A 72089-nucleotide genomic window follows, 5' to 3' on the forward strand; every position below is an offset into this window, starting at 1 on the left:
AAAAGACCAGGTAATTGTTACACAGATATATTTCTGCTTATTAAGACTCTTAATACCTTACTATAAGCAATTAAATGTTGGAAGAAATTGTCAATGTATCAAAATATGTTCAGAAAATAATACTGTGATGGATGATTGTGAGATGGTTCTAAATTAGCCTCAGACATCCTTAACCACGAATTTTACACCCAAAGAAATGAACACATAAATCGTAACTGAATCTCATTGTTTAATCCTCCTGCAAAATGCTGAAGACCTCAGCTAACAATGAAGCAAGTGTCAGCTACTGTTGAGTACTTTAGTAATTGAGGTTGCCTATTACTGAGCATATTCAGAAAAGAATAACGACTGAAAGATAGCAACCTTTTTATAGCACTGAGTCCATTTTTTAGATACTTCTGATAGAACTATTAGTGTAATTTACTAGAAAAAAAAAAGATTCATTTTGGGTGTAAATGTCCTCCCTTTAGAAAAATTGTAGATGAAAGAAAACACATAAGCAAACAAAACATCTAATTGCTTTGAAAAGTATCTGAATGTGATTTTGAAACAATGAAATAAAACCCCAGCCTTCTCTACTCAGAAAACATGGAAATTAATAATTCCAACTTTTCTGATTTCTCCCTATCCCCCTTCACTTCTTTTTGACTGAAACTATTGATCAAATTTCAGTCAGTGTTGTGGATAGTTTTGGATGCCTCCAAAGACTACATCTCCAACTCTTCCTTCAGAGTCATTACAGACACTGAACAGAGACAGTGTAAAGAATTCGCTGAGTTGTAAACTCATAGTCTTAAATATTGACAAAGATTGTATACTCTACAATAACTTGAGAAGGAGCAAAGCCTGAAAATTAATCTATGCTGGAATAATTTAGTGGTGTTGCCAAAATTATAGTCAAAAAGTTTAGGTGGGACACATGTTAGCACCAGGACAGCAGATATTTGCTTTTAGTCACAGTGGCTCCAAAGAGTCATTGTAGCAGCTTCACAAAGTTAGGGCAGACTGTCCATCTTACAACAGTCCTATGGATCTTCATCAGGTACCATTGTGATAAGTACCACAGTTTCAGAGGGCTTTACAGTTCCTCACATGTTTATCCTCATAATATTATTTTGAGCTAGAGATGTGCTATCCCCATTGTGTTCATGGAGAACTCGGGTACAGAGGATGGGAGCACATAGACCACCTACGTTCATTCAAGTTTGTCACCCAAGCCTTCCTTCATACCTTACACTTCCTTTTAGGATGTGGTTCATCTGGTCTGTTTTAGATGAGATAGATACACTATGTCTCAGAAGTTTCTTTTTTCCTCCTTGGGTGACTAGCTCAGCTATATGATTGTCAGTAACTCATCCAACCAGAGAAGCTAATAGACAGTAACTTAGAGTAAAAAGGCTTCTAATTTCTCATGACCCTGTGTGCCTAAAAACCTCATGGGTTTGCTTAGCATTGACATTGTGCTAGATGATACAGGAGGTCTATGGCAGAGCAGTGAGGTAAATATGCATCTCAACAGTCTCAATTTAATACCAGACTCTTTCTGCCTTCAGTTCAAAATCGGTTGCTTCTACTGAGGGAGATACCTGTATAACCAGGTTAATGAGTTTTGTACATTCTTTGTGCTGCTAGACTGGGGTAGCTTCTGGCCTTCAGTGTCTAGCTCCCAAAGTTTACTACAACTGTGGACAAACTCAGTATAAAATTCCAATAAATTTTTCAGTGGGATCACTGTTAAAAGATCTCCTTAACAGTAATAACTAAGCAGCTGGAGACACTATCTCATGATTGTTGGATCAGCTGCAAACTGTCTGCAAGGTGTATTGGGTTTGTGTGGCAAGGTTTTGGTAGTGGGGGGGGGTACAGGGGTGGCTTCTGTAAGAAGCTGCTAGAAACTTCCCCTATGTCTGACAAAGCCAATGCCAGCCAGCTCCAAGATGGACCTGCCGCCAGCCAAGGCCAAGCCAATCAGCAATAGTGGTAGCACCTCTGGGATAACAGATTTAAGAAGGGGAAAAAGTTGCGGCGGGCACAGAAACTGCAGCCGGAAAGAGGAGTGAGAACATGTGAGAGAAACAACCCTGCAGACACCAAGGTCAGTGAAGAAGGAGGGGGAGGAGGTGCTCCAGGTGCCAGAGCAGAGATTCCCCTGCAGCCTGTGGTGAAGATCATGGTGAGGCAGGCTGTCCCCCTGCAGCCCGTGGAGGACACCATGCAGGCGGATGCCCGAAGGAGGCTGTGACCCCATGGGAAGCCCGCGCTGGAGCAGACTCCTGTCAGGACCTGCAGACCCATGGAGAGAGGAGCCCACGCTGTAGCAGGTTTTCTGGCAGGACTTGTGACCCTGTGGGGGACCCATGCTGGAGCAGTTTGTGAAGAACTGCAGCCTGTGGGAAGGACCCATACTGGAGAAGTTTGTGGAGGACTGTCTCCCGTGGGAGGCCCCCCACGCTGGAGCAGGGGAAGAGTGTGATGAGTCCTGCCCCTGAGGAGGAAGGAGTGGCAGAGACAATGTTTGATGAACTGACCACAACCCCCATTCCTGTCCCCCTGCGCCGCTGGGGGGGGTTAGGTAGAGAATTCAGGAGTGAAGCTGTGCCCAGGAAGAAGGGAGGGATGGGGGGAAGGTGTTTTAAGATTTGGGTTTATTTCTCATTACCCTACTCTGGTTTGATTGGCAATAAATTAAGTTAATTTTCCCTGTCAAGTCTGTTTTGCCTGTGACAGTAATTGGTGAGTGATCTCTCCCTGTCCTTATCTCGATCCATGAGCCTTTTGTTATATTTTCTCTCCCCTGTCCAGCTGAGGAAGGGGAGTGATAGAGCGGCTTTGGTGGGCACCTGGCATCCAGCCAGGGTCAACCCATCACACAAGGCATGTGCAGCCAGATGGGAAAGCTCAGCGGTGAGACGCATTACCAAACACAGATGAGACTGATGTATATGCAATGGAGAATCAAGAGTTCAGGTTTAATGTTTTCCTTTGACAGAAATGTCTTCTCAATGTGTGCAGTCCTGGCAGTTAAAGCCTGGTCCCTAATAAGAAAATATTGCCTTCAGCTCTTTCTTAATGTGAAAATACTATAGATAAGGCTAGCTTCACACATGCTATGCAGCGCGTTGAGCTGCTACAGTAAAAGTAGAACAAGCCATGCTGTGGGTGGGGGTGGTGAAAGTGACTGGCATAATCAGTTATCGTGGTTTAACCCCAGCCAGCAACTAAGCACCACGCAGCTGCTCACTCACTCCCCACCACCCAGTGGGATGGGGGAGAGAATCGGAAGTAAAAAGGTAAAACTCGTGGGTTGAGATAAGAACAGTTTAATAGAACAGAAAGGAAGAAACTAATAATTATAATACTAATAAAATGACAATAATAATTATAAAAGGATTGGAATATACAAAACAAGTGATGCGCAATGCAATTGCTCACCACTTGCTGACCGATGCCCAGTTAGTTCCCGAGCAGCAATCCCCCCCAGGCCAACTCCCCCCAGTTTATATACTAGGCATGATGTCACATGGTATGGAATACCCCTTTGGCCACTTTGGGTCAGCTGTCCTGGCTGTGTCCCCTCCCAACTCCTTGTGCCCCTCCAGCCTTCTTGCTGGCTGGGCATGAGAAGCTGAAAAATCCTTGACTTTAGACTAAACACTACTTAGCAACAACTGAAAACATCAGTGTTATCAACATTCTTCTCATACTGAATCCAAGACATAACACTATACCAGCTACTAGAAGGAAAAGTAACTATCCCAGTTGAAACCAGGACATCAGTGTAGAATTTTGATATCTCTGCATTTTTTGTACATATTTTATTTTACAGGTCACAAAGGGAGAGTCATGCATATAGCCTTGAGCCCAGATCAGAGCAGGCTCTTTTCTGGTGCGGCTGATGGGGTAGCTTGTCTGTGGGAAAGCCATGAGTCTGGGGAGAGCAAGCACAACAGCAAGGCTTTTTCTAATGGTTATTCAAGCTCATTCTTGTGACTTCTTTTCCTTGAAAGCAAATGATTACATGTATTTAGCCCATTCAATAATTCAAAATATGTGTGTTCCTTCCAATGGAACCATGGCAAAAGATAGTACAATTTTTTTAAGAGAAAGCAATTTTCCCCATTAGTCCATCATGTGAAATGTTACTAGCTTGTTTTTTTTACCCTAGAGGAAATGTTCTAACTCTGAAGAATAACATCATATTTATTTTCATTAAACGAGCAAGCATGGATGGAATCCACCCTGTGTCAAGTGCCAGCATAAAGTCTTAGGCCCTGCTTTTATCTATGATTTTTGAGAGTAATTTTACATCATCTTAGCATCCCCATTGGAAACCACATGCCGATTAATGTAAATTGCCTTGAATCATTCAAAGGCTAGGGTCAGCAGAGACCAGTCCAGGGGACTGTATTGTTCTATATATCACATAGTTCATGTTACAAAATCTGTCTAAATATTTCTAGAGATCTAGGTTAAATATATAGCTCTATCTAAATATAAATGATTACTTGGGAATTCTTTATTGTTTTCATAGTGGTAATGATAACTAGCTTAAATAGAAAACTGTCTTTATTAGATTTTGAATTGTTTCCTTAAACCCACCTACTATGTTTGACAGATGTTTGAAAACATAAATAATTGCATAATAATTCTATTATTATGCATAATTATGTAATCAACTGGTTAATAAGCCAGATGGACACAGTCAAAGCAGCATGCTGTTTGGATCAAAAACAACCATTAGTTCATTCATCCCTTAAGGGTACCAGTTTAATTCTGGGTGTCAGCAAACCTGGCAGCTGTCACCCTCTTACGAATTTTATTTAGTACTCACAAGGACCAAACCTCTTGGACTTTAACAGGAGTTTGCCTGCATAAGACCTGTACACTGTTAACACCTAAGTAAGGATGTCAGAATTGATTTTCAGATGCTATTCAGATGCAACTCAGTAGTGTTATTCAAAACGTGTTCTATCCACAGACATTTTTAGAGCTTTGCTTTCATTATTAGGAATTAAGAGAGGCAGGGGGTAAGGATTCACTCTTGCATTTGTATATTGAAAGCCCTGTGAGCTCAGCAACTCATATTGTTTGGATTTTTTTTCCCCCTGTTGGAAATATATTTAGAATGGAAATATATTTAGAATATTTCCTGTAGCTGGGGGACAATGGTAGATTAGGGGAGTAGAGCAGTTGTCAGCCCATGGAAAATTAAGCTGTGATCAAATGCATGAAAAGAGATAGGCAATGTTAACAGGGGCACTAGTATCTCTGGAAATGAATGTGAAACTGTCATGTCTTTAGTTCTCATCATTTTTAAAACCTCATCTTCTGCCGTTCATAAATCATGTGGTCACTAACTTTAGGTCTGGAAGGTTGAGACCACTCATCTTTTTGACCTAATAAGATGTTAATTTACAATAAATCTGCTACTAAACTACTGGTTTCTGCAATCATCTCGTGTGGTCTTCAAAACAGGTTAGAAAATGGGAACGTTGATTATCAATTTAGAAATGACTACCAAGAAGCTGATGTCTAAGAATGGGAAATATACTGTACCTGTCTTCTAATATGAACATGTTTGTTGAAGCAGATTTTATCAAACACTTAGAATCTGATTTAAATACTCAAAATAGTATTTTAAATAATTTAAAAGTTTTTTAAAATGTTAAAAAACACTTTTTCTCTTTTGAATGGGAAAAAAGCAGTGGAATTAGTCTCCTTACTCATATATTTTTGGGATTCCCCCAGAAATTCTCTCTCTTTCCTTTGATGGTACCTAAATGCTATTGGTTTGCCAAATAAAGGAAAAGATGTATAATACAGGATGGGGGGCTGTGGTGGGGAAGATGGTCAATACTGAAGCTAAGCATATTTTGTTGGATGCTCAACTGTTAAAATAAGAAAATACATTTCTTTCAGACTGAGAAGAGCTCATTTCTTAGTTAATTATGCTTGTTCATTATTGAGTGGTCAAGCTGTATTGCCCCCAGAAGTATTATAACATAATATCTAAAAGTGGGAGAAGTCACTGATTTCAGTAGAACTAGCCAACAGCCCATAAATATGAGAGAATCTTGTATATGTGACCTGTAGCTCTATTCTGTGATCATGTCTGAGAAAGCATTTAAGCATGTATTTAGTCACAGTCTGGAATTTAATCTGGAATTTAATCAGATGCAGTTTGGGTCCCTGCCTTAACCACAGTCCTCTGAGAGTACTGAACTGTGGCTCGATAGGCACAGGCCAGGCCCCAGTACAGTGTGAGAAGCTGTTGGTTTTCATTGGGGTAGGCAAGGCACCCCTCTATCAGGTGGCACGTTGGTTTGCCAGGGTTGCTTGCCCGTTTGGGTGTAAAGTCCCAGATTATGGGAGGTGATAACCGCCCTAGGAACCTGCCCAAATCCTTCCACGCACCCTGCCACCCAGGGACTGGCCACCTCAGGACACATTTCAGTATGGCCTCACCCAAAAGTTGTCTTCTCTTACACCAGGATGAGACCAGATTCCACAAACCCCATAATATACCACCAGTATTAATTAGTAGTATTAAACAGCTCACGTAAGGGTGAACAAGGACCTCGGGAACCTGCATAATAAAACCATCCACATCAATATCGGGTAGGAAGAGGGAGATGTATTCCCTCATCCTCTCCACAAAATAGCTCCCCCAGCACAGCAAGCCCATCAACGCCAGGGCAAAGCACATAGCCATTGTATTACCATGTTTCCAAGCTCAGCAAAATAAAGAGATAAGCAGTGCAGCCAACAAACTCCGTGACCTGCGCAAGAGCTTGCCACTTAATAACTACTATAGCACGCTTAATACAAACTGCTATTGTCTTGAGCCCCACACTGGGCACCAAAAAGGACTGTGGTGGGTTGACCTTGGCTGGACACCAGGTGCCTACCAAGCTGCTCTATCACCCCCCTCCTCAGCAGGATGGGGTGGGGGAGAAAATAAGATGGAAAGAACTCATGGGTCAAGATAAAGGCAGTTTAATAAAGCAAAAGCAAAGGCCACACATGGAAACAAAGGAAAACCAAAGATTTATTCTCTACTTCCCATCAGCAGGCGATGTCCAGCCACTTCCCGGGAAGTAGGGCTGTTGTCCCACAAATGGGGTTCATTTACCCAGTGTGCAAGCCAATAACACACAGAGTCAAGGTATTTTCAAACTAATTTCATTGATGCGCATGAATGGGTGCCTGTCTCAAGACAGCACACCCTTGTCTCAAAAATTCCCACATTTATATACTTAAGTAATACATATTCATTGTTATTTCCCTTAATGATTGGTTCTTTCTTCTTTGCCCCTCATGTAAATTAGTGCGCAGACTCTGTCTTTTTCCTTCATTGTCTTCTTTTGAGTAGGTGGTATCATTTGAGTAGGTGGTCAGTGAGTTGGTGGTCGCAATCTCCCCCTGTAGGAATTACCTTTTACCTACTTCTTACTCTGTCTTGGCAGTTCCAAGTGGTTCTTCCAGGTTTGCTGATCAGACCACAATCCATTACCTTTTCTGACATAAACATAAAGCCCCGTTGTCTAGTAGTTAGTTCCTAAACCCTAAATCATGTCTAGTTATTGTTTCCCTATTTTAAATATTAACTGATGGGGGCTGTACACAGGACTTTAGCAGCTCCCTGGTTATTTCAATCATATTATACATATTAATTGATAACAATTTCCCCCCTTTGAGACTTGTGAATTTTTAACATACTTTAACAAATCTCATTTTCTATCTCTTATCACTAATAGATATGATTGAGATACCTGTCTCATGATGATACTCTTAAGACATCTAAACAAAATACAAATAAAAATCACTATAATAACCAAAATGATTAGGTTCTGTAGTAAACTCTGTAGTCATCCAGTCAGCGAGAATCCAAATCCATGCAGGATTTTATTCAACCACCCTGTCTCCATTGCCTCTTTTCTATTTCTACAAGATTATTTTACCACTGGACTGTGGATTCCAAGGGATATGTAAATCCCATTTAATATCCAAAAATCTAGAAACTCCCTGTACTATTTCTGCAATAAAATGGGGTCCTTTATCAGAAGAAATACCTTCTGGAATACCAAACCTAGGAATAATTTCTTTTAATAAGGCCTTAATTACTTCTCTAGTCTTGTTGGCATGACATGGAAAGGCCTCTGGCCAACCGGAAAAGGTATTTACTGTCGCCAATAAGTATTTGTATAAATTACACCTTGGTAGTTCCATAAAATCTATTTGCCAGTATTCCCCAGGAGTTATTCCTTGTTTCACAACTCTTCCTATAACTCTCTTGGTAATTTTTTGATTAGTAGCACAACAAATAGCACATCTTTTAACTATTATATTTGTTAGATTTTGCATTTTTAGTCCTACAACATATCTTTTTGGCAGTCAATACCAATGCATCTGCTCCTGAATGTGTTTCTTGATGCAATCTTTTAAGTAAAATTTCCATCGTCTTTTTGGAAATTAGCAATTGTTTTAAAGGTGTCACCCACCATCCCTGATCATTTTTAGAACAATCTAATTGTTCTGCCAATTGATCTTCTTTCTCAGTATACTGTGGCTGAAATTAAGGCTCCTTCAAATTTTGACTCTTTTAGAGCTGCTTCTTTTGCCACTTGATTTGCTTTTCTATTTCCCTTTATAATTTCACTGTTCCCTCTTTGATGTGCTTTACAATGTATTATTGCAACTTCCTTGGGTTGAAGAACTGCCGGTAAAAGTTTCATTATTTCTTCTCCATATTTAATTGGGGTTCCTTGCAAGCTTAAAAGTCCTCTTTCTTTCCAAATTGCTCCATGTGCATGCACCACTCCAAAAGCATACTTAGAATCAGTATAAATATTGACTCTTTTTCCTTGGCCAAGTTCCAAGGCTCGTGGTAATGCTACCAATTCTGCCTTTTGGGCAGAAGTATTATTAGGCAGAGATTTAGCTTCTAAAGTTTGAATAGATGTTACCACAGCATATCCAGCTTTTCGCCTTCCTTTCAATACAAAACTGCTCCCATCAGTGAATAGCGCCAGCTCCGCATTAGGCAAGGGTTCATCCCACAGATCAGGTCTACTGGAATACACCTGTTCAGTAGTAATCAAACAGTCATGATGCATCACTATCGCTTTGCTATTGTTCTAGCTCTTTAGCCAGTATGTTACCGAACAAGGTGGGGCTATTCTTGAATCCTTGGGGAAGAACAGTCCAACATAGTTGCGTCTTTTGCCATGTAGTTGGATTTTTCCCAAAGGCAAAGATGGTCTGGCTTTGCTTATCCACAGGAATACAAAAGAAAGCATCTTTTAGGTCCAACACTGTAAAATAAGTATTACTGTCAGGGATTGAAGCAAGGGGAGTGTATGGATTGGGAACCACAGGGAGAACATCTACTGTTCTCATATTAATTTCTCGTAAATCCTGTACCAGTCTATACTCTGTAGAATGAGGTTTCTTTACAGGTAAATTTGGAGTATTATATTCTGATTGGCATTCTCTTAACAGTCTGTCATGGTTTCAGCCCAGCTGGTAACAAAGGACCACGCAGCTGCTCGATCACTCCTCCCACCCCCCTCCGGTGGGATGGGGAGGAGAATCAGAAAGGAGAAAAGAAAAAAAAACCCATGGAACCTCGTGGGTTGAGATAAGGACAATTTACTGGGACAACACAAAAAAAGAAGTTACAACAACAACAACGGTACTAATAAAAGAATATACAAAGCGAGTGATGCACAGTGCAACTGCTCACCACCCGGAACCCAACGCTCCGCCACTTCCCCCACCGAAAGCCGAGAGCTCCCCCCAGCCTGCTCCCCATTTATATACTGAGCATGATGGCACATGGTATGGAATAGCTCCTTGGCTAGTTCAGGTCAGCTGTCCCGGCTGTGCCCCCTCCCAGGTTCCTATGAAAATTATTCCAGCTGAACCCAGGACATTATCCACCCCTTATTCTATACCATCTACATCATGCCCAGATCCTACATTTTCCAAGTAATCACCACCACTTTCCTTGTCTTATATACATATATATATGTATATGGACACCCCCCACACACAAATAGCATTCCCTTAGTCTGTGGGCCATCCCTCTAATGTGTCCATCAATTTTATTTAGTCCATGACTTTGGGGCTCCATCTGTTGTAACAGTCCTTCAGTACAGGAGAGATGGTGTGAGGTGTTGGATTGTTGCATGCTGCCTCCGGAGCTCGCAGCTGGTACATTTGGTGCAACCCACGCCCTTGGTCTGCAGGTTGAAGATGTTGATCTTGAGGAAATTCCTGGGCACCAGTTCAAGTTCCATCACTGTTGTACTTGGCTCAGTTTCAAAGTCCATCCTTCAGTCATTTGGGTAATTCTTACAGTAATACCCTTGATATGGCATATAGATACAATGACATACATTGGCAGGTTATTTAGCAGTTAACATCATACAGCCTAATTCACTGGCTATTCTCTCCCAAAATCAAATCTCCCTGAGGTACACATCGAACTTCCCCATCCTTCTGCATCACCTACCAGGTGTACCCAGGTCCTTGAGCAAAAGCAATCCCTTGGATGGGTTTGTCTCTGCTTGAGGGGGACTAACCCAGACTGTCTTCCCTAACATACTTCTCATGTGCACTACAGGGACTTTATCTCCTTCTACAGTATGTGGAAGTCTTGGTTAGTGTCCTGGTTTCAGCTGGGATAGAGTTAACTGTCTTCCTAGTAGCTGGTACAGTGCTGTGTTTTGAGTTCAGTATGTGAAGAATGTTGATAACACTGATGTTTTCAGTTGTTGCTCAGTAGTGTTTAGACTAATGTCAAGGATTTTTCAGCTTCTCATGCCCAGCCAGTGAGAAAGCTGGAGGGGCACAAGAAGTTGGCACAGGACACAGCCAGGGCACCTGACCCAAACTGGCCAACGGGGTATTCCATACCATGTGACGTCCCATCTAGTATAGGAATGGGGAAGTGGGGGCAGGGATTCGCCGCTCGGGGACTGGCGGGGTGTCGGTCGGCGGGTGGTGAGCAATTGCACTGCGCATCATTTGTACATTCCAATCCTTTCATTATTGCTGTTGTCATTTTATTAGTGTTATCATTATCATTATTAGTTTCTTCTTTTTCTGTTCTATTAAACCGTTCTTATCTCAACCCACGGGTTTTGCTTCTTTTCCTGATTTTCTCCCCAATCCCACTGGGTGGGGGGGAGTGAGTGAGCGGCTGCGTGGTGTTTAGTTGCTGGCTGGGGTTAAACCACGACAGTTGGGCGGGGCCAGCCCGATTGGCGGATCCTCTAGTATTAACCAACCAGGTGGCTTTTGCTAAATGTGTATCCCAATGTTTGAAAGTTCCACCCCCCCCCATTGCTCTCAATGTAGTTTTCAGCAGTCCATTGTATCGTTCGATTTTTCTGGAGGCCGGTGCGTGATAGGGGATGTGATATACCCACTCAATGCCATGCTCTTTGGCCCAGGTGTCTATGAGGTTGTTTCGGAAGTGAGTCCCGTTGTCTGACTCGATTCTTTCTGGGGTGCCGTGTTGCCATAAAACTTTCTCTTCAAGGCCCAGGATAGTGTTCTGGGCAGTGGCGTGGGACACAGGATATGTTTCCAGCCATCCAGTGGTTGCTTCCACCATTGTAAGCACATGGCACTTGCCTTGGTGGGTTCGTGGGAGTGTGATATAGTCAATCTGCCAGGCCTCCCCATATTTATATTTCAGCCATAGCCCTCCAAACCACAGGGGTTTTTAACCGCTTGGCTTGCTTAATTGCAGCACAGGTTTCACATTCATAGATTACTTGTGCAATAGTGTCCATGGTCAAGTCCACCCCTCAATCACGAGCCCATCTATATGTTGCATCTCTTCCCTGATGACCTGAGGTATCATGGGCCCACCGAGCTATAAATAGCTCACCCCTACGTTGCCAGTCCAGGTCCACCTGAGACACTTCAATCTTGGCGCCCTGATCTGCCTGCTGGTTGTTTTGATGTTCTTCAGTGGCCCGACTCTTGGGTACATGAGCATCTACGTGACGTACTTTTACCACTAGCTTCTCTATCCGAACAGCAATATCTTGCCACAGTGCGGCAGCCCAGATGGGTTTACCTCTGCGCTGCCAGTTGCTCTGCTTCCATTGCTGTAGCCACCCCCACAGGGCATTTGCCACCATCCATGAGTCAGTATAGAGATAGAGCACTGGCCACTTCTCTCTTTCAGCAATGTCTAACGCTAGCTGGATGGCTTTCACTTCTGCAAATTGACTCGATTCACCTTCTCCTTCAGCATTTTCTGAGACTTGTTGTATAGGATTCCATACAGCAGCCTTCCACCTCCGATGCTTTCCCACAATGCGACAGGACCCATCAGTGAACAGGGCATATTGCCTCTCATTTTCTGGCAGTTTATTATACAGCGGGGCTTCTTCAGCCCGTGTCACCTCCTCCTCCGGCGACATTCCAAAATCTTTGTCTTCTGGCCAGTCCATGATCACTTCCAAAATCCCTGGGTGACTGGGGTTTCCTATGCGAGCTTTGTTATATTTTCTCTCCCCTGTCCAGCTGAGAAGGAGGGGGAGTGATAGAATGGCTTTGGTGGACACCTGGCGTCCAGCCAGGGTCAACCCGCCACAGGGGGGAGTGAGTGAGCGGCTGCGTGGTGCTTTGTTACCGGCTGGGCTTAAACCACGACAACATGCTAGGCTGGAGTGAGCTAATATATTAAAAAAAAAAAGTACACAAGCCAAGCAACAGTAATAGAAAAGCACTGTGATAATATATGCACTAACATTGGAAAAAAGAAGGTCAGAAGAAAAAAGTGAACAAAAGCAAAACCCAGGTATCAAACACTAAAACCAGCAATGAAAGCAAGCAATGGGTCTTGTAGGATTCCAGTGAATCGCCCCCAGATGAAGACAAAGTATTTGACACAAAGACCTTTGAGAAGTAACATACACTTTGAACTACATCAGAGAAATAAACAAGAACTGTGCATGTGGCAGGATGTTGATGGGAAAACACGAAGAACTTAGGGCCAAACAGGCACAATCTCCTCCAGAGAACTTCTTTCCTAGCAGGGGCAAGAAAGCTCACCACAACACGGCAAAGGCAGTGTTTACACCCAGGAGGAAGACAGCAGGCAGAAAAAAGTTTGTAGCCAGTGCGTGCCACACAAACTTTATTTCAAATTGTTCTTTAACAGGTAGAAATCTTGAGAGAAACTTGTATCCAGGAATCCAAAGACAGCTCATCATTAATGGGATGGGATCCATGTGATTAGACAACACAGGACCAGGTGCCACGAGTTATTAGGGGAAATGATCAGGGCAGGGAAAAAAAGTACAGGGACAGGATTGAGGCTGTTCCACAGAAAACTTACATAAGCAGCATGACCACATATTTCAAGAGGGATAAAATACGTATTACCCACAACTAAAATGCATGCTTTCCTAATTCTAACCTTACTTTTCTTGCTTCTTTGTAAGCAAGAACCAGCTGGAGGAGGACCACCAGAAACAACCTTCCCATAGCATCTGCGTAATACACCTACTGCACAAAAGTTCAAGAAACAATGGCATAAATTCTTCTTTCTCACAACATGGAAACCCTGAAAAGAAAACAAAGCATCCAAGAAGACAAACAAGCTTCTTTGCCAAACCTGGAGAAGTGCTGAAACGTCTTTGAGGGGGGTCAGAAGTAATCATCATGCGTTTGAATCATGGAAATCTTATAGACTTATGAAAATGTAATCGACAGATTTAAAGAGGCTGAACTTGCAAGTATTATAACCTGTAAAACGTGGTATAAAACACTCAAAACACGGCAGTTTGGAAACGCTACCAGATTATAACCGTGTTATTGTTCTGGCCGCGAGGCCGGGGTGCCTTTCTCGAGTGAGGGCAGAGGCCGCGGAGAGGGAGGGTGAGCAGGGGCACATTGGCGGTTTGGCGCCCACCCCGCGGCCGGTCGGACGTCAGGGGGCGGGCCGGGCCGAGCCGAGCCGAGCCCATCGACGGGGGTGGCCGCTCTGCGTTCGGCTCTTCCGCCCTGCCTCTCGGCTCTGGATTAGCAAAACTGGCGACGTGGGACAGTCGACGGCCTGGCCCCCTCGCCCTGCCTCCCCCGGCGGGGTGAAGCTGGGACTCAGAGCTAGCCGCGCCGCAGCGCAGAGAAGCCGGGGAAGCCAGCCGCCGCAGCGTCCCCGCCGGCGGGACGCGGAGACAGGGAGCAGCCGCGGCGCTCTCCTGCCGCAGCCCTGCCGGCGCAGTGCGGTGAGGGGCGGTGGCACCGCGGCGGCGGGGAGCCCCCGGGGGGCGGTTGGGCAGTGGGGCCATGGCGCTGCGGGCCCGGGCGCTGTACGACTTCAGGTCGGAGAACCCGGGGGAGATATCGCTGCGAGAGCACGAGGTGCTGAGCCTCTGCAGCGAGCAGGACATCGAGGGCTGGCTGGAGGGGGTCAACAGCAACGGCGACCGCGGCCTCTTCCCGGCCTCTTACGTGCAGGTGATCCGCGTCCCGGCCGCCGAGCCGCCGCCCGCCCGCTACGCCAACCTCCCCGCCGGTGGCTTCGAGCTGCTGCCGCCCCCCGCCGTCTTCAAGCCGGCGGCGGCGCCCGAGCCCTTCTCGCTGTCCCCCGCCGCCGGGTATCCCTTCCCGCTGGCGCCCTACGGCAGGTCCTACCAGCCCAGCCAGGGCAGCGATGACGACTGGGACGATGACTGGGATGAAAGCTCCACGGTGGCCGATGAGCCAGGTGCTCTGGGCAGCTCCTACCCCAACTACGAGGCAGCAGGCAGCTGGGCCTCTGGCCACTACTGCCTGTCTACGCGGTCCGAGTTGTCCCTGAGCTCCCGTGGTGGCCATATGGCAGGCCACCTGCACCCGCCTGGCAGCGGCGCCAAGAGCTCAGCCACAGTGAGCCGCAACCTCAACCGCTTCTCCACCTTTGTCAAGTCTGGCGGGGAGGCCTTTGTGCTGGGTGAGGCATCAGGCTTTGTAAAGGATGGGGACAAGTTGTGTGTGGTGCTGGGCCCCTGGGGCCCCGAGTGGCAGGAGAACCCCTACCCCTTCCAGTGCTCTATCGAGGACCCCACCAAGCAGACCAAGTTCAAGGGCATGAAGAGCTACATCGCCTACAAGCTGGTGCCCAGCCACACCAGGCAGCAGGTGCACCGCCGCTACAAGCACTTTGACTGGCTCTATGGGCGCCTGGCTGAGAAGTTCCCTGTCATCTCTGTGCCCCACTTGCCGGAGAAGCAGGCCACCGGACGCTTTGAGGAGGACTTCATCTCCAAACGTCGCAAAGGCCTGGCCTGGTGGATGGACCACATGTGCAGCCACCCTGTGCTGGCTCAGTGCGATGCCTTCCAGCACTTCCTCACCTGTCCCAGCACAGATGAGAAGGCCTGGAAACAAGGCAAGCGCAAGGCTGAGAAGGACGAGATGGTGGGTGCCAACTTTTTCCTGACCATCAGTGTCCCCACTGGCCCTGGGGCAGGCCTGGACTTGCAGGAGGTGGAAAGCCAGGTGGATGGCTTCAAAGCCTTCACAAAGAAGATGGATGAGAGCACCCTGCAGCTTAATCACACGGCCAACGAGTTTGCCCGCAAACAAGTCACTGGTTTCAAGAAGGAATACCAGAAGGTGGGGCACTCCTTTAAGTGCCTCAGTCAGGCGTTTGAGCTGGACCAGCAGGCCTTTTCGGCTGGCCTCAACCAAGCCATAGCCTTCACTGCAGAAGCCTATGATGCCATCGGGGACCTCTTTGCAGATCAGCCCCGGCAGGACCTAGATGCTATGATGGATTTGTTAGCACTGTATCAGGGGCATTTGGCCAACTTTCCAGACATCGTCCACGTCCAGAAAGGTAACACCCTTATGTGTTTTCTGAAACTATGAAGTTTTATGTATCAGTGGTGTGCACGCAGATATAGAGACAAAGGTCTGAATTTACTCTGCATCTGGCTTGCTGGCCTTGGGTTAAATCTTTCAGTGTTTGCTCAGGTAATCTGTTGCTAAAAATACAAAAAACACATCAGTGACAATTTTCATTCTGTGCCAAAGGTCTAGATGTTGTTGGGAATTTTATTGGTCAGAGGTTACTGTGTTTGGCTGTATATCTCTGAAAGAAACCACATCTGCCTATACTGCTGATACATTAAGGATTAACGGGCTTGTTTACAAACCCTGGAGATCAAGTGGTATGAAAACATCTATTACTCTTTGATGTATGTTAGGTATCTTAAATCTCTGATCCAGCAGATAATAAATATGAAGTAATCTGAAGATGGAGATACTCCAATTGACCACCTTGTTTGAGGCGTGCATGGTGGTGTGTGTGTTTTGCAGTGTCAGACATTCAGATGAGATGTTTAAAGCTGCTGGGGTTTGTCAGTTCGGCCATGCATTAAACTCTCTTGGTGCCTTTGTAAGGATGATGGTCTGCCACGATGTTCTTAGTTGGAGTTGTTCATCCTTTGCCCTTATTATCATAAAAAGATGTTGCTCACCTGTTATCCTTTCGTCATCTTTCTAGCTGAAACATGCTTCTGAGGTTCAGGTTGCTGTTTGTATGGTGCTTTGTGATCCATCAGAGAAAGAAACTCCAAAAATGAAAGAATCCTCTACTATATAACTAGTGACACTTGTTCAGATAAATAGAAGTTTGTAGCACTATATATGTGTAGATGATTGCCTGGCTGTGAAGTTAATACTATTCACATATTCTTCACCATTGTGAGAAGACTAGCCTATGTCGTGGTTTAACCCCAGCCAGCAACTAAGCACCACACAGCTGCTCGCTCACTCTCCCCCCCCCGCCCCAGTGGGATAGGGGAGAGAATGGGGGGGGGAGAAGTAAAACTTGTGGGTTGAGATAAAGACAGTTTAATAGGACAGAAAAGAAAGGGATAATAATAATAATAGAATATATAAAACCAAGTGATGCACAATAAAATTGCTCACCACCTGCTGACTGATGCCCAGTCAATCCCTGTGCCGTGGTGCCCCCCGGCCAACTCCCCCTAGTTTATATACTGGGCATGAAGTAATATGGTATGGAATACCCCTTTGGCTCGTTTGGGTCAGCTGTCCTGGCTGTGTCCCCTCCCAGTTTCTTGTGCAGTCCCAGCCTCCGCTGGCAGGGCAGTATGAAAAGCTGAAAAGTCCTCAACTTAGTATAAACACTGCTTAGCAACAACTAAACCATCAGTGTGTTATCAACATTATTCTCATCCTAAATCCAAAACACAGCACTATACCAGCTACTAAGAAGAAAATTAACTTTATTCCAGCCAAAACCAGGATACCCATCATTCATTCTTTTTGCTGTTATATATGATCAGGGATGTGTGGGGATTAGAGCTGTAAAAGAGACCAAGAAAACATCACATATGTTGTACAGAAATGGGTGTGTGTAACAGTTATCTGAGAAAATGCGTGAGCTTCTTTATTGAAAATTATTTTGGAGATTAATAAGTGGTGTTCTGCACCCCAAGAGGCAGAGCTTGAATTGTCACCCGTGGTCTTTTATGCCCTTACGTGACATTTCCAAGGTTTTTACATCTGGAACAGTACCTTGAGTTTTACAGTAAAAGAGTTTTTTCAACAGATCAAAAAGGTAGGCCTTTGGGAGGTATGCATTATTGCTGGGAAAAACTGAGGAGGCAGAGTTGGTACAAAGTGCACAATTTGTTATTTTAAAAAGTAAGCTTTTCATTAAAATTACATGCATCAAAGTCAGATTTCCCTTCTCCTGTCAAATCTTGAAAATTGTGAGTGGAAACTTAAACGATCAATATTATTCTGAAGAGAAAAGGGAAGTGTGCAATCTAACCTTAGAGGAGGAGTTCTGTTTGCTGTGGCATTGTGTTCTGAGAACAACTTTAAAGTATTTAAAATTTGGAGAGAAGGATGACCTTAGTAATGCCTCGTGTTTCAGAGTAGAGGATTTTGAAGTGAGTTGTCAACTAATAATAGGATTATTTGTAAGATTCTGGAAAAAAACAAAGGGAAAGATTTTTTTATTAGGTGGAATAAATCAGCAGATGATATATACTATTTAAATACTATATCCTCAAGCTTTAAGACTATATAGAGTTCTTCATTGTAGTATTTTTGGAGACTTTACTTTGAGGAGAGGATTGGGAATAATAAGATACGTGCTTGACTCAACCCATATTTCCTTCAACTTGCGTGTCTCTGTTTCCTTTATAGTTCTGTTTAAATTTGCACTTATTGGTTAGGTTTACCATGCTGAACCAGGGAAAGTTTATCTAAATGAGTTTCCACTAGAGCAGTGCATGAGCATGATGTATGTAGAGCTGATTTTGTGCCAGAACACTGTCCTGGAACTGGTTGGAAAAACATACAGCCGGTCTGCATGCAGGTGTTAATGCTCCAGCACCTCTGGGCTAACACTGCCTTCAACACAATATTATCCCTGGTACATACTTGCCATCAGAAAATAGCATGGGCTTGAGATATTGGTCTCTTGAGTGTCCATGTTCATCTTAGGAATAGGGTTAGAGCCGAGTTATGTGTTTGTTGTTGTCGTTCCCTTTACAAAATAGGCAAACTGGAAGAAAACTGAGGGGAAGATGGTTTTTACCCCCAGTATATTGCTGTTTTATTACTTTTAAGAGTTACTTGTTACAAGGTATAACTTTACAGTTCCAAATTGTAAACTTCAGATGAAAATATGAACTGTTTGGTGTTCTTACAACATAAGAGCTTTCTTTTAAATTTACTAACTGGGATAGTTGTCAGTATTTGAGAATTATTGTCTGTATAGACCAAACAAAAATCGGTTGGTGATAATATATCATCTGAAAAATAGAGTTGATGCATCTTTCTTTCAGTGTTTTATTTTCTAGCGTACAACTTCTTCATGCAGTAAAATGACCCCAAAGTGCCCTTAGAAGTGGTAGAAACAGCAGGCTGATTGACATATTGCTTACATGGCCATGACTTTAAAAAGATGAACTCTGAAGTTAGGAGTACTTCTCCGTTTTTCTTCTACATAGTGCAAATGTATTGTCCACTTGGGATAAAAAATGAAGCCTTTTCTAGACTCCATTTCTATATTACCCTAGACCTAAGAAGGACCAAAAAATAAAGGCTGCTATGCCCAAAACATACCCATATCTGTGGGTAGAATATTAGACTGCTTTGTCCTGTTATGGGTTTGCTCTACTGCAAATAGTTGAACAGCTGCTTAATGTGATTTGGAAGTGTGTTTTGTGGTATGGACTGAGAAGTCTGCACGTCTGGGGTTTTTGAATAATTTCTGCAACTTTTCTTCTGCAAAAAGGCCAGAGAATCTCTGAGCCAGAGACAAAAATTTCCCTCCATTCAGGCTTTATCTTTTCTCCTAGAATTATGAACCAAAGCCATGTAAGCCCTGCTATTGCTTTGTCTGTGTATCAGCAGGAAAATGTGTTAACCGTTGTGCTTTTAATTGCTCTGGGGTCCAGGTCTTTCTGCTTCCTGTGTTGAGGACATCATACATGATCTGAAGTATGCAGAAAAGGATTGTCATTTTGGTCATTTGTGTAAAACGTGGACCAATGGACTGTGGGAATATTTTCAAACTGCTTATTATCTTATTAATATTGTAAGTGTTTTATGAAATGGCAATAACTTCAATAGGAGATTTTAAAAGATTCCTCTCCTTCATCTTGTGCACCCAGTGTTTAAGGAATTTTCTGTGAGGGAAGGAAGAGTTGAAGTTCCTGCTCCAGAAGAGACAGGAAGGATTTGAACTCCCACATGCCAGTTGAGGACCAACTTCTGGTTTAGTAGGCTTGAAAATTAAGCTGCACTTCTGTCATTTCTTTTTCAGAACTGGTGTATCTTTCAAGAAATGCTAGTTTCAGTTACTTTAATTTTGAGAAGAAAAGCAGCCTCCCATCTTCATTTGTAATGGATAATGCCTTCTTTTCTGTGTTTTTAAGGTCTACTTGTGGAAATTCCCTAGGCATTCTTGGCAAAATAATTCCTAAATATTAATTGCTAGAGCTTCACTCAACTGATGAGATCTTCCGACTTACATAATCTTCAACATAAATGCTCACTGCAGGCCCATGCAAGTTCAGGTTCAGAAAACTTATGCACATGTGAGAATTTGAGATAGTGTATGCTAGTACTGTAGCTCATGCTGGTCTGGCTATCTTGTCTTGATATTTGCTTAGTGAGAGTAGGGAAGTTATGGGGTTTGGGGTTTCTTTCATTCAAGTCTTGTTTGAGGAATTGGCCTCTTGTGATTCCTGAAAGTGGAAGAAATACTGACTAACTTGCTGTTTCATCTGTGCTTTCCAGATTTTTCTTTCTCTTAATATTATGATGTTAACGCTCGATAAACTTTTGGTTATGATTTTTGCAAAACAGATTTGAGAAAGTGGCCTAAATGTTTTCTAAGATGTAGGCAGCAATTCCATTTCCTCTGCATGCCAAGATTTAAAAGAATTATTTAAAAAAATATCTAAATGATCCTTTTGCTTCTTGATCACTATTTGTGAAAAGTAAAATAAGGCAAATGGTCTTATTTCTAAGACTTAATTCTGGAAATGTCTAAAGAATGTTTAAAGAATGTGCTGGGAGTGTTTTTAGAATATCTTACAAAATTATAGGCAAAAAAAAACATTCCAGCTGGGAATGCATCAAAATTTCAAGCATCGAAAAACCCTAAACAGCAATGAAACCTGGAGCTCTCTATAACAATTTCAGTGAATTTTTTTTTGGGGGGGGGGGGAGGAGGGGTATGTGTGTTCATAAATAAATCAGACTGGTCAAAATTCACACCTAAAATTTTATATCACAATTTAAAAGCAGTGCTCTTCTCTCTTGCTTGCTTTCTAGCCTCTTAAATTTGTTGTCATGTAGATGTGTTTTTTCTGTCCCTATTTTTCCTTTATCCGCTTCCTCCCCCCCCCCCATCCCCCCCCATCCCTCAGATACATACACTTTGCATGGGGTTCAACTCGGGTAACTTTACTGTCTTTAAGAGCTAGGCATGTAATCCTAGTCAGATGACCCTCACAACAGTAAAAAGAGATGGGTACCTACATTTCATCTGTTTAAGGACTTTGATGAAAAAGGATGGATTGCTCTAGGACGACTTGTATTTTTTGCCCTCTCAGCTTCCCCATTGCTGTTACAGCAATGATGTAGTGTTGTCTGCTTGCTGCTGAATCACGCAGTATTACCTCCCAGTAACCTGAAGGATGTGGGATACTTGGAAAGTAATGGGCATGTAGTGAACAATCCAGACTCGATAGAATTGATCAATTTGTGAGCCAAGGATGTTTTGTAGGCAGCAGGCTTCAAGGACGCTTTGCTTGTGGACACATATTTAGCTAACGGTAGTAAGAGCATTCCAGACGCCTTTAGAAGGCCTTGAACAGAATAAACAAGAAGACAAAAAAAGAAAGATACCAATTAGAAGAACACAGGTGTGCATTCCACAATAAAGGGAACTTGGCACAAAGAACCTCAATTTGGCAGCTTATCTTGACCAATTAGACTGAGACAAGTTTCATATGTTTTAGTTAATACAACCAATTATGCCTTATGTTTATACGCGTGTGCAGTGTTGTTATAACCAATCACTAGGTGTAACTAGGCGCGTGGACAGCTCATGCTAACCAATCTCTAATTTGCTTATGCGTGAACAGTAACTAGAATGAACATATAAACCGAGCTATCTTGGCAATAAAGTGGCATCTGCTTGATCATATTGATTGTGTGCAGTGTCCGTGACTTCCGCGTTAACAGAAGGAAACTGAGACTTTTAGATGGCTAAAATACGAAAGACTCTAGAAACTGTATAAAATTATAGCTTTCTTGGTGTGTGTAAATCACACAGAGGACAACAGTGAGCAAGACTAAAATTGAGCAATGGCCTTACTTGAAGAAGATTAAACAAGGAAAAAAAAATTGACTTCTATATCCTGTCTACCTAAAAGATGCATGGGTCTTCTTAAATATGTTTGGTTTTTCTCTTTTCCTCTCTGTCGTCGTTTAAGCCCAGCCGGCAACAAAGCACCACGAGGCTGCTCGCTCCTTCCTCCCCCTCCCCCGTGGGATGAGGAGGAGAAAATATAAAGAAAAGCTCATGGGTTGAGACAAGGACAGGGAGGGATCACTCACCAATTATGGTCACGGGCAAAAGACAGGCTCAACTTGGGGAAGAAACAAAATCAATTTAATTTACTACAAATCAAATCAAATGGGGGTTGCAGTCAGTTCATCACTCATTGTCTCTGCCGCTCGTTCCACCTCATGGGGCGGACTCCTCACTCTTCCCCTGCTCCAGCGTGGGGTCCCTCCCACAGGAGACAGTTCTCCATGAACTTCTCCGGCGTGAGTCCTTCCCATGGGCTGCAGTTCTTCAGGAGCTGCTCCAGCGTGGGTCCTTTCCATGGGCTGCAGTCCTTCAGGCACAGGCTGTTCCAGCGTGGGCTTTCCCATGGAGTCATGGCCTTCTTTGGGGGCATCCACCTGCTCTGGTGTGGGGTCCTCCATGGACTGCAGGTGGATATCTGCTCCACCGTGGACCTCCATGGGCTGCAGGGGGACAGCCTGCCATCTGACCACGGGCTGCAGGGGCATCGCCTCCTCTGGCGCCCCTCCTCCCCCTCCTTCTTCACTGACCTTGGTGTCTGCATAGATGTTTCTCTCACATCCCACTCCCCTCTCCGCTGCAGGTTCCCCTTCTTAAATCTCTTATCACAGAGGCGCTACCACTGTTGCTGATTGGGTCAGCCTTGGCCAGATGCGGGTCTGACTTGGAGCCAGGGAAGCTTCTAGCAGCTTCTCACAGGAGCCACCCCTGTAGCCCCCTCCCCCACTACTAAAACCTCGCCACACAAACCCAAAACAATCTCCCTACCCCATCTCTTCTTACTTTACCTTTCTAAAGGAGCAAGATTCATGCAGTCATGATGTGTTTCTCTTTCCTGTTACCTTTTGGAACCTGTTAGCCTGATGTCATACAAATTTGATGATGGAGGGATGTTTCATAGCTGATAAAATCCCAGTGATTTTTTTCAAAAACAACTGGTAGCAGACTAAGAGTATAACTGTTCCTCCCATGGGAAAGACTGCATGCATTACTGCACAACAGAAAGTCTATCCAGACTGCCCATTTAGTCCCAACAGGCTGGAGAAGTTTTGATCAGAGCTCACACCCATAGATTTGACCAAAGGCAGTAAGTACATTGTCAGCTCTTGTGCTCTTATGGGTACTTGCTCTCCTCAGGCATTAAGGCCCTGTCTACTGGGAAAACCTTGTGGATAGCTAGAGAGTAGCAGGACAGTGTAGATATTGAAGAAGTAAAAATTATTTTGTAGAAAGAGGAAGTAATTTTATTTCAAAGACTATGTAATATCTTTTCAGCTTGAAGCTTATGAATAATCTAGATGGTGAGATGGTTCTCTCTTGCAGCTGAGAGAACTCCAGGTCTTGTTAAAAGGACTTCTATCCAAACAGGGAAGACAAGAATTGGTAGACTGAAAACAGAAAGCAGCTCCCAGAGCTCTTCCAAGTCTTTGTAAGCACATTATTAAAAACAAGCAAGCTGGCCGATTTTTCTATTTTGCAAGTCACTTTTGAAACAAGGACATGTTTCAGCCTTTCCAGCATCTTTCCATGACTTCATTGTTAGACTTTGTTTGAACAGTTAAAATGCCAAGTTAATGTGTGCAGACTGTATAAACTTATCCAGCTGGTAACTTACTTATTTTAAATTGCCTGGTTCAAATAGCACAGAATTTGAAATTCTAATAAAAAAAAAATGAAATCACATTTGGCTTAGCCCCTAAAACATTAGTTTTATCAGCAAACTAGAGCAAACAAATGGCAAACACTTTCTACACAAGCTTGTTTATATCTTTCATGAAGGCCATGAAAATTTAAATTAAAAAAAAACAAAAACAAAAACCAAAAAACTAGTGAAAAGTGCATTTTGGAGTGAATGTCTCATGAAATTGGTAACAGAATAGATACATTTAAACAATCTATTCAGGTCTTGTCAGTGTTCTTGTAGCAGAGCAGGGAGAAGAGATGGTTTCAGCCTTTGTTTTAGGTAGGTACACATCACGGATGGACAACTTCTGTAATCATGATGAACTGAACTACCCTCTTTATGCCTACATGCCATTCTTTCATAACTGTGAAAAGCAGAGTCATGCTATGATTCATGCTACATTGCTTTTTTGTCCCATGGTAAAAAGCAATTTGCTATTCTATTTTTTTCAGACTTACCATTTTGAATCATTATATGCATGAATAGCTATGCCAGCTAACTGGCAGTATACTGAAGAAAGATCCATTTTCTCAAATATCATGATAATGACACTACATTTTCAAGTTGCTCACAGTTTTATATAAGTCAAACTCAAAGGGGTAGATCCCTTCCTACTAAAAATGCAAACAATTATCTTCTGCCTTTATAATACTATAATAATGTCTATATATTATAATATGTACTATATTAATAATTTAATAAAATGTTTGTATTTACAATTTTAAATTAACATATAATGATATATAGCATTTCTTATATATAATATGAATATAGCATTATATTATTATAATGTTCACATGTTCTGCTTTTGAATTATATAATATATTTTAATTGGTTACATTAATGATGGTTTACCTTGCATATTTTTTACTGCAGCAAGGAGTCTACTTTTTGTCCTTACAGAGATACTGCAGCATTCAGATTTCTGAGAGAGAACATTTAAAGGACACTATAGGGAAAAAGTGGAGCGGTATCTGCATTTCATTTGGATCTTGACTCTTTTCATACGAATTTATGTAAAGTGTCTATGCATGTTGTATTTGCTCATCTTAGGACATTAGTGGAGCTAAGCAGATGATAATGGACAAGCAAACACCTTAAATTGTGCTTGCTTTTTGCTTCCCTTCAGCCTTACAGAGAACAACATCCAAAAGCAGGTCTTTCATAGCACCCCAATAAAGTAGGGTTGTATGAGTAGGTGGAACCTGCATTTATACTTGCTTCTCTTGATAATGGTATATGGATATCGATATGTGTTCTTACTTGCCTTCTCCTGTCCACCCACATCCCATGAATCTCAAGAAAATTTTGAAGAAGTTACTATAATGATGCTTACAGTCATTTTGGCTGCGACTTATATTCATCTTCTACAGATCCAGAGGAGACATTTCTGCTCATGTGCTAGTTTTACTGAAGATTAATTTATATCACATGTGCATGGCATCATTTCTGATTTAGGTTGTTGTCTTGAAGTCGGCATTATGAACAGGGCATTTACAAAAGCTGTTAAGAGTCTATAGCATCATTCTGACAGAAAAGTGCCTGTTCTTAACATCCTAAATGGGAGAAATTAGTGTTCAGAACCTACGATGATTACACTGTAATAGACCAACTTAAACTCTGGAAAAACAGAGATTTATCTTAAAAGCCTGTTTGGTTCCACTTTTAGATGTAAGCTAGTAAGAAGTACTTAAAATCACTGAAAGGTTTCATCTCGGTACTTCCGCAAATTGTGATTGCTTAAACTTTCAAGTGTCCACCCTGAAAAGCATGATTAGCTTTTCAAGGGGCAAATGTACTGCATTTCTAGCAACCAGCCTAGTTTAAGTTTCGTTCCTTTCTGTACCCCCAGTCTGCAGCGTCAGCTGAAGCCATACCCAAGAAAAACTTAAATGGTACATATGAGTGCTGAAAAGCACAGACTGTCTTAGAATTGGGCAAAACCAGCATTACCTAGTGTTTGCCTCAGGCTGTGGTGCGAAATGCTATGTTTGTGATAATGAACAGTAATATACACAATTTAGCTGGATTTTAAAATCAAATTATTCTTGACAGGCCTCCTTTCTGACATCACTGTAGGTACCTTTAAGTCAGAACTACTCATGAACACAGTTTAAACATGCTGTAGTGGCTGGAATAAGGTTGGTTGGTTGCTGAAAACACTGTCTGCGTACAATACATCTGAAGATACGTTAGTTTTAAAGTCACTGCATTCAAGATTTGAATGGAAAACTTCCATCCGATTTTGCACAATTTTTACATGCGGTTACCTAGCAGTATGGGCTTTTTTTGTTTTGTTAATGGGGTTATGCATGGCAGTAGGTGCAATAGACAGGTAATTCTGTAGTGTTTATTTCATTTATTTTGCCATCTTGCTCTCACCTCCTATTATCAATTATTTCAAGGGCAAACTATGGCTTGTTGCTTGCATAGCAGTGTGGTGTAACGTGGCCCAGTGAAACATTCATACTGGAGGTGCTGCAGACCAAAATTTGTAGATTCCTCTGGGGGACTCTAGAGCTGAAATGCACATTACCAATGTGATAATTTAAATATTTTTCAGTAGCATGAACATTTTGGAGACTCTGAACATGCACAGGTATGATTACAGTCCTTGTAGATCTGCATAAATAAATTAGCCATGTATGCTCTTCCTATGCATGTGTACACCAACTTGCAGATGTATGCACAATGAGTCTAATCAGGTCTTAAATATGGCATTATTTAAAAAAAAGAAAAAAGGTTAGTTAGACATGTATTGTGTCCATTAACACTGGTAGCTCTTTAAAACTGAGTGATATTTGACACTGCATTCTAACACCATCATTAATTGGTTATATATTAATTAAATCAATGTAGATGTTAAAACCACCAGATAAGATTAAAATGAATCAAGTTTCTGAAATCTCTAGCAAAGACTGTTTTATTTTTGTGTGATCTCTGAACTGTGTAGATTAGAAGGTGATTTCATTTTGAACTGAAGAATGCATCTCTGGGTGATAGCTTTCAATGAGCTTTGCGACTGGGTAACTGGAAGAACAAATAATTCTGTCTAACATTAATAATCCTGCAGTCAATGTTAACCTAGACGTTAGCAGAGTACTGTAATTTATGAGCCTAGATTTATAGGATAGTAGTATTTTATTCTGGGGGGGGGTTTGAGCAATGGACAATGAAATACTAAAAAATAAACTTCACTGGTTTTAACTGTTGTTAGGCTGTAGATTCTAAAAGCATTATAGCCATTTTCACATATCTATACACCCCCCCCGTAATACTAAAGTAGTTCAAATTTGATATATTTTATTTTTATATTTCTAACTTTCATTATGGAAAATAGAACTTTTCCATTCTGCCATTTTTATGGCTGTTGGTTTTTTCAGTATAATTTACGAATAGGGTTTACAAATAGAATAAGTACGGATTTGTGCTTGGAGCAGCTCGTGGCCTGGTGCCACGTTTCCATTGTTACCTGATCAGGAAGTAACTCCCGAAACACACAAAGTATGTTTAGAGAGGAGACATTGCTTTATTCTGTGCAGGGTGCAAGGTGGAAGATTTCCACAAATCGAGCACACGTATTGAGGTTTTCAGTCCATATTTGTACACTACAGTTAAAACACCACGCCTATCTAATATGTATGTTCTGCCTAACTATTGCATATTCATTATGTTGAGCAAGCATGACGTTTTTCTCTTGAACAATCATCCCAGAGTCTTCTACACCTACGCTGGGGTCTCTGGTGGTCTTCGGTGGTCCTTTGGGGAAGAATACCCCTACTCCTTTTGTCCTTTTATGGTCATAGGTCATCTGAGGACACCAGGGTCTTTGTTTCTCTTGCCAACCCCTCCTTGTCCTTAATTAGCAAGTCTGTGAGTCTTGAAGCATCCTTTATTGTAAGCAGAATCTTAAACTAGCTAAGCTTTACCTTGAGTACACATAATCTAAACAGTCCTTGAATAGCAAACATACCACACTTCTCATGTTTTAGTCTTGTTTCTTTAAACTATCACCCCCTTCTTATTTGTTAATCAGTCTTTTGAAGGCATAGTTACTGCTTCTCACCTGTAGCACTACCAGCGGCCTGGTGGTGTGCCAGCCCGTGCTCGCCTCCCTCCTGGCAGTGACGAAGCCAGCTGGGGAAAGGCAAAGAGCCGTCACGTGGGGAGCTACATATATTGTTGGGCTGGCACCCAGCTCACTGCTTCACTCTCCCTCCCTCCCTCCCCCAGCTCCGTTAAAAATATATTTCAGAAAATAATGTTCTTTGTAATATATGAAGGAGAACCACAAGACTAACTTTTTTGTCTCCTGTGTCGTCTTTCATTCCCTTTGCAGTTATTTTGCAATAATTCTTTAACTCAAGGTATAGAGTAACAAGAACGTGGGTATTTGCTGAAAGTGTTGTATTAATCATAACTGACATACATGTAAACTGTTATCTCACTAGTGAAATAAATTTCTTTGTTTTAGCATAATTAATCACTAAAGTGAAAGAAATATTTGAATAACTGCAGTGATAAAGGCATTACAATTATATAGGATCTAAAAAATTAATGTGTTGGCTCCTATAAGCTGGGTGAGTTTTTAAGTTCAGTATTTTGGACTGAGATACTGAAGACATTGATATATTGGTGACTTAATGGATGATACATGTTCCTGAGAGTGACTATGAATTGCAGACCTCCCTGACTTCAACAGATACTTAGTGCTGCATTCTAGCAATGTTGAGCCGATGCTTCTTTGTGTTTCATCCCATATGCAATATTACTGTATGCAGTTAAATCCTTGCTGTTACAGCAGTTTCTTAGATGTTTTTCAGAAAAGAGTGATACAGTTATGAAGCGTATCATTAATTACTGCTTGTGTTTTTTAAGAATCAAGCAAGCCCAGATGTGGAACAGATGTCCACTGTACTAAACACTGTACAAATAAAGAGCAAAAAAGAGCTCCTGCCCTAAAGAATTCCCTTTCTCTAGGCTTGTCTTTATTTGGATTAGTAACTAAAGACACAGCTGAAGTTTCACTCCTGACTGCTGTATGCAAAACTCCAAAGCTGATGTTCAGGTACTTTGGGGAGAGGTGGAGATGGAGCAGTGGGAAGATGGTGCACCCGTAGCAGGTACTGCTCTTCTTCAGCTTCTGATTGCCCATGCTGGCAGGTGTGGGGGAGACCTAGCTTCAAGTGAGACAAAGGAGTTGAGTGAAAAGCAGTTTTGATTGCAGTCTTCATGAGCTGAGCCCTGAAACTTTTTCCTTCTGGTTACATTGCAGGCAGTAACTTGGGCTGATGTCATGTATGCTAAGCGTGAAGAACCAGTGTAGGGCTGGCTGCTGGTAGGCTGATCATACCATGCAATTGGAGAGCTTGGAGACACATATACATCAGCATGGGTTTACATGTATATATGCATATGTATAGTGTGTGAGGGGAAGTAAGCACAAGCTCAAGTACGGATTCAAACCCACCCTTAGTTAACTGTTCCCACAATCTCAAAGCATTTATTAGTGTAAAAAACTGCAGGTGATGGGAAAATATATTGCTTGACCCAAACCTGAGTGCTCTCAGGTTCAGGAATTTTTTTTATTTAATTTTCCTGAATGTATTTGCATTTTCCTGCCTCATTGCAACCTCATGTTTGCATGTCCAGCTTACTGACTCAATGCACTTCTTTTTTTCCTGATAACTCCTCAGCACCTATTTAAGTTGCTGTTTGTATTGTGTGTTTCACAACTTGGAAGTATTTATTTCTAGCAGGAATTTTATGTTGTCCCTGTCTTCTTGGCTGCTAGCACATTATTATAAATGTCCCTTGTTAAATGTGGTTTTATTTCATCTTGCGTTGTCTAATCTCATACTTCAAAACAAGCACTGAAACCTGCGAGTTTCTCTTAAGCGCTTAGCAGCATTCAGTGAGCACCACTGTCTGTTTAACATCAGTCTTTGGGCAATGAAAAACAGCATTCACATCTGCTTTTCCCCACCTTTAAGAACAGAAAAAGATGTAGCACAGCTTTTTGCAGTGTCTTTGATCCAGGCCCTCTTTGCTGTTTGAAAGCTAGTCCTGATCACTGGAACATGATCTCCTGACAGAAGGTCTTTTCATCGGACCAGAAGCTTTAAATGTATGGGCAAGGCTTTACAGAATCTGTAGAGCTGGAGCTACAAAAAAAAAAAAAAAAAAAAAAAAGAATTTTTTTATGTATTCCATCCCTCTGGGAACAGTGCATTGGTGGATATTTATCCCAGATGTATATTCAGCAGGTTGTTTCCTTGAGCCTAATATGCATTAGGAGGTGACTCCTGTTTCTTTTCCCTAAAATGTGTGTTAGCCTGTCGTGGTTTAACCCCAGCCAGCAACTAAACACCACGCAGCCGCTCACTCACTCCCCCCCACCCAGTGGGATGAGGGAGAAAATCGGGAAAAGAAGCAAAACCCGTGGGTTGAGATAAGAACGGTTTAATAGAACAGAAAAGAAGAAACTAATAATGATAATGATAACACTAATAAAATGACAACAGTAATAATGAAAGGATTGGAATGTACAAATGATGCGCAGTGCAATTGCTCACCACCTGCTGACCGACACCCAGCCAGTCCCCGAGCGGCGAATCCCTGCCCCCCACTTCCCCGTTCCTATACTGGATGGGACGTCACATGGTATGGAATACACCGTTGGCCAGTTTGGGTCAGGTGCCCTGGCTGTGTCCTGTGCCAACTTCTTGTGCCCCTCCAGCTTTCTCGCTGGCTGGGCATGAGAAGCTGAAAAATCCTTGACTTTAGTCTAAACACTACTGAGCAACAACTGAAAACATCAGTGTTATCAACATTCTTCTCATACTGAACTCAAAACATAGCACTGTACCAGCTACTAGGAAGACAGTTAACTCTATCCCAGCTGAAACCAGGACATAGCCTTTTCTAGGGCTGCCATAATTCTGCTTTTGTTTTGAAATACATCTTGCTTTTTTGGATTGTCCAAACCAATACTTGATGTTCACGTCTTTAAGTTCTGAAACCAGGAGATGCTTCTGCAGGTGTACTTAGGCCAGAGGGGGCTTGCTCAGCCTCAACAGTCTGCAAGGGCGGCAGCAGGAGCCGGAAGGTGCTGCATTAGGTGCTGAGGGTGATGAATAGATTAGTGAGGATGGGGGAGGGAGGGAGGGTGTTCATGGTGTACTGGGGTGAGACCGATTAGCAGTTGCAGGCTGGGAAGCAATAGGGGTTACCACCGGCCCTGTCTTCCACTCAGGCATCTCTGAGCGAGACCCTTGTTTTCAAGCAGGGATGCACATAAGGGGCTGCTCTCTTCTCCCCTCTTCCCTCACCCTGTCCTCCTCCCCCCTTTGACTACTGGAAACCTGCATGGATCATTGCACCCTTGACATCAATGAATCTCTGCTCCAGCTCAGAGTTTTGCTCATGTAGATTCAAATATAAGGGCTGTAGGCTATGGAAAAGTGTTTTGAGAAAATTTGAGATGAAATGTGGTACGTTATTGTTAGTAATGCTGTTTGCAAAGCTGTGCAAACTAAAACCACTTTTTTCTAAGATTTACTAAATGAAGTCTTGCAAACTTCAGTAGATATTGAACAAATTAAAAATGACATTTTAGAACAAATGATCGTTTGCTTTTTAAAATAAAGCACATTGGCTTTTTTTATGTGTGCTTTGGGAAGGTTCTTTTGTTACTGAAGAAGCCGGTCAAAGAAACTCTCTAAGACTCGATTTTGGAGTTTTAGAAAGCAGGCATTCTTTATTGCAGCGCTGGGTGCACGGGGGATCGCTCCACCTATTGTGCACACCGTTACCTACAGCAAGCAAAATTTATATTATTCCAGTCATACATATTCATATTATCATTTACACAGGGTTCACCCTTTGGTCATGCGCAGTGTGGGTCATCTCTTTCTCCTAGTTAACTGGCCTTGGCAAGTTTTAATTACAAAAACTCAGCAGAACTCAAAGCTTATCATCAGGGCCCAAGGCACATCAGGCCCGAGGCCTCCTGTCTGTTGGTGCCTCCAGCACATACCATTGACAAAGATCAAGGTTTTTCTTATCTAATTAGTACATACCAAAATTTCAAAGTTATTCAAGCAAGCAAAAGTTCGTTAGTAGAGCGATACAGTAAAATTTTCCTTCTCCCGCCTTTGTTCAAGGCATCACTTTGATTGTCCTAAAATAAGCTAAAATTTTCCCTCAATAAAGTTATTTTAAGGTTAATTGTTTCACTAATAATTCAACGCTTCATTTAGAGGCACTTCAAAAAAACAAGCAAGTTTGTTCTTAAGCATATGTATAAGCTCTTGTCATACATTGCTGATCTCCAGTTGTAGTCTGCCTAGGTTTTAAAGGAAATTCCAGTATAGGACCAGTATGAATCTATATGCATTAAGAGAGTAGTATTAATGGCTGCAAGTTTTCCCCTTGGATTCCTTTCCCTAATTATAATTTTTTTTTTTAATGGCAAAAAATGCATAATGCATAATATGTTTAGTCTAGAGGGGTTTAGTGTTTGGTAATGTATTTTTTTATATTGATGTAAAATAATTTGAAGATTATATATGCTCCAGAACTTAGTTATGCTTTCAGCTGCTGATGCTGTAAATTTAGTATTTTTCCTCCCATTTGGTCATTCTAGAAATAACATCTAAAGCTGTTTCCCACATCACAACTGAAGAGTTGTCATGTTTGTTTAACCAGCTCCATCTGGCTTCCAGTAAGTCCCAAATTTCAGTTTTTCACAGCCTTGCATGGATTCCTGCTATGCCAACAGAACGCAGAGAAAATTTTTGCTAAGCTCATTTTTTTTTTATTGAAAGAAGCATCCTTTTTACAGAAGAGGGGATTAAATATTTTTCAGATTGTGCCCTGCCTCACAGATTCCTCATTCCTTGAAGGAGAAAATACAGATCTTCTGGCACAGTCCTGCTGCTGGCACTACTGTGTGTGGAAAAGATTTTTTGGTGGTGTTTTTTTGGGCCAGGCTGAAGATGATGATGTCAAATCAGCTGTAGCAGCCGGTGCCAAGCTTTTAGCCACCACGCCGGTGGGCTGTGGGGACCGGGAAGGTGTGGAGCTGTAGTCATATGTTTGAGTTACGGCCTAGCTGTGGTGCAATTCAGGGTTAAACATGATGCATTGTCCTTTAAGGAGGACCAGTACTCCATAGCTTCACTATGCAAGCCTGATTACTTTGTATAAACTATGCATGCTTTGCTAATGACTATGCCCTTGGAGAGGGAACTAAAGACTGATAAAAGGAAACATCCTGCCCCAGAAGGCACTGGGAAGGCCGGATGACTGCTGAAGAAGCATGAACTAAGGGAAAGGTAAAGGTGGCAGGGGGAGATCGTGACCACCGACTCAATTCAAGGCTGGAAGAACTTGCCCCCCCCACCTGCAAGGAGCGTGCATGCTAATTTAAATATAACTGACCAATAGTAGATGAGAGGGTGACTACTAACCAATGAATGTAAATTTAGGCAGGTTTTTACTGATCATGTAACAGAATAAATACATTGCAGTTCTTTGGTGTGGTGTGCCAGCTTTGTGGAGTCACCACCTGGCACCCATCTCTGCGCAGACATGAAATAAACAAATATCTTGGCTCTGTGTGTAAGATTGGCTCATTGCACACTGGGTACTGAACCCCGCTTATGGGACAACAGTTTCTGGCGACCCAGATGGGACAGCCATTTTAAGCCTTACCCAGATTGTCCTGCTGTTCTGGATGGGAGATGGGACCAGGAAGGACTCCAGCATGCACCGACCTTTTGATTGGGGAATCCACTGGTTCCTCTCTGCGGATGGACGACTGGCAATGCAATGGTGCAATGCTGATATGAGATATTTGAAAGGAGGCAAGGGACTACAGAGGTGAGTAGCTGCTTTTTTTTTTTCTGCATAAGTCTAGACTTGCCCTGCATAAGACGCACCCAGAAAGGCCCACAGCAGAGTTTAAAAGTGATTCCTAGTCCAACAGGGGTCGGACATCGGTTAGCTGCTTTCAGAGTGGCTCGGTATTGCTCTGCATAAGATGCGCCAGGAAAAGGCCTGCCACAGAGTTTAAATAGAGGAATCTTAGTCCAACAGGGTGTCGGACATCAGTATAATATGGGTGCGGCTGCTTCTAACAAAGTACCCCTGTGTACTCCCTTAGGATGCATCTTGAAAAATTGGAAAAAGTTTGGAGGGGATCCCCTAAAGAAAGATAAATTAAAAGCTTATTGTGCACAATGGTGGCCGATGTATGAATTGGATGGTGGAGAAAAATGGCCAGAAAATGGATCATTAAACTAATTTACAATTGATGTTGTTCTGTAGAAGAATGGACAAGTGGGATGAAGTTGCATATGTTGATTTGTTTTTTGTTCTGAGATATCATTATGAAACTCGTAAAAAATGTAAATTCTTGATGGAAGATGCTGATGGGATGTATGTATTAGCAGAAAGTGTTAATAGAAAGAAAAAGAAAAAGAATGGAGACAAGGAATGTGGAGAGAAGTGTATTAAAGACGGTGGGGAGGCTGAGGATGTGCAGATGTTGGTTTTGAAGGGGGACTCGATGAATGTAGAAAGAAGGACTGAAAGAGGGAGATCACATGATAGTAGTAGTGGTAGCAATGGTAGAGATGACGGTGATAATGAAGAACATTTTAGTCCAGTCTCCAGGAGAACAAGGGGACAGCGTCCTGTTATACAAGCTCCCTTGAGACAGGCAATAGGAATGGAGGGGCAACCAGTGTTCGTACATGTCCCATTTACTACTTCAGATTTATTGAATTGGAAACAGTCGGTAGAGTCTTATCAGGAGAATATAGAAGGAATGCATCAACTATTAGAAACTATTATGTTGACTCATAATCCAAATTTGGGGGATATACAAGCTATGTTGAATACTTTCTTCATGATAGAAGAAAGGCGAATGGTGTTGGAAAAGGCAAGGGAGGAGTGCGAAAGGAGAAATGTAGGGAGTATGGATGACTATATGCCAAAGACAGAACCTGACTGGGACCCGAACAGAGCTGGAGGGAAAACTATGTTGAAACAATATCAACAACTGATTTTATATGGGGTTCGATGTGGAGTCCCAAAACCTAAAAATGTGTCAAAATTATACGAAGTGAGACAAGAGTCTGAAGAAGACCCTTCAGCCTTTTATGAGAGGTTATGCGAGGCTGCCAGCAGATGGACTGACTTAGACCCAGAGGATGAAGCCAATAAGAAAATGTTTAATATGCTGTTTATAGGACGATCTGCACCTGATATTAGAAAGAAGCTGCAGCGTGTAAATGGAGCAGGAGCAGGAGGAATGTCTATATCTCAGTTGATAGAAATAGCATACAAGGTCTATAATAATAGAGAGGAGAGAGAAAAGAGGGAAAAATTTAGGGAAAAGCAAAAAGGAATAAAATTACAAGCCTCGTTGTTGGCAGCGGCAGTTGCTGAGGGCCCCAGTGGGAACCAAAGAAGAGGAAGAGGTAAGGGAAGAACTGGATGGAACGGAGTAGAATGAGGACAGAGAATTAACTCTCTGAATCGTGCCCCTTTGGGTCCTAATCAGTGTGCTTTTTGCAGAAAAGAAGGACACTGGAAAAATAAATGCCCACAGAGAGAAAAATTACTCGGAAAAGGGGAGCCGGAATCAAATACTAACCTAGTTATGCTAGGGATATCTGATACTGAGTGAAGGGGACTGGGGGACAATATCAAGATTTCCCCAGCTGATCCCCTGGTTCCTGTAAAGCTGGGGAACAAAGTTATAGACTTCCTGATAGATAGTGGAGCAACCCATTTGGTAGTAACTAGTTGTAAGGGACCTTTAAGTAAAATGTATATGCCAATTGTTGGGGTCACGGGAAGATGAGTTTTTAGGCCATTTTTAAAACCTATGGAATGTACAGTTGGAAATACTACTTTGACTCATGAATTTTTATATATGCCAGAATGCCCCCTCCCATTATTGGGACGAGACCTATTGTGTAAACTGAAAGCGCAACTAAGATTTTCTGAAGTCTATTCAGTTACACGTGCCTGAAGAGACAGCATGGAGAGCTCAATTGTGTCTACTGACCAAAAAGAAACAACAGGGGATTGGAATTTCAGAGGAAATTTTGGACGCTGTAATACCCCTGGTATGGGCCTCCAAGAAACCTGGATGAGCCAAGAACGCTACTCTGGTAAAAGTCGAATTAAAATCGGGAGCTCAACTGGTAAGAAAAAAACAATACCCTATGAAATTAGAGGCCAGGGTGGGCTTAGAACTGTTAATTCATACTTTTGTGCAGTATGGACTGTTGAGGGAATGTCAGTCAGTATGAAAAACCCATCTTACCAGTTAAGAAACCTCGAACTCAAGAGTATCGGTTGGTACAAGACTTAAGAGAAATTAATAAAATTACAGTCGATGTACATCCAGTTGTCCCAAATCCTTATACTTTGTTGTCAGCAATACTCGAAAATGTTGTATATTTTACAGTGCTAGACCTAAAAGATGCCTTCTTTGTATCCCCTTGGAAGAAGAAAGCCAGAAGATATTTGCTTTTGAATGGGAAAGTCCTACCACAGGGAGGAAAATACAATTCTGCTGGACCGTGCTGCCACAAGGATTCAAGAATAGCCCGACATTGTTTGGTAATGTACTTGCCAAGGAATTGGAAAATTGGCAAGGTAAGAATCCTTCCATTACTTTGCTGCAGTGTGTGGATGATATCCTACTTGGGGCAAAGACTGAACAAGAATGTAAACCTGCAACTATAGATTTGCTGAATTTTTGGGGACTGGCTGGATATCAGGTATCTCCGAAGAAGGCTCAAATGATACAAACCACTGTAACTTACTTAGGATTTAAGATATCTCAAGGAAAAAGAGAACTAAGAGCGGAAAGGAAAGAAGCTATTTGTTGGATAGCTCCCCCCCGATCTAAAAGAGAACTATGAGGATTTTTGGGAATGGCTGGATGGCATAGACTCTGGATACCAAATTTTATCCTGATTGCCAAACCATTATATGCGGCTATGAAGGGGCCTAGAGAAATTTTGGAATGGACACCAGAGTGTCGGAAAGGATTTGATTCCATTAAAACTGAATTAATGAGAGCCCCTGCTCTGGGTCTGCCGGACTTAAGCAAACCCTTTACATTATATGTGCATGAGAGGCAACATGTAGCATTGGGAGTCCTGACTCAAACTCTGGGAGACTGGAAAAGACCGGTAGCTTACTTCTCCAAGCAGCTAGACGAGGTAAGCAAAGGATGGCCTGCATGTTTAAGAGCTGTAGCTGTGGTGGTGGTGTTAGTTAAGGAAGCCCAGAAATTAACCTTGGGGCAGCCTATCACAGTTTTTGTACCCCATGCAGTGATAACTGTGCTTGAACAAAAGGGGCATCATTGGATCTCTCCTAGCAGGTTAGCCCAATATCAGGTGGTGTTGATTGAACAGGGCGATGTCATTTTAAAAATGTCTTCAACCTTGAATCCTGCCACTTTAATGCCAGTAGACAAGAAAGGGGAACTGGAACATGACTGCTTGCAGGTTATGGAACAGTGTCGTGGTTTCAGCCCAGCCGGTAACAAAGGACCACGCAGCCACTCGCTCACTCCTCCCGCCCCCCTCTGGTGGGATAGGGAGGAGAATCGGAGGAGAGAAAAGAAAAAAACCTGGAACCTCAAGGGTTGAGATAAGGGCAGTTTACTGGGACAACACAAAAAAAAAGGTTACAACAACAACAACGATACTAATGAAAGAATATACAAAACGAGTGATGCACAGTGCAACTGCTCACCACCCGGAACCCGATGCTCCGCCACTTCCCCCACCGAAAGTCGAGAGTCCTCCCCCCGGCCCGCTCCCCATTTATATACCGAGCACGATGTCACATGGTATGGAATAGCTCCTTGGCTAGTTCAGGTCAGCTGCCCCGGCTATGCCCCCCCACCTCCCAGGTTCCTGTAAAAATTAACTCTATCCCAGCTGAACCCAGGACATTATCCACCCCTTATTCTATACCATCTACATCATGCAGAGATTCCTACATTTTCCAATCAACTACTACCACTTTCCTTGTCTTTTTTATATATATATATATATGTATATGGACACCCCCCCCCATACACACACACACACACACAAATAGTATTCCCTTAGTCGATGGGCTATCCCTCCAATGTGTCCATCAATTTTATTTAGTCCATGACTTTGGGGCTCCATCTGTTGTAACAGTTCTTCAGGATAAGAGAGATGGTGTGAGGTGTTAGGTTGTTGTATGCTGCCTCTGGAACTTGTGGCCGGCACATTTGGTGCAACCCACACCCTTGGCCTGCAGGTCGAAGAGGTTGATCTTGAGGAAATTGCTGGGCACCAGTTCAAGTTCTATCACTGTTGTACTTGGCTCAGTTTCAAAGTCCATCCTTCAGTCATTTGGGTAATTCTTACAGTAATACCCTTGATATGGCATATAGACACTATAGATGTAATGACATACATTGGCAGGTTATTTAGCAGTTAAATATCATACAGCCTAATTCACTGGCTATTCTCTCCCAAAACCAAATCTCCCTGAGGTACACATCGAACTTCCCCATCCTTCTGCATCACCCACCAGGTGTACCCAGGTCCCTGAGCAAAAACAACCCCTTGGATGGGTTTGTCTCTGCTTGAGGGGGGACTAACCCAGACTGTCTTTCCTAACATACTCCTCATGCGCACTACAGGGACTTTATCCCCTTCTGCAGTATGTGGAAGTCTTGGTTGGGTGGGGCCAGCCCGATTGGCGGATCCTCTAGTGTTAACTAACCAGGTGGCTTTTGTTAAATGTGTATCCCAATGTTTGAAATTTCCACCCCCCATTGCTCTCAATATAGTTTTCAGCAGTCCATTGTATCATTTGATTTTTCCGGAGGCTAGTGCGTGATAAGGGATGTGATATACCCACTCAATGCCATGTTCTTTGGCCCAGGTGTCTATGAGGTTGTTTCGGAAGTGAGTCCCGTTGTCCGACTTGATTCTTTCTGGGGTGCCGTGTTGCCATAAAACTTTCTCTTCAAGGCCCAGGATAGTGTTCTGGGCAGTGGCGTGGGACACAGGATATGTTTCCAGCCATCCAGTGGTTGCTTCCACCATTGTAAGCACATGGCACTTGCCTTGGCGGGTTCGTGGGAGTGTGATATAGTCAATCTGCCAGGCCTCCCCCTGTTTATATTTCAGCCATCGCCCTCCATGCGACAGGGGTTTTAGCCGCTTGGCTTGCTTAATTGCAGCACGTTTCACATTCATGGATAACCTGTGCAATAGTGTCCATGGTCAAGTCCACCCCTCGATCACAAGCCCATCTATATGTTGCATCTCTTCCCTGATGGCCCGAGGTATCATGGGCCCACTGAGCCATAAATAGCTCACCCCTACGTTGCCAGTCCAGGTCCACCTGAGACACTTCAATCTTGGCAGCCTGATCTGCCTGCTGGTTGTTTTGATGTTCTTCAGTGGCCCGACTCTTGGGTACATGAGCATCTACGTGACGTACTTTTACCACTAGCTTCTCTATCCGAACAGCAATATCTTGCCACAGTGCGGCCGCCCAGATGGGTTTACCTCTGCGCTGCCAGTTGCTCTTCTTCCATTGCTGTAGGCACCCCCACAGGGCATTTGCCACCATCCATGAGTCAGTATAGAGATAGAGCACTGGCCACTTCTCTCTTTCAGCAATGTCTAACGCTAGCTGGATGGCTTTCACCTCTGCAAACTGACTCGATTCACCTTCTCCTTCAGCAGTTTCTGCGACTAGTCGTGTAGGACTCCATACAGCAGCCTTCCACCTCCGATGTTTTCCCACAATGCGACAGGACCCATCAGTGAACAGGGCATATTGCCTCTCACTTTCTGGCAGTTTATTATACAGCGGGGCCTCTTCAGCCCGTGTCACCTCCTCCTCTGGCGACATTCCAAAATCTTTGCCTTCTGGCCAGTCCGTGATCACTTCCACAATTCCTGGGCGACTGGGGTTTCCTATGCGAGCTCGTTGTGTGATCAGTGCGGCCCACTTACTCCACGTGGCATCAGTTGCATGATGTGTAGAGGAGACTTTCCCTTTGAACATCCAGCTCAGCACTGGCAGTCGGGGTGCTAAGAGGAGCTGTGCTTCAGTACCAACCACTTCTGAGGCAGCTTGAACTCCTTCATATGCTGCCAATATCTCTTTTTCAGTTGGAGTATAGCGAGCCTCGGATCCTCTGTATCCCCGACTCCAAAACCCCAGGGGTCGGCCTCGGGTCTCCCCAGGTGCTTTCTGCCAGAGGCTCCAGGTAGGGCCATTCTCCCCAGCTGCAGTATAGAGCACATTTTTAACATCTTGTCCTGTCTGGACTGGCCCAAGAGCTACTGCATGAACAATCTCCTGCTTAATTTGTTCAAAGGCTTGTTGTTGCTCAGGCCCCCATTTAAAATCGTTCTTCTTTTGGGTAACTTGGTAGAGAGGACTTACAATTTGACTGTAATTAGGAATGTGCATTCTCCAAAAGCCCACAACACCTAAGAAAGCCTGTGTTTCCTTTTTATTAGTCGGTGGGGACATAGCTGCTATTTTGTTGATCGCATCCATAGGGATCTGACGACGCCCGTCTTGCCATTTTACTCCTAAGAACTGGATCTCCTGTGCAGGTCCCTTGACCTTGCTTTCTTTTATGGCAAAACCAGCCTTCAAAAGGATTTGGATTATTTTCTTCCCTTTCTCAAAAACTTCTTCTGCCGTGTTGCCCCATACAATGATGTCATCAATGTATTGCAGGTGTTCTGGAGCTTCACCTTTTTCCAGTGCAGCCTGGATCGGTCCATGGCAAATAGTGGGGCTGTGTTTCCACCCCTGGGGCAGTCGATTCCAGGTGTACTGGACGCCCCTCCAAGTGAAAGCAAACTGTGGCCTGCACTCCGCTGCCAAAGGAATGGAGAAAAATGCATTAGCAATGTCAATTGTGGCATACCACTTAGCTGCCTTTGATTCCAGTTCATATTGAAGCTCTAACATATCTGGCACAGCAGCGCTCAGCAGTGGCGTGACTTCATTCAGCCCACGATAATCTACTGTTAGTCTCCATTCCCCATTAGATTTCCGCATGGGCCATATGGGACTATTAAAGGGTGAGTGAGTCTTGCTGATCACTCCTTGGCTCTCCAATTGGCAAATCAGCTTATGGATGGGGATCAGGGAGTCTCGGTTGGTGCGATATTGCCGCTGGTGCACCGTCGTGGTAGCAATTGGCACCTGTTGTTCTTCAACCTTCAGCAACCCCACAACCGAAGGGTCTTGAGAGAGACCAGGCAGGGTAGACAGCTGTTCAATCTCCTCCGTCTCCAATGCAGCTATACCAAAGGCCCAACGGTACCCTTTTGGGTCCTTGAAATACCCCCTCCTGAGATAATCTATACCAAGGATGCACGGGGCCTCTGGGCCAGTTGCAATGGGGTGATTATGCCACTCATTCCCGGTTAGACTCATTTCAGCTTCCAATACGGTTAGCGCTTGGGATCCCCCTGTCACACCAGAGATACAGATGGGTTCTGCCCCTTTATAACTTGATGGCATTAGGGTGCATTGTGCACCAGTGTCTACTAGAGCCTTATATTCCTGTGGGTCTGATGTGCCGGGCCATCGAATCCACACTGTCCAGTAGACTCGGTTGTCCCTCTCCTCCACCTGGCTGGAGGCAGGGCCCCTCTGATCCTGGTTAGAATATCCGTTACTCACTTTTCGCACACGTGAATCAGAAGTCCCTTCAAGAGGATCAGAAATGGGATCAGCCCATCTACTGCGTCTGGGGGACTGCTCACGGGAAACTGGAGCAGCAGTTTTCCAAGAAGAATCCTCTTTTCTGGTTGCTTTTTCTCGCAACTCCCGTACCTGTGCATCCAGGACTGAGGTAGGTTTTCCATCCCACTTCCTCATGTCCTCTCCATGGTCACGCAGGTAAAACCACAGGTTAGCCCGTCGTGTGTACTTTCTCTCTCCTCTCTCTTGGGTAGAGGAGTGCTTACTCCCAATAGCTGCAATGCGGGCCTGTGCAGGTGGGGAGGAGGACATATCCACTTTGAATTGCTGGAACTCTCGGGACAATTCCTCTACAGCTGAGACACAGGCCCGTAGGGAGGAAGAGAGACTTCCTTCGTATTGCCGGAGTTGGACAGCCAATTCATCCACCGTTTGTCCATAGCCTTCTTTCCAGGACATTACTGCCAATCATAGAATCATAGAATCATAGAATCATTTCGGTTGGAAAAGACCTTCAAGATCATCAAGTCCAACCATTAACCATGCCCCCTAAACCAATGAGTTGGCATAGGTTGGTGGTGCACTTCGTAGAAACTTCCGCCACATGGCTTGCGTGCATTGGACTTCATCTGGATCTGTGGGTGACTGCGCATTTTCTGGATCATTATAAATCACCTCCAGCACGGCTAATTCCCTCAGGTACTGGATACCTCTCTCCATGGTGGTCCACTTGCCTTGGTGACATGTAACTTCATCCTTGAAGGGGTATCTTTCCTTTACACCTAACAGAAGTCGCCTCCAGAGGCTGAGGACTTGTGTTTTTCTCCCAATCGCCTTGTCGATGCCCCCTTCCCAAGACAGAGATCCCAACTGCTTGGCTTCCTTACCCTCTAATGCCACGCTACTAGCCCCATTATCCCAGCATCGGAGCAGCCAGGTAACAATGTGCTCACCTGGGTGGCAGCTAAAATCTTTTCGCATGTCACGCAACTCACTCAGGGATAGAGATCAGGTAATTATTTCAGGTTCTGCCTCTTCCTCCTGTTCTCGCGATGACCCTGGTTCATCTTCATCTCTCACTAAGCGAACTGATTTCTTTGTGTGTTTCTTTTTCTGTACAGGGGCGACTGATACTGGCACAGGTTGGTTCTCTGGTTTAGCTGCAGTATCTGTCACCGGGGTAGGGGTAGCCACGCTGCCTGTTGCCGGGGTAGGGGTAGCCACGCTGCCTGTTGTCGGGGTAGGGGTAGCCACGGTGCCTGTTGTCGGGGTAGGGGTAGCCACGGTGCCTGTTGTCGGGGTTGGGGTAGTCACGGTGTCTGTTGTCGGGGCTGGGGTAGTCACGGTGCCTGTTGCCCTGTTTTCCATCTTTTCCCCTTTTCCCCCTGAGGGTGCTGCCTAATATCAAGCAGTGTTTGGTAGATACTGGCCAGGGCCCAGCACAGTGCAGTGACTTGTATGTCTTTGGAATAGCCACAGCATTTTTCTTTCAAATATTCTTCCACTTCATGAGGGTTCTGTAGTTGTTCGGGAGTGAACTTCCAAGCCACTGGAGGTGAGAAGTTCTCTAGATACCTGCCCATATCCTCCCACATGCTGTGCCACCCATGAATATCCAGCTTTGGGGCAGATCTCTGGGTGGTACTCTTAAAGAGCCTTTTTGTAGCCCTAAACAAGACCTGAAACATATTCAGGAGGCATAGCACTAATAGCACACTGGCTTGCGCATCCCAAGGATATTCAAAATTCTCAAAAGCTGTTGTAATTAGTCGGAAGGAGAGAAGGGAGGCGAACGGACGGGGGGAAGTATCCCCCCCTAACCTCCCCATGGATTGAGTGTAATTACCAATAAAATCCGATAGAAGGTGCCCGAAGTATGGAAATGATATCACTGCCTCATACAGATACCAGCTTAACCTCATGACCAGTGATGTAATCATTTCACAAGTCGACATTGCCCAGTACAGCAAAATGATAATCCCAATCACTCTCCCAGAGGTGAGAAACGTAACTACAGGCAATACATAGAGCATATAAGAACTTACAAAACGCCACCATGTAAACAAATGAATCAACATTGTGACTAACATCTATTTATCTAATATAAGAAATGCGTATGACAAATTTGTTTCAACACGCTCTGGCCAGATCTGTCGTTATCTCAACCCTTCGTGCCCCACGTTGGGCGCCAAAAAGGACTGTCGTGGTTTCAGCCCAGCCGGTAACAAAGGACCACGCAGCTGCTCGCTTGCTCCTCCTGCCCCCCTCCGGTGGGATAGGGAGGAGACGGACGAGAGAAAAGAAAAAAACCTGGAACCTCGAGGGTTGAGATAAGGGCAGTTTACTGGGACAACACAAAAAAAAAGGTTACAACAACAACAACGATACTAATGAAAGAATATACAAAACGAGTGATGCACAGTGCAACTGCTCACCACCTGGAACCCGACGCTCCGCCACTTCCCCCACCGAAAGTCGAGAGTCCTCCCCCCGGCCCGCTCCCCATTTATATACCGAGCATGATGTCACATGGTATGGAATAGCTCCTTGGCTAGTTCAGGTCAGCTGCCCCGGCTATGCCCCCCCACCTCCCAGGTTCCTGTAAAAATTAACTCTATCCCAGCTGAACCCAGGACAAACAGGTATACTCTAGATGACCTGATTTGAAAGATGTACCATTAATCAATCCAGAAATTGAACTTTTTACAGATGGAAGTAGCTTCATGGTGAATTGGGAACGGAAAGCTGGGTATGCCGTGGTAACCCTACAAGAGGAGGTTGAAGCACGAGTATTGCCACCCAATACCTCCGCTTAGAAAGCAGAGATCATAGCTCTAACTCAAGCTTTGGAGCTATCCAGAGATAAAAAGGTAAACATATATACAGACTCCAAATATGCGTTTAGAGTGGTCCATGCACATGGAGCCATTTGGAAAGAGCATGGATTGTTTTCCTCTCAAGGAACCCCTATCAAATATGGACCAGAGATTTTGAAACTGCTGCAAGCTGTTCTAGGACCAAAAGCAGTTGCAATTGTACATTGCAAAGCTCACCAGAAAGGACAAACCAAGATAATCAAAGGAAATCGTAAGGCAGATGAAATGGCTAAAAGAGTTGCAGAAAGGGCATAATTGATTGGGGCATTGATCCCAACAAGAGAAGTTCAATGGGAAGCTCTGGAATATTCTGAAGAGGAGGATTGGCTTGCCAAATATTTGGAATGTACCAAATCAGAGGAAGATTGGTGGGTAACTAAAAATGGACAAGTATTTATCACTACCCTAATGGTAAGAGAAATATTGAAGAAAACCGATAATGAATCCCATATGGGAGCAGACGCTTTGGTTGCAAGCATTAAAAGATATGCTGTAGGACCAAAAATGCAAAAATTAGCTGATAAAATTGTACGACAGTGTCAGCAGTGTTGCAAGAATAATCCGAAAATTCAAAGAAAGCCTCCTTTCGGAGAAGTGAGACGAGGTCAAACGCCGGGGGAATACTGGCAAATAGATTTCTCTGAATTACCAAAATGTAACCAATTTAAATATCTTTTGGGTTTAGTAGATACTTTTTCTGGGTGGCCTGAAGCCTTCCCATGCTGTACCAACAAATCTAGAGAAGTAGTTAGGATCTTGCTCAAAGAAGTGATTCCGAGATTCGGCATGCCAGAAGGGATGTCATCAGACAATGGCCCTCACTTTATAGCTGAAGTAGTTCAGGGGGTTGCTAAGTTCCTACAAATACAATGGGGTCTTCATACACCTTGGAGACCCCAATCAAGTGGGAAGGTAGAAACGATGAATCAAACCCTAAAGAGACAGATCTCAAAGCTGTGTCAGGAAACACAGATGAAGTGGGTAGATGTCCTACCTATAGCATTAATGAGAATTTGGATCACTCCTAGAGTAAGAGAAAAGGTGAGTCCTTTTGAAATACTGTATGGAAAACAGTATCCTGCAAACTCAATGACAGGAAAAGGAGACCAAATGCATGCAAAAGGAGAAGAAATATTGGTTAATTATTTATTATCCCTGTCACGGACTTTGTCTTCCTTACATAGGTACCTTAACCAATGAACCCCTTTGCCTTTAGACTCGTCAGTACATGAATTTCAACCTGGAGATGCAGTTTATATCCGCACCTGGAAAGATGAGCCTTTGAAAGAAAAATGGAAAGGACCTTACCTGGTGCTACTTACCACTTATACTGCTGTGAAAGTGAAAGGTATAGATTCATGGATACACTATACCCACGCGAAGAAAGCTCCACAGAAGGAGTGGATCTCTGAAGAAACGGGACCACTGAAGCTGAAACTCTCGGTCCCAGTGAACTGTAACTGGGACTCTGAGAAGTCATATATTGAGCTAGATTGCTAGATTGTACGCAAGGCCTAGTATCTTTGTATTGCATTTTGATAGTTATTTTCATACCTTTGTTAGTGTATTTGTGTAAGTATACAGATTTCTTTAGAAAAGAAATGAAGGAACTAAGGGGGGTAATATTCCTCTGTTGCCTATGGATATGGATAAAGTTAAAAGATGCCCGAGTGTCTTGTGGGGAACCAGGAAATCCATGGGAAAAGAACTTGCATTTTGAATTATTGCAGAAAACAGTACAAATGGCGATCAAGTCTAATTTTTGGATCTGTACTCATTTCCCCGAGCATTCTAACAAAGGTGTTCCTTTAATAGGAATACTCCTCAATTTCTCTTTCCCGGAATTTGTAAAGTATGTGCAGAATAACAATGACCAAACATACGATGATACAATAGAGCAAGAATGGAAAGTTCACAATCTACCAGGAAATTATTATCAATGTCTAGAGAGATGTAATCATAACACAGACTGGCCACCAAGACCTAAACTTAATTGTACTGGAGCTATATATGTAGGAGAACATGCAGATTGTTCCAAAGGTACATTTGAAATCTGATACCGAAGTTGGTCTGAAAAACAAAGAACTGGCTGGCGGGTTCTGAAGGGAAGTGGTTGGTATTGGCTTTGTGGTGACAAGGCTCATAAAACCCTACCTCCTAATTGGTCAGGAACATGTACCTTAGGAGCAGTAGTACCTAATATCACAATAATTGAAAATTTAGGATCTCAAATATGGACGAGAACCTACCTTCGAAGGAGTAAAAGAACTGCTAATCCATTGATTGATAGACCCACAGGATTTCACTCCTTCGTGAGGTGGTTTATTCCCTGGTTAGGAGTTAGCGAGTTAGAGAAAGCTATAGTAAATATTTCAGTCATAATTGAGAAAATTGGGAACGAGACTTACGATGCTATAAAAGCCCTACAAGAAGAAGTGTCTGAATTGGCTAAAATTACTTTACAAAATAGAATGGCTCTTAATATGATGCTAACCTCCCAAGGAGGAGTGTGCACAGTTCTAAATACTGGTTGCTGTGTATATGTGGATCAGAGTGGTAGAATTTCTACAGACTTAGAAGAAAACTGGAAACAAACTAAAATACTTCATGAAATACAAAAGGATGACACATCTTACAGGTTTGAAGAAACGTTTAAGTGGTTGACTTCCTGGTTCCCCAATTTAAGTTTGTGGGTAAAAAGGTTATTGAACTATATAATAATTGCTTTAATAGCTTTTGTGTGTATTTATGCATTGGTATCTTGTGTTACTAAATGTTGTTCTAAGGTTTATGAGAAAATAATTTGAGGTGAGACTGATATAAGAGAAACCACATTGAGGTTCCTCTTTTATAATCTCAGAGGGGGGAAATGTAGTCATATGTTTGAGTTACGGCCTAGCTGTGGTGCAATTCAGGGTTAAACATGATGCATTGTCCTTTAAGGAGGACCAGTACTCCATAGCTTCACTATGCAAGCCTGATTACTTTGTATAAACTATGCATGCTTTGCTAATGACTATGCCCTTGGAGAGGGAACTAAAGACTGATAAAAGGAAACATCCTGCCCCAGAAGGCACTGGGAAGGCCGGATGACTGCTGAAGAAGCATGAACTAAGGGAAAGGTAAAGGTGGCAGGGGGAGATCGTGACCACCGACTCAATTCAAGGCTGGAAGAACTTGCCCCCCCCACCTGCAAGGAGCGTGCATGCTAATTTAAATATAACTGACCAATAGTAGATGAGAGGGTGACTACTAACCAATGAATGTAAATTTAGGCAGGTTTTTACTGATCATGTAACAGAATAAATACATTGCAGTTCTTTGGTGTGGTGTGCCAGCTTTGTGGAGTCACCACCTGGCACCCATCTCTGCGCAGACATGAAATAAACAAATATCTTGGCTCTGTGTGTAAGATTGGCTCATTGCACACTGGGTACTGAACCCCGCTTATGGGACAACAGAGCCAGGCCCTGCCACCACCTCAGAGCCCCCGGGGAGAGTTGCTACTCTTGGCCTCCAGTCAGCTCTTCAGAGCACCGGGTTCAGAGCGTGGCCTCTGCCACTCAAATACCAGTGTCTTCAGCCATGTAGTCTTCAGTCTACACTTACCTTCTTAATAACTTCCCTGCCACAGTTCAAAATAGAAAAGGAAAATCTTCTGTATGGTCTTACTGCAAGTATGTCCCACTGGAGGGGAATTTCTTATACTTGCGACTCAGAGCTCGTACCAGGACTGCAGACAGGAGATGCCACGTAGAGCACAGCCTAAATGTAAATTAAGGAGAAAAATATGATTTTAAGAGTAGAGAAATACTGATAACAGAGGAATTATTTTCCAAGTATTTGCTATTAAAAACACCCCCCGGCCCAGTTAACAAGTTGTTGTTAGAAGTTGAGTGAAGAAAAATCATGCATGCTTCTCTGAATTTAGGAATTCCAGATTTTATTTATAATGCAAGGCACAACCCCCATTACATTTCAAAAATGCAACAAACTCTTTTTCCACAAGTCTGCCAAATCAGCTGGTATTTTAACTTGCCTCTAGTAAGAGCATACCTTGACCCTCCATTCTATCTGACTGCCTGGTGAGGGGTTGGAGATGGGCAGGGGATAAGCTGCAGCAGGAAGGGGAATGTGAGAAGCGGGAATGAAATGCAGTGAGCAGCAGCTGTGCTGCCCGCTTCCCTCCCAACTTGCTGCCCATAGAGCAAACCCAGACACTGCTGCGCACAAAGTCATGTTCTAAATCTGAATTGCAGAGATGTGTCAGGGCGCTGGGAGAAAGCGTGTTTGAAATGGCGTATTAAACAGGCAGAAGGAGGAAAGGACAGAAGATAATACTACTGCTGATGATCTTCATTTTTACTTTTTAATGGTGTTTACTACATGTGTGGATTAAGGCTGACAAGAAGACAAACCTGCTTCCCCAGCAGACAGTGGAGCTTGTCCTCCTGAAAGATATAGGCAGAGAGGTTTCTCTGTTAGCTTGCTGGTTAGTGTCACTGTAGGGAGTACAGAAAAGCATTTCTTCAAGGCAATGTATAGGGAGTTCTGTCAGTGAACTGTAGTCATTTGTATGGTGTATTGGGTTTGCGTGGCAAGGTTTTGGTAGCTGGAGGGCTACAGGGGTGGCTTCTGTGAGAAGCTGCTAGAAGCTTCCCCTGTGTCCAAGAGAGCCAATGCCAGCCGGCTCCAAGATGGACTCACTGCTGGCCAAAGCTGAGCCAATCAGCGACAGTGGTAGTGCCTCTGCGATAACATATTTAAGAAGGGGAAAAAACTGCTGCACAACAGCAGCCGGAAGAGAGGAGTGAGAATATGTGAGAGAAACAACTGTGCAGACACCAAGGTCAGTGAAGAAGGAGGGGGAGGAGGTGCTCCAGGCACCGGAGCAGAGATTCCCCTGCAGCCCATGATGAAGACCATGGTGAGGCAGGCTGCCCCCCTGCAGCCCATGGAGGACCCCACGCTGGAGCAGGTGGATGCCCGAAGGAGGCTGTGACCCCGTGGGAAGCCCATGCTGGAGCAGGCTCCTGGCAGGACCTGTGACCCCACAGGGGGACCCACGCTGGAGCAGTCTGTTCCTGAAGGACTGCACCCTGTGGAAAGGACATGTGGAAAGGGCCCACGCTGGAGCAGTTTGTGAAGAACTGCAGCCTGTGGGAAGGACTCGCATTAGAGAAGTTTGTGGAGGACTGTCTCCCATGGGAGGGCCCCCACGCTGGAGCAGGGGAAGAGCATGAGGAGGAAGGAGTGGCAGAGACAATGTGTGATGAACTGACTGCAACCCCCATTCCCTGTCCCCCTGCACCTCTCGGGGGGAGAAGGTAGAGAATTCGGGAGTGAAGCTGTGCCTGGGAAGGAGAGAGGGGTGGGGGGAAGGTGTTTTAAGATTTGGTTTTATTTCTCATTACCCTACTCTGGTTTGATTGGCAATAAATTAAATTAATTTCCCCAAGTTGAGTCTGTTTTGCCTGTGATGGTAATTGGTGAGTGATCTTTCCCTGTCCTTATCTCGACCCATGAGCCTTTCGTTATATTTTCTCTCCCCTGTCCAGCTGAGGAGGGGGAATGATAGTGCGGCTTTGGTGGGCACCTGGCATCCAGCCAGGGTCAACCCTCCACATATGGTAAGAGGTGTAATATGAAAGGAGAGAGTTAGTTAAGACATTACAAATAGTTGAAGGAACAAGTTACTTGTGTGATCATAAAGGTTGTGAAAAATGCCATATCACTAATATTTTATGAGAAGATAAAAGCTTTATTGGTCTGACTGGTTTTAGTTATATGAATAAAATATGTATGTAATATTTAAGGCAAAGAAGTTGCTCTTATGGGAAATTGAGACATGAATGTAAATATCTAAGACACATCTTGGTATTCTGTGTCACTATATGAGTCTGCTTTGGGTGATATTTTGTTTTTGTAGGATGTGTGTGCTTTAATTAGCTATTTGGAGGAGGAGGACTGTCAATTCTTTTGCTCTGTGTTTCTTCTAGCTCTTACAGGATTGTGTTATCTCTGCCTGGATGTCTACAACTTTGAAATAAACTTTTAGATTCTCTAGTACTCAATAATTATTTTTTGGGTATCTTTAGTGCAAAAGCAGAATGGTGTATTGGCAAGATTTTGTGTATTCAGATCTCCTTTTGATGTTTCACAAAGATTGTGAAAAGTTGTGATGTTTCACAAAGTCCAATTTCTGAATGAGGCTATTTTTCTGGTGTTTATGTAGACTTAAATTGATCTGACTAGTTTTCTAGTGCTTTCATTTTTTTCCACTGCTGGTATATTTATCAGACATTCTCTGAAGGACACCATCTGATTTTTAAGATTGTGAAATAGGCATGTTTTACTATCTTTTGCAAGCTAGAGCCTTAAAAAAAAAAGGGGTTTTTTAAACAAGATTCACTGTTCTGTGATTTTTCTTCTGAAAAAGCTTTTATTTTATTCCTTTTCATTCATATATATATATATGCACACATATAAATACATTTAGAATGAGCCTTCTATGAATTCTTGTTATTAAATCGCTTGTTAAAGTACAGTAGTTGAGTCTACATTGTCCTCACAGTTCAACTATTTTGTTTTGTTCTTTACACAGGAGCCCTTACCAAAGTAAAGGAGAGTAAGCGACATGTGGAAGAGGGGAAGATGGAGCTCCAAAAAGCTGAGGGCATTCAAGAACGCTGTAACATTATTTCTTTTGCGACCCTAGCAGAAATTAATCATTTCCACAAAATTCGTGTGAGGGACTTTAAATCACAGATGCAGCATTTCTTGCAACAGCAAATACTCTTTTTTCAAAAAGTGACACAAAAGCTAGAAGAAGCTCTTTACAAGTATGACAGTGTTTAATCTCTGAACTTTGATTTGTGGACTTTCCTCAGTATGAATGTGACTGAAGCAGCAGAGCAAATGCTGCTGCTGCAGAACCGTTGCCAGTGGTAGATGGTGGTACAAGGATGGTTTTGTGTTCACCTGGAATCCTGGTTTAATCTTCGATTATGTAGAAAGGAAACAGTTATAGGGCTATGTAGTAGAAACAGTAACATGCATTGTAACTAAGTTATACTGTGTATGTCTACACTACCATTGTAACTTTTTTGAAATAATGAGTATACTATTTGCCTTATTGCTTTTTGAAATATGGTATTTTGGTGCATACTTTGTAGACCTTTTGGATCTTTAAGGAAGTTGGCTAGATAAAAGCCTGCTTCAGATGCCTTTTTACTTTCCTAGATTTGGATTTCCTAAATTCAGATGATTCTCTGTTTACAGACTCCTAGTAGAGCAGCCATGTGATTCTGTGCCTTTAGACTCTATTTTTCCTTTTCTAGTAAGTCACATTTTTATGATTGAATGAATGAAGGGTTGATGCCTATAACAGGAACTGATTATGAAACCTCATATTGACTGGAAAAAAATCAGCTGCCATCCAGTTTGCACAGCAAGTACTGTCTTACGACAAATGTTGTCTCAAAAAGGAGAACTTAAATCTGTTCACACTTGCCCTGAAAATGGAGACTACTTGTTACGTGTACTAGGATGTTAAGCACATATACAAAAATACACCACTAAATCCCCTTTCTGAAATGAATATTACATTTTTTTAGTATAAAACATTACTGAGAGTGGAAATTTTAAGAGCTAGCCTAATAAAAATGATGTTTATCAAGGGGATATGAATGCAAGCTGTGTAGCTAGAACATTTTTTAAGTTTGAAATGAACTGCTCATTGTTCATTGCTGATTCAGTTTATCTTCAGATTTGCATCTACATTGCCAGTTGTCTGAGTTGAGACTCCACTGTGATTCATTAGTTTACTAAGTTACAAAATTTCAGGGATGTTCAGTAATATAAATGATCTGAAATAAGTCTTGGCTGAACTAACTTGGAAAACAGGTTGCATTTTTATGTTTATAACACTCAAGAATTAACAGTTGTCTTAATTTTTGTATAAATATTTTTGACAAGCAGGGTGCATTTATGTATACGTAAACACTATCTTTTAAAGAGTTTTCTGGCTTATTTCCCTTGAACTAAGTCTGAAGTCTGTGTTTATAACCTATTGGTTTCCTTCTTATAGGTCAGTATGAAAGAGGGTTTTTATTTATCCTACCTTTTTTCTCCTAAACAAAAATAACAAAACCTTCCAAGGAAGCAAAATGTTTACTTTTTTTGTTTTAATTAAATTAATCTAAGATAGCTTAAACAAACAAAAGCCTGGAAAAGGAAGTTAAGCAACAGTTACATTTAAGTACAAACCATTCCTCACCTATGCAGCAGAAATGTACAGTTCTTTCGTTCGATCATGTGAGTTTCTGTAGCTTAACCCCACACCTCTGTTTTAGAGGAATAAATGTAACAATGTAGTTTTGGTTTTAAGATTCATCCCCAGATGCTTGGAGATTGCTATTTTGAGCATGTTGCATTCGGCAGTGCTGCTAGTATGTACCCAAAGAAGTAAAATACAAAATAACAAAGAGGAAAAAAACAGCATCTGTAAAAGAAAGGACAGTTGGTGAGGAAAGACTCCATTTCCAGGCTATTAAAAGAGTGCTGCAAACAACAAGGTTGACTATAAGGACCATAGTCATAGGGCTGACTTGCTCTTTATCTTCCTCATGGTGTCTCGTTCTACATTCAAAACTCACCACTTCCCATAATAGCTCTTCCCAGCAGTACTCCAGCTTCCCATATGTTGTTTAATTACATGAGAGAGTGATGAGCTAGGTTTGAGCTGAGTTCCATGGCTTCCAGATACTGTCTTATTAAACATCTTTGCAGTAATTAGATCAGACTACAATCAAATTAATTCTACATGGAAGTATTAAGACCTGTTCAGAAATTGATCTTGTTCCAGTTGAAGTATTCTAGGAGGTTAGTATTAATGACATATATGTGTCCAGGGGGAAATTAAGCTGTGATATGTATACATACAACATAATCAGATAGGTACAGTTTTCCCAAATAAACTGTCATGGCCTTCACCTTACTTTCTTATTTGTGAATTTTTGGGGTGAGGGGAGAGTGGGGGGTGCTAATTGTGGTTAAACTTGATGTACCAAAAAAACTTGACTGGAATCCTGGATCTGAATTGTTGCAGAGTTCGGAAAGGTTCAAATCCACATCCATATTAGCATCTTCCTTTTTTCCTCACTCTTTATAGAGTTGGAGTTAAACTGATATAGGGAGCCTAAATTCCATTAATGGTTACTGCACTATGCGAGAACTACAGTTTTAATTTTATTTGGAACGAGTATCACATTGACCACTCATGACTGATGGACTACTGGATGGTGTGGTCTGAGATCCGAATGTACTCTACAGTAAAGTGAATGTATATTGTGTGGGACTGTGGAAGCATCAAAGGAAATCTAACAGAATCCTTTTAAATAAATAAATGTGGAGGGAAGCAAATTAGCTCTATAGAATAATATTAAATGCCTTTGCTTTATTCCACTCCTGTAATTTGTTTTTGATGCATCACAATTTTTTCATTGACAGTAGTTAAGTATCTGGTATACTTGCTGGGGGTTAGAGAGATTGAACCGAAAGCTGCAAGAAGATCCACTGAGGTATTGGTTTCTGTGAAAGTGCTGAATCCAATGAAAACTGTGGAATATATTCCTCATCAGGGGAATATATCTACTTAGAATGACCAGCAAGTGGAGTGTGAATAATGTTTCTATTTAAATTGTAGGTTTTAGATTTAGAAATTAACAACCTGCTAAAATGATGAGATCAGTGTGCTTCCTAGCCCTTTTGTTGTCTGATACTTGCAGAGAAGACAGTTGCCTCTATTTATGACTTGTGCATGTTTTCTAGATTCTCTCTACCAGTTTCAGGGTCCAATGGTGTTATGGGTTTGTGTGGCATGGTTTTTTTGGTAGTGGGGGAGGGGGCCACAGGGGTGGCTCCTATGAGAAGCTGCTAGAAGTTCCCCTGGCTCCATGTCAGACCTACCTCTGGCCAAGGCTGACCCAATCAGTGACAGTGGTAGCACCTCTGGGATAACATATTTAAGAAGGGGAACCTGCAGTGAGTAGTGGGATTGGAATGTGAGAGGAACACCTATGCAGATACTGAGGTCAGTGAGGAAGGAGGGGGAGGAGGTGCGCCAGAGGAGATGATGCCCCTACAGCCCGTGGTGAGACGGCAGGCTGTCCCCCTGCAGCCCATGGAGGTGAGCGGGGGAGCGGAGGCCCCCGAAGATGGCCGTGACTCCATGGGAAAGCCTGCACTGGAGCAGTTTGTGACTGAAGATCGGCCCACAGAAAGGACCCACACCAAGGAAGTTTGTGAGGAATTGCAGCCCATGGAAAGGACTCACGTTGGAGAAGTTTGTAAAGGGCTGACTCCTGTGGGAGGGACCTCATGGTGGAGCAGGGGAAGAGTGAGGAGTCCTCCCCCTGAGGAGGAAGGAGCGGCAGAGACAATGTGTGGCAAGCTGACCCCAACCCTCATCCCCTGTTCCCCTGCACCTCTCATGGGGAGGAGGTAGAGAGAACCGGGAATGGAGTTGAGCCGGGGAGGAGGGAGGGGTGGTGGAAGGTGTTCTAAGGTTTGGGTTTACTTCCTATTATCCTTGTTTTGATTTGATTGGTAGTAAATTAAATTGATTTTGTTTCTTCCCCGAGTTGAGCCTGTCTTTTGTCCATGACCATAAGTGGTGAGTGATCCCTCCCAGTCCTTATCTCGACCCATGAGCCTGCCTTTATATTTTCTCCTCATCCCACCGTGGCCGGGCGGGGGAGTGAGTGAGCGGCTGCATGGTGCTTTGTTACTGGCTGGGCCTAAACCACGACAGATGACATGGTACTCTTGATTTAGAAGTGTTCTAAGACCCAGCTTAGAGAGATCAGTAGGAAAATTATGTGGTGATGAAACATTCAAGACAACCACCAACAAAATCTGATAATTCAAAATGGAAGAATATGTTGCATATAAAATTGATATTTTTTAGAAAATGTTAATGAACTGCCTACACTGAAAATGCCTACATTATTTGGTGAGGCACAGGTATCTTTTTGGTGAATTACAAGACCCTGTTTGCAGTACCTTCTTATTTTGCCAGACCTTCAGTATTCCAGCTAACATATTCCGTGCTGGTTGTTTTCTCCAGCCTGAATTCTTCTGGGAAACTTAAACAAAAGTTGTTCAGCTATTTTGCAGAAGGAGATCATAGAAATGAAAAAGAATTTTTCCTCTTAGATTCTTTAAACAGTTTGGCTAGAAATCTTTAGTTCTTTCATACTTTAGAACAAGGACTTGAAATTTGGCAGGCTTGTTACCTTTTGCACTTTTGCATCCTTAGATATGCCTGCTGCACTGCCTGTGAAAATTTGCCTAAATATTTCCAAGTTAAACTAAGGTTGCTCCAGGCCCTACTGTGCTAAAATTTGACAGATAAATTTTCTGTAGCTCCCACTTGCTCCAAGCAATCTTGGTTCTAACCTCAGTCAGCAGTGGCTAAGTGAGACTTTCTCTGTAATTGTTTTTCCCTTCATCCAGAAGGGGCTGAACCTCCCAGACCAGAAGCTGAGCAAAGAAGCTGTCGGTAGGTCCTGGCATTGCTGCTCTTTCTACCTGGCCATGGGAGGAGAGAAACAGCAGCCTGGAATACAATTTTGAAGTTGGGTCTGGCAGCTACAGCAAGGTAGAGGTTGGGGAGGAACACATGGGGACAAAGATCAGAAAAGGGCGAGGACAGAAAGCCCTGTGACTACAAAAGTCTGTTCCTCCAGTCTCTGATTATACCTTGGGCTTCCAAAGCATCTGTGTCCTTTTGCTGTTACTAAATAGCCATAATGAGAAGTCACAAAACGAGTAATTTAAGTTCTTCTGGTGGTGAGGACAGCAATGTTTTGTTTCTCTCATTATAAATTACTTTATTTGCTCAATGTTCAAAGGTCTGATATGGCAGTTGAAAAGTTTTAACTGTTGATGAACTATAGATTTAGGGGCTGAAGGAGATGCCATAATGCAGGCTCTGTGATGCAGTGCTATGGGTATCGATATGGCTCCATATGTTCTATTAACTGTTTTTTTCTTGGGGAGGGAAGAGGGAATTGATTTAGGAAGTTGCACACAATAAATGACTGTATTAAAGAATGCTAAGGTTATGGACAGTGTCGTGGTTTCAGCCCAGCCGGTAACAAAGGACCACGCAGCCACTCGCTCACTCCTCCCGCCCCCCTCTGGTGGGATAGGGAGGAGAATCGGAGGAGAGAAAAGAAAAAAAAAAACAACCACCCCGAACCTCGAGGGTTGAGATAAGGGCAGTTTACTGGGACAACACAAAAAACAGAGAAGTTACAACAACAACAACGGTACTAATAAAAGAGTATACAAAAGGAGTGATGTACAGTGCAACTGCTCACCACCCGGAACCCGATGCTCCGCCACTTCCCCCACCGAAAGTCGAGAGACCCCCCCCAGCCCGCTCCCCATTTATATACTGAGCATGATGTCACATGGTATGGAATAGTTTCTTGGCTAGTTCAGGTCAGCTGCCCTGGCTATGCCCCCCCACCTCCCAGGTTCCTGTAAAAATTAACTCTATCCCAGCTGAACCCAGGACATTATCCACCCCTTATTCTATACCATCTACATCATGCAGAGATTCCTACATTTTCCAATCAACTACTACCACTTTCCTTGTCTTTTATATATATATGTATATGGACATCCCCCCCCCCCCCCCCCACACACACACACACAAATAGTATTCCCTTAGTCGATGGGCTATCCCTCCAATGTGTCCATCAATTTTATTTAGTCCATGACTTTGGGGCTCCATCTGTTGTAACAGTTCTTCAGGATAAGAGAGATGGTGTGAGGTGTTAGGTTGTTGTATGCTGCCTCTGGAACTTGTGGCTGGTACATTTGGTACAACCCACACCCTTGGCCTGCAGGTCGAAGAGGTTGATCTTGAGGAAATTGCTGGGCACCAGTTCAAGTTCTATCACTGTTGTACTTGGCTCAGTTTCAAAGTCCATCCTTCAGTCATTTGGGTAATTCTTACAGTAATACCCTTGATATGGCATATAGACACTATAGATACAATGACATACATTGGCAGGTTATTTAGCAGTTAAATATCATACAGCCTAATTCACTGGCTATTCTCTCCCAAAACCAAATCTCCCTGAGGTACACATCGAACTTCCCCATCCTTCTGCATCACCCACCAGGTGTACCCAGGTCCCTGAGCAAAAACAACCCCTTGGATGGGTTTGTCTCTGCTTGAGGGGGGACTAACCCAGACTGTCTTTCCTAACATACTCCTCATGCACACTACAGGGACTTTATCCCCTTCTGCAGTATGTGGAAGTCTTGGTTGGGTGGGGCCAGCCCGATTGGCGGATCCTCTAGTGTTAACTAACCAGGTGGCTTTTGTTAAATGTGTATCCCAATGTTTGAAATTTCCACCCCCCATTGCTCTCAATATAGTTTTCAGCAGTCCATTGTATCATTTGATTTTTCCGGAGGCTAGTGCGTGATAAGGGATGTGATATACCCACTCAATGCCATGTTCTTTGGCCCAGGTGTCTATGAGGTTGTTTCGGAAGTGAGTCCCGTTGTCCGACTTGATTCTTTCTGGGGTGCCGTGTTGCCATAAAACTTTCTCTTCAAGGCCCAGGATAGTGTTCTGGGCAGTGGCGTGGGACACAGGATATGTTTCCAGCCATCCAGTGGTTGCTTCCACCATTGTAAGCACATGGCACTTGCCTTGGCGGGTTCGTGGGAGTGTGATATAGTCAATCTGCCAGGCCTCCCCCTGTTTATATTTCAGCCATCGCCCTCCATGCGACAGGGGTTTTAGCCGCTTGGCTTGCTTAATTGCAGCACGTTTCACATTCATGGATAACCTGTGCAATAGTGTCCATGGTCAAGTCCACCCCTCGATCACAAGCCCATCTATATGTTGCATCTCTTCCCTGATGGCCCGAGGTATCATGGGCCCACTGAGCCATAAATAGCTCACCCCTACGTTGTCCACCTGAGACACTTCAATCTTGGCAGCCTGATCTGCCTGCTGGTTGTTTTGATGTTCTTCAGTGGCCCGACTCTTGGGTACATGAGCATCTACGTGACGTACTTTTACCACTAGCTTCTCTATCCGAACAGCAATATCTTGCCACAGTGCGGCAGCCCAGATGGGTTTACCTCTGCGCTGCCAGTTGCTCTGCTTCCATTGCTGTAGCCACCCCCACAGGGCATTTGCCACCATCCATGAGTCAGTATAGAGATAGAGCACTGGCCACTTTTCTCTTTCAGCAATGTCTAACGCTAGCTGGATGGCTTTCACTTCTGCAAACTGACTCGATTCACCTTCTCCTTCAGCAGTTTCTGCGACTAGTCGTGTAGGACTCCATACAGCAGCCTTCCACCTCCGATGCTTTCCCACAATGCGACAGGACCCATCAGTGAACAGGGCATATTGCCTCTCATTTTCTGGCAGTTTATTATACAGCGGGGCCTCTTCAGCCCGTGTCACCTCCTCCTCTGGCGACATTCCAAAATCTTTGCCTTCTGGCCAGTCCGTGATCACTTCCAAAATTCCTGGGCGACTGGGGTTTCCTATGCGAGCTCGTTGTGTGATCAGTGCGGCCCACTTACTCCACGTGGCATCAGTTGCATGATGTGTAGAGGAGACTTTCCCTTTGAACATCCAGCCCAGCACTGGCAGTCGGGGTGCTAAGAGGAGCTGTGCTTCAGTACCAACCACTTCTGAGGCAGCTCAAACTCCTTCATATGCTGCCAATATCTCTTTTTCAGTTGGAGTATAGCAAGCCTCGGATCCTCTGTATCCCCAACTCCAAAACCCCAGGGGTCGGCCTCGGGTCTCCCCAGGTGCTTTCTGCCAGAGGCTCCAGGTAGGGCCATTCTCCCCAGCTGCAGTATAGAGCACATTTTTAACATCTTGTCCTGTCTGGACTGGCCCAAGAGCTACTGCATGAACAATCTCCCGCTTAATTTGTTCAAAGGCTTGTCGTTGCTCAGGCCCCCATTTAAAATCATTCTTCTTCCGGGTCACTTGATAGAGAGGACTTACAATCAGACTGTAATTTGGAATATGCATTCTCCAAAAGCCCACAACACCTAAGAAAGCCTGTGTTTCCTTTTTATTGGTCGGTGGGGACATAGCTGCTATTTTGTTGATCACATCCATAGGGATCTGACGACGCCCGTCTTGCCATTTTACTCCTAAGAACTGGATCTCCTGTGCAGGTCCCTTGACCTTACTTTCTTTTATGGCAAAACCAGCCTTCAAAAGGATTTGGATTATTTTCTTCCCTTTCTCAAAAACTTCTTCTGCTGTGTTGCCCCATACAATGATGTCATCAATCTATTGCAGGTGTTCTGGAGCTTCACCTTTTTCCAGTGCAGCCTGGATCGGTCCATGGCAAATAGTGGGGCTGTGTTTCCACCCCTGGGGCAGTCGATTCCAGGTGTACTGGACACCCCTCCAAGTGAAAGCAAACTGTGGCCTGCACTCCGCTGCCAAAGGAATGGAGAAAAATGCATTAGCAATGTCAATTGTGGCATACCACTTAGCTGCCTTTGATTCCAGTTCATATTGAAGCTCTAACATATCTGGCACAGCAGCGCTCAGCAGTGGCGTGACTTCATTCAGCCCACGATAATCTACTGTTAGTCTCCATTCCCCACTAGATTTCCGCATGGGCCATATGGGACTATTAAAGGGTGAGTAAGTCTTGCTGATCACTCCTTGGCTCTCCAATTGGCAAATCAGCTTATGGATGGGGATCAGGGAGTCTCGGTTGGTGCGATATTGCCGTCGGTGCACCGTCGTGGTAGCAATTGGCACCTGTTGTTCTTCAACCTTCAGCAACCCCACAACCGAAGGGTCTTGAGAGAGACCAGGCAGGGTAGACAGCTGTTCAATCTCCTCCGTCTCCAATGCAGCTATACCAAAGGCCCAACGGTACCCTTTTGGGTCCTTGAAATACCCCCTCCTGAGATAATCTATACCAAGGATGCACGGGGCCTCTGGGCCAGTTGCAATGGGGTGATTATGCCACTCATTCCCGGTTAGACTCATTTCAGCTTCCAATACGGTTAGCTCTTGGGATCCCCCTGTCACACCAGAGATACAGATGGGTTCTGCCCCTTTATAACTTGATGGCATTAGGGTGCATTGTGCACCAGTGTCTACTAGAGCCTTATATTCCTGTGGGTCTGATGTGCCAGGCCATCGAATCCACACTGTCCAGTAGACTCGGTTGTCCCTCTCCTCCACCTGGCTGGAGGCAGGGCCCCTCTGATCCTGGTTAGAATATCCGTTACTCACTTTTCGCACACGTGAATCAGAAGTCCCTTCAAGAGGATCAGAAATGGGATCAGCCCATCTACTGCATCTGGGGGACTGCTCACGGGAAACTGGAGCAGCAGTTTTCCAAGAAGAATCCTCTTTTCTGGTTGCTTTTTCTTGCAACTCCCGTACCCGTGCATCCAGGACTGAGGTAGGTTTTCCATCCCACTTCCTCATGTCCTCTCCATGGTCACGCAGGTAAAACCACAGGTTAGCCCGTCGTGTGTACTTTCTCTCTCCTCTCTCTTGGGCAGAGGAGTGCTTACTCCCAATAGCTGCGATGCGGGCCTGTACAGGTGGGGAGGAGGACATATCCACTTTGAATTGCTGGAACTCTCGGGACAATTCCTCTACAGCTGAGACACAGGCCCGTAGGGAGGAAGAGAGACTTCCTTCGTATTGCCGGAGTTGGACAGCCAATTCATCCACCGTTTGTCCATAGCCTTCTTTCCAGGACATTACTGCCAATGAGTTGGCATAGGTTGGTGGTGCACTTCGTAGAAACTTCCACCACATGGCTTGCGTGCATTGGACTTCATCTGGATCTGTGGGTGACTGCGCATTTTCTGGATCATTATAAATCACCTCCAGCACGGCTAATTCCCTCAGGTACTGGATACCTCTCTCCATGGTGGTCCACTTGCCTTGGTGACATGTAATTTCATCCTTGAAGGGGTATCTTTCCTTTACACCTAACAGAAGTCGCCTCCAGAGGCTGAGGACTTGTGTTTTTCTCCCAATCGCCTTGTCGATGCCCCCTTCCCTAGACAGAGATCCCAACTGCTTGGCTTCCTTACTCTCTAATTCCACACTACTAGCCCCATTATCCCAGCATCGGAGCAGCCAGGTAACAATGTGCTCACCTGGGTGGCGGCTAAAATCTTTTCGCATGTCACGCAACTCACTCAGGGATAGAGATCAGGTAATTATTTCAGGTTCTGCCTCTTCCTCCTGTTCTCGCGATGACCCTGGTTCATCTTCATCTCTCACTAAGCGAACTGATTTCTTTGTGTGTTTCTTTTTCTGTACAGGGGCGACTGATACTGGCACAGGTTGGTTCTCTGGTTTAGCTGCAGTATCTGTCACCGGGGTTGGGGTAGCCACACTGCCTGTTGCCGGGGTAGGGGTAGTCACGGTGTCTGTTGTCGGGGCTGGGGTAGTCACGGTGCCTGTTGCCCTGTTTTCCATCTTTTCCCCCTTTTCCCCCTGAGGGTGCTGCCTAATATCAAGCAGTGTTTGGTAGATACTGGCCAGGGCCCAGCACAGTGCAGTGACTTGTATGTCTTTGGAATAGCCACAGCATTTTTCTTTCAAATATTCTTCCACTTCATGAGGGTTCTGTAGTTGTTCGGGAGTGAACTTCCAAGCCACTGGAGGTGAGAAGTTCTCTAGATACCTGCCCATATCCTCCCACATGCTGTGCCACCCATGAATATCCAGCTTTGGGGCAGATCTCTGGGTGGTACTCTTAAAGAGCCTTTTTGTAGCCCTAAACAAGACCTGAAACATATTCAGGAGGCATAGCACTAACAGCACACTGGCTTGCGCATCCCAAGGATATTCAAAATTCTCAAAAGCTGTTGTAATTAGTCGGAAGGAGAGAAGGGAGGCGAACGGACGGGGGGAAGTATCCCCCCCTAACCTCCCCATGGATTGAGTGTAATTACCAATAAAATCCGATAGAAGGTGCCCGAAGTATGGAAATGATATCACTGCCTCATACAGATACCAGCTTAACCTCATGACCAGTGATGTAATCATTTCACAAGTCGACATTGCCCAGTACAGCAAAATGATAATCCCAATCACTCTCCCAGAGGTGAGAAACGTAACTACAGGCAATACATAGAGCATATAAGAACTTACAAAACGCCACCATGTAAACAAATGAATCAACATTGTGACTAACATCTATTTATCTAATATAAGAAATGCGTATGACAAATTTGTTTCAACACGCTCTGGCCAGATCTGTCGTTATCTCAACCCTTCGTGCCCCACGTTGGGCGCCAAAAAGGACTGTCGTGGTTTCAGCCCAGCCGGTAACAAAGGACCACGCAGCCGCTCGCTCACTCCTCCTGCCCCCCTCCGGTGGGATGGGGAGGAGACGGAGGAGAGAAAAGAAAAAAAACCTGGAACCTCGAGGGTTGAGATAAGGGCAGTTTACTGGGACAACACAAAAAAAGGTTACAACAACAATAACGGTACTAATGAAAGAATATACAAAACGAGTGATGCACAGTGCAACTGCTCACCACCCGGAACCCGACGCTCCGCCACTTCCCCCACCGAAAGTCGAGAGACCTCCCCCCGGCCCGCTCCCCAGTTATATACTGAGCATGATGTCACATGGTATGGAATAGCTCCTTGGCTAGTTCAGGTCAGCTGCCCCGGCTATGCCCCCCCACCTCCCAGGTTCCTGTAAAAATTAACTCTATCCCAGCTGAACCCAGGACAGATGGGGATCGGGTGATTACCTCTCGTTCTGCCTCTTCCTCCTGTTCCTGTGATGACCCTGGCTCATCTTCATCCTTTGCGAAGTGAACTGATCTTTTTGTATATTTCTTCTTCTGTATGGGGGCAACTGATACTGGTGCGGGTGGGTCCCCTGGTTCAGTTGTTGTGCCTATTGCTGGGGTTGGAGGGGCTGCAGTGCCTGTCACCTTGTTAGATCCAGAGACCTTCTCTTCCCCTTGAGGGTACTGAGTGATTTTGAACGGGGTTCGATAGGCATGGGCCAGGCCCCAGCACGTTGCAGTGATTTGTATCTCTCTGGAGCTGCCAGCGCGACAGCATACCTTTTCCAAATATTTTACTAGTTCTTCCGGATTCTGCACTTGTTCAGGGGTGAAGTTCCAAAACATTGGAGGTGCCCACTGTCCTAGGAACTTGCCCATACTACCCCACACACCCTGCCACTCATAATTATCCAGCCTCGGGGCAGATCTCTGGGTGACCTTCTTAAATAGTTGATTATCCCTAAACAAGAGCTGAACCACATTCAGGAACATGATAGTTCCTATCAATAGGACCATGCTGGTCTCAACATCCCAAGGGTATTCAAATTTTTCAAAATTCTCAAAACACCATTGTAAGTAAACTGGAGGAGAAGGGAAAGGGGAGGAAAGGTGTCTCGCCCATAGATTGGCTCTCCGAGGATGAAAGGTAAAGGGTGTAGTTATTAATAGTTTCCCACAGATGGCTCCCGAAGTATAGAGCTGACAGTGCTGAGTGCAAATACCGGATTAATCCCACAACCGATGACTTTATCATACCATAAACCAGTGTTACACAATACATCAAAGCAAAAACCTTAATCCACCTCCCACGGATGATAAGCAGCAGCACAGGGATTATATACAGCAAGCGGGGTGATATATAATAGAACTTTAAAAACCAGAGCAACAACTCTATGAACACATAAATCAACATTGTGACCAGCGACTATTAAACTAATATAATGAATGCTTGTAACAAATTCGTTTTAACACGCTCTGGTCAGGTTTGTCGTTATCTCAACCCTTCGGGCCCCACGTTGGGCGCCAAAATGGACTGTTGTGGCTTAACCCCAGCCAGCAACTAAGCACCACGCAGCCGCTCACTCACTTCCCCCACACCCAGTGGGATGGGGGAGAGAATCAGAAAAAGAAGTAAAACTTGTGGGTTGAGATAAGAACAGTTTAGTAGAACAGAAAGGAAGAAACTAATAATGATAATGATAACGCTAATGAAATGACAGCAGTAATAATAAAAGGATTGGAATATACAAATGATGCACAGTGCAATTGCTTACCACCCACCGACCGACGCCCAGTTAGTCCCTGAGCAGCAATCCCCCCAGCCCCATTCCCCCCCCCAGTTTATATACTAGACACGATGTCACATGGTACGGAATACCCCGTTGGCCAGTTGGGGTCAGCTGCCCTGGCTGTGTCCCCTCCCAACTTCTTGTGTCCCTCCAGCTTTCTTGCTGGCTGGGCATGAGAAGCTGAAAAATCCTTGACTTTAGTTTAAACACTACTTTAGCAACAACTGCAAACATCAGTGTTATCAACATTCTTCTCTTACCTAACTCAAAACATAGCACTATACCAGCTACTAGGAATACAATTAACTCTATCCCAGCCGAAACCAGGACGGAGAATGACTGATGGATGGAAAAAGAATTTAGAATCAGAGAATGAGAGTGAAAGATATAATGGATAGAGAGAAATGTTCTAAAATGGAGGAAATTTGATTACTAGTGTACAAGCAAGCTCTCAGTCAGCAAAGTATACTGTGTGATAGTAGCCGAAGGCAGTTGTCTGTCTAGTTCGCCAACTCCCTACTCGCATTGCTATTCCCATAGCATTCAGTGGGGATATCAGAGAAGTAAAGGCTGCAGAGTTAAACCTTATTCTAGCAACAATCTAGGAGAGAAGGAACCACCAGATAGTTTCAGATGGACTCCACAGTGTCTCACTGATATTCATTTTCTATCACTGCTGGAATTTTGCTGTGGAAACAAATAGCAAAGTAAACAATAACAAGATTAAGAACAATGACAGACTATTAAGTCACATACCAGTGCTTTACAGTGTATGACATTTTTTTCCACTGGTGCAATGTTAGATTTCTTTTTGGCAATGATTTTGTGTTTTAATGTACAACATTTTAGGGTTAAGCACATGACCTAACTGAGGAGGGGATGCTTTCTAGTTCCTCCCTGGGAGGTAAGGGTCCACTTTGTATGTCTGTTTTGATTTAGTTCTCCCACCTGAATCTGTGTAATTTGGAGAGAGGCCCCTTTCCTGCTCAGGAACAAGAATTAGTGCCTCAGTTGCCAAACCATGCTTCATTCTTCCTGGGTATAGGAAGCCATAGAGAGCAGTTAGTAATCAGTGAGCAAACAATAGTAATGAGCTCTTCTATGAACTGTAATTCTGAGAGGGCTAACATGCAAAGACTGCATAGCAATAGATTTGAGACCAACATACAAATGACTAGTAATTCTGTAATCCTGGGACTATTCTACCACCGTAGAAAAGCAGCATACTCTAAAGTTAGGTACTTAAATTGTGCAAGAGGACTGTGCTATTTTGAGAGATCAAATTCAGTTTCCTGTTCTTATTTTTACTTGTTCCCAGAGTCAACAATGCATCCTGACAATACTATAAAAAGACACTAGACTATTCTGCAAGCTGGAAAAGTGTTTTTTTAGTTATTCTACTGCTGCAGTTCTACACTGATTATGTAAAAACTTGAAGTTAATATTTCTTCTCAGCAGATGTTAAATTTCTTTAGTCTTTGAAGTCACTTTGCATACTCTGATAATAATTTTAATTTCCTGATCTAAAGTGTCCAGCATTATTTTCACATATTTTAAGCTTACTTATATCCATATCCAAGTGTCAAGTAAGCATTTAGATAGCTAGGTAATGTGGTTACAAAAGATGCTTGCTACATACCAATTACATATCAGGTGCATGACCACTTGCAAAATTCAGCCTGGTTTGAACATGCAAAAGGCATTAGGGGTTTCCAAAATGCAGCTGCTGCAGTCCACTTGTCTTCAAGAACTTGTTACCCTTAACATCCACATCTCATATGTGTGGGTGAATTCATTAAGGAGTAGCTTTCTGCCTCTAAATTGGCTGCTATAGGAGACTGCTACATCAGCTATGCCTTTTGTACAAACTAATATGGAGTTAATTGCCTGCATTTACAGAATGGCTGGACTGATCCCTTATGTTATCAGATACAAACCCCTGCAGTTATGTGCTGGTTTTGGCTGGAATAGAGTTAATTTTCTTCACAGTAGCTAGTATGGGACTATGTTTTGGATTTGTGCTGGAAACAGTGTTGATAATGCTGAGATGTTTTCGTTATTGCTGAGCAGTGCTTACCCAGAGTCAAGGCCTTTTCTGCTTCTCACCCCACCCCACCAGCGAGTAGGCTGGGGGTGCACAAGAAGTTGGGAGGGGACACGGCAGGGACAGCTGACTCCAACTGACCAAAGGGATATTCCATACCATGTGATGCCATGCTCAGCATATAAAGATGGAGGAAGAGGGGATGTTTGGAGCTATGGTGTTTGTCTTCCCAAGTAACTGTTAGGCGTGATGGAGCCCTGCTTTCCTGGAGATGGCTGAACACCTGCCTGCCGATGGGAAGTGGTGAATGAATTCCTTGTTTTGCTTTGCTTGTGTGTACGGCTTTTGCTTTACTTATTAAACTGTCTTTATCTCAACCCACAAGTTTCGGGTTTTTTTTTTTTTTATTCTCTCCCCCATCCCACTGGGGGGGAGTGAGTGGCTGTGTGGTGCTTAGTTGCCAGCTGGGGTTAAACCACAAGTTATTACCTCCAGATGTGGGGAGAAAGGCTAGCAGAAATACCTGGCTCCATTAGCCCATGCTTTGATCAACTACAGCAGGTCTGAGCTGGAATGTCAAGACCTGGTCTGCAGCAGTGTTCAGCACTCAGAGCTGTACTTGAATATAATATTAAAAGTTGTCTGGCTGTGATGCTACTTGATGCTAAATATTGCAAAATCCTGTCTGTCTTATATTAGGTACGCAAAAATCAATAGATACTTTGATCTTTAACTTTCTGTGCCTCATTCCTGCTTCTGAAAGCAAGCGATAATAATATTCTCTCATCTTAAAGGATTGTTGTGTCATGGTTTCAGCCCAGCCAGCAACAAAGCACCACGAGGCCCCTTGCTCACTCCTCCCCCCTGGTAGGATGGGGAGGAGAAAAATATAACGAAAGGTTCGTGGGTCGACACAAGGACAGGGAGGGATCACTCACCAGTTATGATCACAGGCAAAACAGACTCGACTTGGTGAAAAAAACAAAATCAATTCAATTTGTTACCAATCAAATCAGAGCAGAAAAATGAGAAGTAAAACCAAATCTTAAAACATCTTCCCCCTACCCCTCCCTTCTTCCTGGGATCAACTTTACTCCCATTTCTCTACCTCCTCCCCTCTGAGCAGCACAGGGAATGGGGGTTGCAGTCAGTTCATCACACTCCTTCCTCCTCAGGGCAGGGAGGACTCCTCACACACTTCCCCTGCTCCAGTGTGGGGTCCTTCCCATGGGCTGCAGTTCTTCATGAACTTCTCCAGCATGGGTCCTTTCCACAGGCTGCAATCCTTCAGGAACAGACTGCTCCAGCACAGGCTTTCCCATGGAGTCATGGCTGCCTTTGGGCACAGCCACCTGCTCCGGCGTGGGGTCCTCCACGGGCTGCAGGTGGGCATCTGCTCCAACGTTAACCTCCATGGGCTGCAGGGGGACAGCCTGCTGTCTCACCATGGGCTGCAGGGGCATCACCTCCTCTGGCGCACCTCCTCCTCCTCCTTCTTCACTGACCTTGGTGTCTGCAGAGTTGTTTCTCTCACATTCCACTCCTTTCTCCGCTGCAGGTTTCCCCTTCTTAAATATGTTGTCGCAGAGGCACTACCACTGTTGCTGATTGGGTCAGCCTTGGCCAGAGGTGGGTCTGACTTGGAGCCGTGGAAGCTTCTAGCAGCTTCTCACAGGAGCCACCCCTGTAGCCCATCCCCCACTACCAAAACCCTGCCACACAAACCCAATACATTGTGAAAATGAACTAATTAATATCTGTGAAGCATTTAGTATCATAATGCATACCAAAGCAATGAATAATTAGGTCCTCAGACAGGATTTGACAAGTGGTGAGTAAATAATACATGGGGCCACACACAGTAATAACAACAGTAAACAAAAAGGAAAGCTGAATACTGAATAAGATAATAGTCAAGTGGAAAATATACAGTAGTTATATAATTAGACAGCAAGTCATAATAGATAGACACATGCAGACTGAATTAAAGCTGCATAGGAAATCTTAAATCTAGCATTTTCTTCTTAAGTGCCTGATTTCAACAGTGGTTTTAATGTTGTGTTTTGAACATTTACTGTACTACAGACACAATTGTTAGCTTTATATTCCTCTCATTCTTCAGCATGATACATCATTCACTAAGAGGATGTGGGATGTGTAGAAAGATAGAATCACATTTGGAAAATAATTTAGATAGTAATGTAAAGTTATGTGAAATGAAGTTAGAACTGACCACACTGCAATTCCCATCTACCCCTCCTCAATGAGAATTACGAGTCAGCTGATGTGGTTTATTGAAACCTCTTGGCAGTTCCCTGTCTGGAGATGGAATCCACCAGGTATGTTCTACCCACTGTCCCAGCTGAGATAAACCAGAACTTCCCAATCTGCAGCAGGAATGATATCAGGTAAGGTAGATGGGACCTGGTAGGATCTAGGATAAAATGTCTCTATTGGAAGTTTCCATTTGTATCCCACTGAAATTACTGGAAATGTTACCAATATCTGTTTGTATGCAGTAATATGTCTTAGACCTCTGAAAGCTAGATATTGAACAGGGAACATGAAAAATATTAATTTTGCTCAAGTCTCACTCAGTTCTGAGATAGTGCATTAATATGTACACCAAACTGCTGAACAGGGTGAAAATGAAGAATTAGTGATCGATACTAATGAGGATGATTTGCTCTAAACAAAAATGTACTGTGCTTTTTGCTCACTATATATATAGCTTTACTTGAAATATTCTCCCAGTCTCTGGTTATTTTAGTACCACTACTTATGATTTTTCATGTGTTGTCCTGGTTTCAGCTGGGATAGAGTTAACTGTCTTCCTAGTAGCTGGTACAGTGCTATGTTTTGAGTTCAGAGCGAAGAATGTTGATAACACTGATGTTTTCAGTTGTTGCTCAGTAGTGTTTAGACTAATGTCAAGGATTTTTCAGCTTCTCATGCCCAGCCAGCGAGAAAGCTGGAGGGGCACAAGAAGTTGGCACAGGACACAGCCAGGGCACCTGACCCAAACTGGCCAACGGGGTATTCCATACCATGTGACGTCCCATCCAGTATAGGAACGGGGAAGTGGGGGGCAGGGATTCGCCGCTCGGGGACTGGCTGGGTGTCGGTCGGCGGGTGGTGAGCAATTGCACTGCGCATCATTTGTACATTCCAATCCTTTCATTATTGCTGTTGTCATTTTATTAGTGTTATCATTATCATTATTAGTTTCTTCTTTTCTGTTCTATTAAACCGTTCTTATCTCAACCCACGGGTTTTGCTTCTTTTCCCGATTTTCTCCCTCATCCCACTGGGTGGGGGGGAGTGAGTGAGCGGCTGCGTGGTGTTTAGTTGCTGGCTGGGGTTAAACCACGACATGTGTTCAGAGTAACATTAATCTTTAGCCTTAATTCCCTCAGTAAGTATTAACAGAGTTACATGTTAATGAATTAACAGACTCACCTTCCTTTTCTTCTTAAACCCTGTACATAGAAGCAAGTGATCAAATTTCATGTTAGTTATACAGAAAGCTTTAGTTTATTATTTAGCCAGGACTACAAAAATCAGATATGATCCAAATCTATCTATCTTTCATGTTGAAATAAAACAGAAATAAAATAGAACAGGTATTCCTCCTCACATATTCTTCATATGAGTTCAAGACAAGAAGCCTATACTTTGGCTGCTGGCCTCTCCCCCAAGGGAAAAAAGAAAAACACTTTAGTGAGAGTCAAAGGACCCTATAAAGCATGCTTTGGACTTGCTCCCATAGCTGAAATCTATACAGCTACCACATAGAATACCTAAGTCTTAATGAGCTTTTAAAAAACCCTGACTATTCTGACCTGTTTTCCTGATCTGCAATTCAGTTTGACTGAAAGGTCTCTCAAGGTCTTTTAAATGGCAATTCCCTTCATTCCTTTATGGGCCAACTACTTACCAGTTTTTCCCATCCTCAAGACTATGTGGAGGATGCTCAAAGGAGAAATGAAGTTTATTCCTAAGCAAGAATTCTTCAAGATGGACTCAGAAAATTCACATCCTTGTCTTGCTTTTCCCCACCTTTGGAGTGTAATTGCATGTAGAATAGATGAAAGAAAAGCACTGAAGTGGCTGAATCATAGAATAGTTTAGGTTGGAAGGGACCATTAAAGGTTATCTAGTCCAACCCCCCCTGCAATGAGCAGGGACATCTTCAACTAGATCAGGTTGCTGAGAGCCCCATCCAACCTGACCTTGAATGTTTCCAGGGATGAGGCATATACCACCTCTCTGGACAACCTGTTCCAGTGTTTCACCACCCTCGTTGTAAAAAATTTCTTCCTTATATCTAGTCTGAATCTACCCTCTTTTAGTTTAAAACCATTACCCCTTGTCCTATCACAACAGGCCCTGCTAAAAAGTCTGCCCCCATCTTTCTTATAAGCCCCCTTTAAGTCTTGAAAGGCCGCTATAAGGTCTCCCTGGAGCCTTCTCTTCTCCAGGCTAAACAACGCCAACTCTCTCAGCCTTTCCTCATAGGAGAGGTGTTCCAGCCCTCTGAGCATTTTTGTGGCCCTCCTCTGGACCTGCTCCAACAGGTCCATGTCTTTCCTGTACTGAGGACTCCAGAGCTGGATGCAGTGAGGTCTCACCAGAGTGGAGTAGAAGGGCAGAATCACCTCCCTCAACCTGCTGGCCGTGTTTCTTTTGATGCAGCTCAGGATACAGTTGGCTTTCTGGGCTGCAAGTGCACATTGCCGGTTCATGTCCAACTTTTCACCCACCAGTACCCCCAAGTCCTTCTCCTCAGGGCTGTTCTCAATCCCTTCATCTCCCAGCCTGTATTGGGGGTTGCCCTGACCTCATGAGGTTCACATGGGCCCACTTCTCAAGCTTGTCCAGGTCCCTCTGAATGGCATCCCTTCCCTCAGGCGTGTCAACTGCACCACTCAGCTTGGTGTCATCTGCAAACTTGCTGAGGGTGTGCTCGATCCCACTGTCTCTGTCATTGATGAAGATATTAAACAGTACTGGTCCCAATACAGACCCCTGAGGGACACCACCCATCACTGATCTCCATCTGGACATTGAGCCGTTGACCACTATTCTCTGGATGTGACTATCCAGCCAATTCCTCATCCACTGAACAGTTCATCCATCAAATCCATACCTCTCCAATTTAGAGAGAAGGATGTTGTGGGGGACAGTGTCAAAAGCCTTACAGAAGTCCAGATAGATGACATCCATAGCTCTTCCCTTGTCCACTGATGTAGTCACTCCATCATAGAAGGCCACTAGGTTGGTCAGGCAAGACTTGCCCTTGGTGAAGCCATGCTGGCTGCCTCGAATCACCTCCATGTGCCTTAGCATAGCTTCTAGGAGGATCTGTTCCATGATCTTCCCAGGTGCAGAGGTGAGGCTGACAGGTCAGTAATTCCCAGGGTCCTCCTTTTTACCCTTTTTAAAAATGGGTGCAATGTTT

General features: G+C 43.7%; 1 protein-coding gene across 5 annotated transcripts; it reads left to right on the forward strand.

Moving 5' to 3' along the window:
* The first annotated feature begins 14071 nt into the window (after positions 1-14071).
* On the forward strand, positions 14072-55116 carry LOC128136278 (sorting nexin-18-like). 5 transcript variants are annotated; one of them, XR_008233313.1, is made up of 4 exons: positions 14072-15850; positions 36277-36467; positions 44265-44425; positions 51036-51125. XR_008233313.1 is itself a non-coding variant. In XM_052775540.1 (2 exons), the coding sequence occupies exons 1-2, from the start codon at positions 14317-14319 to the stop codon at positions 51287-51289; spliced, it is 1788 nt and encodes a 595-aa protein (XP_052631500.1). In that variant the 5' UTR covers positions 14072-14316; the 3' UTR covers positions 51290-55116. The 5 variants fall into 5 exon arrangements, 2 of the variants coding, with proteins under 2 accessions (XP_052631500.1, XP_052631499.1); XR_008233312.1 differs by having other exon boundaries at positions 44265-45779; positions 51036-51123; XR_008233311.1 differs by lacking the exon at positions 51036-51125 and adding an exon at positions 45648-49389.
* Positions 55117-72089: the final 16973 nt, after the last annotated feature.

This window comes from Harpia harpyja, chromosome W (assembly GCF_026419915.1).
Source record: "Harpia harpyja isolate bHarHar1 chromosome W, bHarHar1 primary haplotype, whole genome shotgun sequence".
Taxonomy (NCBI): domain Eukaryota; kingdom Metazoa; phylum Chordata; class Aves; order Accipitriformes; family Accipitridae; genus Harpia; species Harpia harpyja.

Coding starts and splice junctions, on each gene's coding strand:
- LOC128136278 (XM_052775539.1), top strand. CDS start 14,317: ATGGCGCTGCGGGCCCGGGCGCTGTACGACTTCAGGTCGGAGAACCCG. Junction 15,851..36,276: donor CATCGTCCACGTCCAGAAAG/GTAACACCCTTA, acceptor TATATTTTACAG/TGCTAGACCTAAAAGATGCC.